General features: G+C 37.7%; 5 protein-coding genes across 7 annotated transcripts in view; 2 read left to right on the top strand and 3 right to left on the bottom strand.

The window, feature by feature from the left end:
* LOC110461441 (1-phosphatidylinositol 4,5-bisphosphate phosphodiesterase beta-4-like) overlaps positions 1 to 6,381 on the bottom strand; it is a 101,507-nt gene extending 95,126 nt beyond the window's left edge. For all 3 annotated transcript variants that reach the window (XM_021514894.1, XM_021514889.1, XM_021514893.1), the window contains exon 1: positions 6,003 to 6,381. The gene's annotated coding sequence lies outside the window, so the exon portion shown is untranslated. The remainder of the gene's footprint in view (positions 1 to 6,002) is intronic.
* Positions 6,382 to 9,805: 3,424 nt separating this feature from the next.
* On the bottom strand, positions 9,806 to 33,470 carry LOC110461476. Its single transcript, XM_021514939.1, has 20 exons — positions 33,303 to 33,470; positions 27,896 to 28,100; positions 27,081 to 27,247; positions 26,618 to 26,915; positions 26,310 to 26,383; positions 25,985 to 26,038; positions 25,707 to 25,821; positions 25,087 to 25,262; positions 24,526 to 24,753; positions 24,089 to 24,297; positions 23,105 to 23,245; positions 22,765 to 22,908; positions 21,235 to 21,460; positions 20,508 to 20,709; positions 20,006 to 20,209; positions 19,777 to 19,823; positions 19,230 to 19,311; positions 16,616 to 16,812; positions 12,645 to 12,861; positions 9,806 to 11,179 (listed from the first exon to the last, which is right to left on the bottom strand). The coding sequence occupies exons 1-20, from the start codon at positions 33,462 to 33,464 to the stop codon at positions 11,040 to 11,042; spliced, it is 3,288 nt and encodes a 1,095-aa protein (XP_021370614.1). The 5' UTR covers positions 33,465 to 33,470; the 3' UTR covers positions 9,806 to 11,039.
* A 196-nt stretch (positions 33,471 to 33,666) lies between these two features.
* On the top strand, positions 33,667 to 48,234 carry LOC110461465 (DNA polymerase alpha subunit B-like). Its single transcript, XM_021514920.1, has 16 exons — positions 33,667 to 33,794; positions 34,831 to 34,964; positions 36,687 to 36,772; positions 36,894 to 37,079; positions 37,507 to 37,694; positions 37,865 to 38,109; positions 39,163 to 39,225; positions 39,417 to 39,462; positions 41,741 to 41,859; positions 42,173 to 42,211; positions 43,402 to 43,475; positions 44,707 to 44,806; positions 46,734 to 46,849; positions 47,186 to 47,375; positions 47,944 to 48,059; positions 48,094 to 48,234. The coding sequence occupies exons 1-16, from the start codon at positions 33,716 to 33,718 to the stop codon at positions 48,176 to 48,178; spliced, it is 1,866 nt and encodes a 621-aa protein (XP_021370595.1). The 5' UTR covers positions 33,667 to 33,715; the 3' UTR covers positions 48,179 to 48,234.
* Positions 48,235 to 55,383: 7,149 nt separating this feature from the next.
* On the top strand, positions 55,384 to 62,360 carry LOC110461436 (kelch-like protein 28). The gene is made up of 3 exons (XM_021514881.1): positions 55,384 to 55,468; positions 57,661 to 58,871; positions 61,229 to 62,360. Exons 2-3 carry the CDS (start codon positions 57,675 to 57,677, stop codon positions 61,973 to 61,975), a joined length of 1,944 nt encoding a protein of 647 aa, XP_021370556.1. The 5' UTR covers positions 55,384 to 55,468; positions 57,661 to 57,674; the 3' UTR covers positions 61,976 to 62,360.
* A 1,733-nt stretch (positions 62,361 to 64,093) lies between these two features.
* Positions 64,094 to 71,226, bottom strand: LOC110461437 (protein YIPF4-like). Its single transcript, XM_021514882.1, has 6 exons — positions 71,051 to 71,226; positions 69,745 to 69,913; positions 69,189 to 69,360; positions 68,395 to 68,472; positions 66,544 to 66,657; positions 64,094 to 65,632 (listed from the first exon to the last, which is right to left on the bottom strand). The coding sequence occupies exons 1-6, from the start codon at positions 71,217 to 71,219 to the stop codon at positions 65,495 to 65,497; spliced, it is 840 nt and encodes a 279-aa protein (XP_021370557.1). The 5' UTR covers positions 71,220 to 71,226; the 3' UTR covers positions 64,094 to 65,494.
* Positions 71,227 to 72,089: the final 863 nt, after the last annotated feature.

The raw sequence follows: 72,089 nt of genomic DNA on the forward strand, positions 1-72,089 counted from the left end.
CAGAGCAAGGTATAAACATTGTATTAGTGAAGATGACCCCCAAATCAGATCCATTTCTTTATTGTTTTGCTACATGTATATTTTTTTGATAAGGAGTTTCCCCGACACTCCTGAAAATTTATTTCAAGATGTCAGAGTTTTGTAGGGCAGTATTAGATTTTGGATTCACTTGAAAATAATTAACAATACATAGTCTGACAAGACCATGCACTGATCTTTCGACCCAGTCTCACCTAAATTGGTTCAGTAGCACTTGGGTTAAGTTCAAAATTTTCAAGATGGCCACCATTGCCACCATCTTGGATTTCAAATCGGCTTGAAAAATAGCAACACTTAGTCAGGATCATGCACCAATCATTTCCACAAAGTCAAGGGGCCAGGTATAAGTAGCAGTTGCAATTGGTAGAGCCTCAGTCTACTGACCTCAATATCATAAGTTTGATTCCTGCGAGCAGCAGGATGTTGCTGTGTCCTTGATCAAGAGAGTATAATATAACTTTGTCTTGGTTGAGTATTATTTTTTTGTGTTGCAGCATTCAATTTGTATGACACTATAAATGAGCTGAACCATAGCTGGCAGAACACCTGTACAATCTCAAGCATACAAACACATCATACACACAGTGGAGTATGACTGGGGTACAAACAGGTTTTCACCTCCACATATATGTAATGGGGTAGGGGGTTCTGTCACGCTCTGGAGGTAGGACCTGTACTGCGATAAAGGGGTTCTGTCACAATCTGAAGGTAGGGCCGGTACTGCGGTAAGGGGGGTCTGTCACGCTCTGGAGCTCGGGCCTGTACAGCGGTAAGGGGGGTCTGTCACGCTCTGGAGCTCGGGCCTGTACAGCGGTAAGGGGGTTCTGACACGCTCTGGAAGTAGGGCCTGTACTGCGATAAGGGGGTTCTGTCACGCTCTGGAAGTAGGGCCTGTACTGCGATAAGGGGGTTCTGTCACAATCTGGAGGTAGGGCCTGTAATGCAATTAGGGGGTTCTGTAACACTCTGGAGGTAGGGCTTGTACTGCGGTAAAGGGGGTCTGTCACAATCTGAAGGTAGGTCCGTTACTGCGGTAAGGGGGTTCTGACACGCTCTGGAAGTAGGGCCTGTCCTGCGGTAAGGGGGTTCTATCACACTCTGGAGGTAGGACCTGTACTGCAATTAGGGGGTTCTGTCACACTCTGGGGGTAGGGCCTTTACTGCGGTAAGGGGCTTCTGTCACGCTCTGGAGCTCGGGCCTGTACAGCGGTAAGGGGGTTCTGTCATATTCTGGAGGTAGGGCCTGTCCTGCGGTAAGGGGGTTCTATCACACTCTGAATGTAGGGCCTGTACTGCGGGAAGGGGGTCCTGTCACGCTCTGGAAGTAGGGCCTGTCCTGCGGTAAGGGGGTTCTATCACACTCTGAATGTAGGGCCTGTACTGCGGGAAGGGGGTCCTGTCACGCTCTGGAAGTAGGGCCTGTACTGCGGCAAGGGGGTTCTGTCACACTCTGGGGGTAGGGCCTTTACTGCGGTAAGGGGGTTCTATCACACTCTGAATGTAGGGCCTGTACTGCGGCAAGGGGGTTCTGTCACAATCTGAAGGCAGGGCCGGTACTGCGGTAAGGGGGTTATGTCACACTCTGAATGTAGGGCCTGTACTGCGATAAGGGGGTTCTGTCACCCTCTGGAGGTAGGGCCTTTACTGAGGTAAGGGGGTTCTGTCGCGCTCTGGAGGTAGGGCCTTTACTGAGGTAAGGGGGTTCTGTCCCGCTCTGAAGGTAGGGCCTGTACTGGGGTAAGGGGGTTCTGTCGCGCTCTGGAGGTAGGGCCTTTACTGCGGTAAGGGGCTTCTGTCACGCTCTGGATGTAGGGCCTGTACTGCGATAAGGGGGTTCTGTCACAATCTGGAGGTAGGGCCTTTACTGAGGTAAGGGGGTTCTGTCGCGCTCTGGAGGTAGGGCCTGTACTGCGGTAAGGGGGTTCTGTCACGCTCTGGAAGTAGGGCCTGTACTGCGGTAAGGGGGTTCTGTCACACTCTGAATGTAGGGCCTGTACTGCGGTAGGGGTACCAAAAGTTTTGTCCTCCACATACTGGAGTTGGGGTTTCTGACACACTCTTAGAGGTAGGGAACATGTCTGGGGTATCTCCAATTATCCAGGTAGGGTTAACGTTGGGGATGGAGAACTGAGGCCTCACATCAAAGAATGGAAGGCTGATCATGACTTAGTCAATGATTTTGGAATACATCTATCTACATGTTTATGCATACCATCATTACAGCCAGTGTTCCAATGTATATTTTCTTTTCAAGTGCCTGAACATGAAGATGATCAATGCATTTTCTCCCAGAATGGACAGGTTTTGGCCTTTCTCCTTTACTTCCTAAAAGCCTTTGTAATGTCCTTTGCCGTCATATTGCCAATAATTGGTATGGATATTAAATACATTAAGCTTCTGATAGGAATTGTCCCTGGTTAATACTTTAGCATGTAAATGCCAGATTGTCACAGGATACTAATATGATGGGCGACCATAAATTTTTCAAAGAAATAATGTACAGTAAAAACCCTGCTAACTTAAACATTCAGGATCCAGATCAATAGTTTCAGGCATATATGGTTGGTCCGAGATTGTCATGTATCAATCTGTTTAAATGTGATGGACAATATTATATATTGAAGCAAATGCATGTCACCAACAGTGTTGAACAACTATGTCAGTAATCAAAAGGAAAGATAAAACAAATACTGTTCAACAATACATGGAGCTATCCCTGTAACTATATGTCTATAAAAGCACAAAACTGTATTCGATACATACTTACTCTTTATTACATTTGATATTTGAAAACTAATAAACTTTGAATCAGCCTTTGTTAATATCTCCCCCCCCCCCCCCCCGAAAGAAAAAGAAAAACATTTACCGTCCCTCATTATATATGTTTCACCATAATTTATGCACAATGTTGATTATTTCTTAAATATACGTTAGACTTCCATCATCGTTACCAAACAATATATTTATTTTCCTTATCATTTATCTTCATACATAGTTGATCACTATAATAGTGTAACAGCTAAAGAAAAAAGGGAAAAAATACAGCCAAGCTAGCTTTTTTAGCAATGCACTAGCTACTACGCTGAGACATACTAGCTATATGTAATTCAGCAACGTTAAGCGGGGTCAGTGCCCGCCAGCCTGTTACATTTGGTGGCAGCGGTGGGATTCTAATGTATCATGAAAGGCCAGTATCCGATGTTAAGGGGAATCAAAGGTGCACTGATACACAAGGACCCACGGGAGGCCAAGTCTCAGGATGAGACATCTTAGACGGAGGAATAGTGTAACAACCAAGGAAGAATACTCCCTTACTGGCAAGCTAGCTTTTCCAGTGATGTGGTATATCCATGGGACTTGCTCACTAGTTCAGTAATGTTGAGCATGGTTAGTGGCTGGATGGGTGCCTGCTCACAAATTACATTTGGTGGCAGCGTAGTGTCGACCCTGTGGTATTATATAAGGCCAGTGCCTCCTGGCTCAAAGGAAAGGTGCATTAATTGGTACACAGAGATCCAGAGGACCCACAGGATTCCCCTGGCAAAGTCTTGGGTCAAGACTTCTCGTAAAGAAGAATAGTGAAAGCAGCCAAGGAATATTAAGGGAATATACTGCCTTACTGGCAAGATAAGTTTTCCAGCAATGTGTAATAACTCTGACACATGCTGATTTGTTCAGAGTGGTCAGTGGCTGGATGCATGGGAACCTGCTTGCATGTTACAATAATTCTTTTCTAACTTAGCTAATGATGATCATGAAGTCGACACACACAAAAAGTTGTTCCATCATGGTATGATTGAAATATCCCTATTTACTGTTTTTCAAATGATGAAATCACAAACAATCTGCATATATATGTTCAGAATTAAATTCATAATCTGTTTGTATAATCAGATTAAGAGTTCAGACAATGTCTAAACCTGTAAATTTAACCCTATGTATACATATTATTGATATTAAAGAATATTTCAATTCCTTTTCAAGTTGGTCTCAATGCAACTACCAAATGTAGCCTGTTTCATTTGCCGATGAATTTGACCAGATTAACATTGCCTGTGCGTATGATTTTGCAAAGGGAGATAACTATTGACATGTTTAAACAAAGATACCATGCACTTGATGAGATTTTACATTTTTATTGAAGCTACACAAGAAATTGTTCAAACAACCAAAAAACGATCAATCAGCAAAATATTATCAGCTCACGGTTGCTAGCGGTAGCTTACAAGCCATGTACTGCCCTAGAAATTCTCCCTCCAGCTACCCATTCTGCCTCTTGTGTCAGTATCAACCCCCGGTACTGTACAAATCGAAAACAATGTAGATCCATGCGGTCCCGTCTTATATGAAATGCCGTCGAACAGCCAACTGCCATATCAAATTATTTCGTCCTTTCAAGCAACGTCTGGTGTCCTGTCTAATTTGACATTCAATTAGTGCAGCTGCACATTTCAGAAGATGTAGAACCTTGAAATGTAGCGGCTCTCCACTTCGAGCTAGTAAAAAGATGGATGCAGTAGACTCGCTGCAGAGCCTGGGCACCCGTGTCTAGACATTATTCTTCCGCGATGATGCGTTAGAAAATTTGATATCTTATGAATCATCAACAAAACTTAAATATGACATTTAGAATATGGTTTTGTGTTTTGTTTCTAAATAATTTGGCTGTAGTAAACTATCAACGTACACCATCATGTTGTATGATGGTCCTTCAATGAAGGACCATACTTTTATTTACATTACGTCAATACGTAGACTTGTACAAGCTCCAGAACCTATAAGGGCAAACTAACAAAACTATCAGAATGAAATTCACAAGTTCCAATTATTGAAAAAAAAGAAGTTGATTGAAATATAAGGTTTGAATCTTGCTTTGGTCGATTTCATGGGGTGATGCATTGAGTTGGTCTTAAAAAAAATTCAACATGAACCGTGTTAATTTGCAGTTCATTAAATTTTTTCAAGACCAACTCAATTCATCACCCAATGAAATCGACCAAAGCAAGATTCTAAATGAAGACAGCAATAGTTTTTTTAAACTTTTCTGATGTAAAAATCCTGTGGTGTCATTTTTTAATGTTAGGTGATTTGATCATGATATTTTAACGCCTAAACATTTAATAACCTATCACGACAGAAAAAGTATCCATAAATACTGTGTTTTAATTTTCAGGTCCTATGATGTACTGTACACCTATCAATTATAATCAGATCTATAACTGTCAACTAGAGTGAAATGAAAGCGTTTTATATTTAATTAAATAACAGCTCATATATAATTTACCAGTAACACCCAGCGTTTCAGTCTGTGACACATTTTACAGTGTACTACAATGTAACAAGTCATTTGTTACTCAATAGATATAAATTTTCCACATTAGCTTTAACATTCCATAGTTTTAGGATCCGACTATATTCATCTCGTGCATGTTAAGATGTAAGTACAGCAATGATGTAATAGTCTATGAAGCCCGGAGAGAACCGAGATAACCGTCATGGTCAGTTCCGGTACGTGTGGACATACCATACATGTGATTGTGGTATGGTTTATAAACACACATGGCCTCAAAATCGGTGGTCCGAGGCATTGTTTGTCAATAAAAACATGTACTGCACGCTCCACTGCCGTCTACCAAACACGGTATGGCCAGCCGATATAACGGTACACTTCCATCGACCAAGTCCAGGTCCGTGGCTACCGGGATTTAGCGCATATATCAATACTACAAATCTATAAAAACAACACAACTCTTTCAATAGGGTTTTGGGATAACCATGAACTGCATGTGTTTGTGTGCACGATTTCCCCCGTCTATCGTTGTAGACCAAGAAAGTGATGTTTTTTCCAGCAACATTCCTCGCCAACCGGCCTTGAAGTGGCCTCGGCCAGGAAGTTTAAATCAGCTGGAGGGATCAGTGATGGAGCAATGAGTGGCTGACACCTCCAAACAAATGCAACTTACCTTCAATAACGAAACATTCAAAATGAAGCTGTATCTATCCTCTTATTTCATCCGAATAGGCATTTCGTGTTCTGCCATTTTCACTCACTATCGTATTATGTTGACATAACCAGCCAATCGAATGGAGCCCAGTGATCATGTGATTGGTGTGGCTCTCGCTCTCCTCAGCAGCGTGAATATTCCCGGGGAATTAGCATGGTAGCCGTAAGGAAAGAGACACTGAAATAACACCTCTTGACTCGCAATAAGAAAATAATGTGACTTGTCTGATCCGATTAATAAATTTCTATTTCCTATGGTCGACATGTATGTGTAACATGGTGTGTATATTTGTACTGAATCTCATAATCAAACTTAGAAAAATGACAAACGATTTTTAATAGCGATTATAGATATATATTATATTCATTGACGATATTAAATTAACAAAAATTGCACAGGGTTTATTATTAGTATAGTACAGAGCTATATAATTATATATGTTTTGGTTTTAATTGCCATAAATATTTGTAATTTGATACGTATTGACTGATATGGCTCAAGTATATATCTGTTTTAATGTATAGGCCGGATATGCATGGACAAAAGTTTTCCAGTGAAATCTTTACAGGGGAGACTCAAATGTGCTTAAAATCAGATAACCTAAACCTAACTAATCAAGATCTTAAGATATATGGTTAAAGAGCTTATAATTAATCTCTGTAAAAATTGCTGCATGATTTTATAAATTAATACAAAAAAAGTTATTTATCATAAAAACATAACTAGAAGTGTCACTAAGATATGAAAATAACTAATGTCTGCTGATAGTACCCACTTGTTAGATCTGTGACCTTGGTACGGATGCTGGTTGTACCCAACTGTTAGATCTGGGACCTTGGTACTGATGCTGGTAGTACCCACCCATTAGATCTGTGACCTTGGTACGGATGCTGGTAGAACCTATTCCCGTTAGATCTGTGACCTTGGTACGGATGCTGGTAGTACCCACCTGTTAGATCTGTGACCTTGGTACGGATGCTGGTAGTACCCACCTGTTAGATCTGTGACCTTGGTACGGATGCTGGTAGTACCCACCTGTTAGATCTGTGACCTTGGTACGGATGCTGGTAGTACCCACCTGTTAGATCTGTGACCTTGGTACGGATGCTGGTAGTACCCACCTGTTAGATCTGTGACCTTGGTACGGATGCTGGTAGTACCCACCTGTTAGATCTGTGACCTTGGTACGGATGCTGGTAGTACCCACCTGTTAGATCTGTGACCTTGGTACGGATGCTGGTAGTACCCACCTGTTAGATCTGTGACCTTGGTACGGATGCTGGTAGTACCCACCTGTTAGATCTGTGACCTTGGTACGGATGCTGGTAGTACCCACCTGTTAGATCTGTGACCTTGGTACGGATGCTGGTAGTACCCACCTGTTAGATCTGTGACCTTGGTACGGATGCTGGTAGTACCCACCTGTTAGATCTGTGACCTTGGTAAGGATGCTGGTAGTACCCACTCGTTAGATCTGTGACCTTGGTACGGATGCTGGTAGTACCCACCTGTAAGGTCTGTGACCTTGGTAGGGATGCTGGTAGTACCCACCCGTTAGATCTGTGACCTTGGTACGGATGCTAGTAGTACCCACTCGTTAGATCTGTGACCTTGGTAAGGATGCTGGTAGTACCCACTCGTTAGATCTGTGACCTTGGTACGGATGCTAGTAGTACCCACCTGTAAGGTCTGTGACCTTGGTAGGGATGCTGGTAGTACCCACCCGTTAAATCTGTGACATTAGTATGGATGCTGTTAGTACCCACCTGTTAGATCTTTGACATTGGTAGGGATGCTGGTAGTACCCACCTGTTAGATCTGTGATCTTGGTAAGGATGCTGGTAGTACCCACCTGTTAGATTTGTGACCTTGGGACGGATGCTGGTAGTACCCACCTGTTAGATCTGGGATCTTGGTAAGGATGCTGGTAGTACCCACCCGCTAGATTTGTGACCTTGGTACGGATGCTGGTAGTACCCACCCGTTAGATCTGTGACCTTGGTACGGATGCTAGTAGTACCCACTCGTTAGATCTGTGACCTTGGTACGGATGCTAGTAGTACCCACTCGTTAGATCTGTGACCTTGGTACGGATGCTGGTAGTACCCACCTGTTAGATCTGTGATCTTGGTAAGGATGCTGGTAGTACCCACCCGTTAGATTTGTGACCTTGGTACGGATGCTGGTAGTACCCACCCGTTAGATCTGTGACATTTGTACGGATGCTGGTAGTACCCACCCGTTAGATCTGTGACATTGGTACGGATGCTGGTAGTACCCACCCGTTAGATCTGTGACATTTGTACGGATGCTGGTAGTACCCACCCGTTAGATCTGTGACATTAGAACGGATGCTGGTAGTACCCACCTGTTAGATCTGTGACATTGGTACGGATGCTGGTAGTACCCACCTGTTAGATCTGTGATATTAGTACGGATGCTGGTAGTGAAATGTCAGCTGCTGCTTTATCTGTATTTTCATCTTCATCTTCACAAATAATGTGTAATTTCAAATATAGGGGAACCATGTATGTTGTAAATAAAAATAACTGTATTTTACATCATACATATTGCTTAAATCATCTAAAAATTGATGTACTGGTAACACTGCATAAAGGAACAATTATGTTACAGTGCTTAAAGGGACATTATCTGTCCTGTAGATGTGTTTCATACTTATTAGTATACTGTATAGGAGCATGAGTGCAACCTTCAAATCAAAAAGCTGGTCAGAAGAAATCTGTCTATTAAATAATACAACCACACAAGTTTTTGATACCATACTTTATCTACAAATTGATTGATTATGCATATACATTTACATATACACCACACGAAGTTTTTGATACCATACTTTATCTACAAATTGATTGATTATGCATATACATTTACATATACATCACACAATCACACATGGGTTAACAAATATCTGCCCTCCTTTGTCACAAAAATAAAAACTCCCTACAGAAAAGTTTAGAGACATTATACTTTGATATATCACAGATATAAAAAACACATCATACATACTTAGTAAATTGTTGATATCATTCTAATTTTGACAATGATCATACATATTGACATACCTTGCTGAAATATTGATAACTACAAAAATCAAATATCAGACACTGATAATCACAAAGTACTAATTTTCACTTGATAATCAAATCACATTTTTGTTCAGATAATTAACCTGGAACATACTGGGAAACAAACATCTGTTTAATTATCAGGCTAAAATATACAAACCTTCGAAACAAAACATCTGTTACCCTGGCCCAAACAAATGTCTGTTACTAGGCCCAAACAAATGTCTGTTACTAGGCCAAAACAAACATCTGTAGCTAGGCCCAAACAAAACATCTGTTACCAGGCCAAAACAAATATCTGTTACCAGGCCAATACAAAACATCTGTTACTAAGGCCCAAAGAAATGTTTGTTACTAGGCCAAAACAAAACACCTGTTATCAGGACCAAACAAAACATCTGTTACCAGGCCCAAACGAAACATCTGTTACCAGGCCCAAACAAAACATCCGTTATCAGGCCCAAACAAAACATCTGTTATCAGGCCCAAACAAAACATCTGTTACCAGGTCCAAATGAAACATCTGTTACCAGGCCCAAACAAACATCTGTTACCATGCCCAAACAAACATCGGTTACTAGGCCCAAACAAATGCCTGTTACTAGGCCCAAGAAAAATATATATTCCTAGGCCAAAACAAATGTCTGTTATTAGGCACAAACGAACATCTGTTTCTAGGCCCAAACAAAACATCTGTTACCAGGCCCAAACAAACATCTTTAATTAGGCCCAAACAAATGCCTGTTACTAGGCCCAAACAAAACATCTGTTACTAGGCCCAAGAAAAATATATATTACTAGGCCAAAACAAATGTCTGTTATTAGGCACAAACAAACATCTGTTACTAGGCCCAAACAAATGTCTGTTACTAGGCCCAAACAAATTTCTGTTATTAGGCCAAAACAAACATCTGTTAATAGGCAGAAACAAAACAACTGTTACCAGGCCCAAACAACATCTGTTACCAGGCTGAACAATCAAACTGATATAAATGCATTCTCATGTAAACACACATTTTGACATGAACCTAAAGAAATAAAGAAAAATCAAGATTAGACTGATGTCTATATTATTTCTTAATCCTGGTACTTATTGCATGATATATCAGTTATTACCTGATCAGAACTGTGTTCTGCATATGCATGCTATTTATGCATGGACCTGGACGGAACCATTATTTGGACACTATAAAAATATTAGGTCTCTGGACAGACCTGTTACCTAGATATAAAAATATTACCAGGACAGGACTGCTATATCTACACAGACCTTTTGCAAGGACGAAACAATTATCCTGACAGAAATTTTACCTGAGCAGATCCATTTTACAGGGCAGATGTTAAATGGACAGAAATGTTACCTTTAAGACCTGTTAATTAGTGTCAGCTACGTACCTGGATGGACACAACTTGACTGATAGTGACTCATGTGTCCTAGCACTGCAGCAAACAGGTTAAACCTATCAAAGCTGTCGACTCCCCTCCCACTACTCTCATCAAAGTCTGTCAACCTGCCCCTTCCAGCACTCATTAACTGTGTGACAGCCTGCTAACTCATCATTAAGAATTCTGACAGACATCAGTTCTATATGAACAAGTGTCATCCAATTAATATTGACTTTCATGTGTCATGGACAGTAAGATTTACATATTGGTGATTGGTTTTACATCACTAAACCATACAATATGGTACAATCTGGTACAATCTATATAATAAATACAAGACCAGATGAAATAGGTCTTGGTCTGTTGAATGTGTAATGTAAGTTGTTAAGTTTTGGCACTATATTGTATGACGTGTAACATACTTGTTACATTGTGACATTGTCCTAGGGAATCTTTACACCATAACTTAATTTATTCAGTCCAATGGTCATTGAGAGGATCAGTACACATACATTACATAAAACTAGAACCAGCATTTGAACTTAAAGAATGCCTCCAAGTCTGGATCATCAACATCCTTCCTGTTCACACCGGCATACACTTTCTTCAGAAGTTCGGTCTTAAACTTGTCTTCTAGAACTTTGACATATCTCTCTAACACACCTAAAAAGAAACAAGAGATGTGTCAGAACATGCTTATAGCATTATCATAAGGTCACACAACTGCATCTGTGTCAGGTCACACAACTACATCTTTGTCAGGTCACACAACTACATCTTTGTCAGGTCATATAACATTATCTGTGTTAGGTCACACAACATTATCTGTGTCAGGTCACACAACATTATCTGTGGCAGGTCACACAACATAATGCGTCAGGTCACACAACACTATGTGTCAGGTCACATAACTACATCTTTGTCAGGTCACACAACATTATGTGTCAGGTCACACAACTACATCTTTGTCAGGTCATACAACATCATCTTTGTCGGGTCATACAACATCATCTTTGTCAGGTCACACAACATTATGTGTCAGGTCACACAACATTATGTGTCAGGTCACACAACATTATGTGTCATGTCACACAACATTATGTGTCAGGTCAAACAACATTATGTGTCAGGTCACACAACTACATCTTTGTCAGGTCATACAACATCATCTTTGTCAGGTCATACAACATCATCTTTGTCAGGTCACACAACATTATGCGTCAGGTCACACAACATTATGTGTCAGGTCATACAACATTATCTGTGTCAGGTCACACAACATTATGTGTCAGGTCATACAACATTATCTTTGTCAGGTCATACAACATCATCTTTGTCAGGTCACACAACATTATGCGTCAGATCACACAACATTATGTGTCAGGTCATACAACATTATCTTTGTCAGGTCATACAACATCATCTTTGTCAGGTCACACAACATTATCTGTCAGGTCATGATCACACAACATTATCTGTGTCAGGTCACACAACATCATCTTTGTCAGGTCATACAACATCATCTTTGTCAGGTCACACAACATTATGTGTCAGGTCACACAACATTATCTGTGTCAGGTCACACAACATTATCATTGTCAGGTCACACAACATTATCTGTGTCAGGTCACACAACAATATCTGTGTCAGGTCATGATCACACAATATTATCTGTGTCAGGTCACACGACATTATCTGTGTCAGGTCACACAACATTATCTGTGTCAGGTCACACAACATTATCTGTGTCAGGTCATGATCACACAACATTATCTGTGTTAGGTCACACAACATTATCTGTGTCAGGTCACACAACATTATCTTTGCCAGGTCACACAACATTATCTTTGTCAGGTCACACAGCATTATCTGTGTCAGGTCATGATCACACAACATTATATGTGTCAGGTCACACAACATTATCTGTGTCAGGTCACACACAACATTATCTGTGTCAGGTCACACAACAATATCTGTGTCAGGTCATGATCACACAACATTATCTGTGTCAGGCCACACAAAATCATCTTTGTCAGGTCACACAACATTATCTGTGTCAGGCCACACAACAATCTCTGCTCATAGGTTTTCTTAGTTAAAAAGAAGTCAACTGTGTCCTTGTCCTTACCTAGTCCCAAAACACGACCGTAGGAGATCATGTAAGTTTGGAGGCGTGGGTCGTCATAACTCTGTGTTTTCATCAGGAGACGTACTAACTCTCCAATAATAAAAGCGTCATCAAATGAGGGCTCCTCCGGCATTGGGAACTTAGAATAGACATCTACAGCTCCAGCTGGGTCTGTCTTCGTCAGCATTTCTGCCAGCTCAATATAGGCATCGTGTACCTAGGACAGTTATTTAATGTAATCTCATGGTAGGATAATAGGTTTAGGACAAAATCTTACATGATCACAATCAAATAAAGTTCACATATCCTGACTATACCGGAAAACTTTTACACAATCAAATATCTGCCCCTCATTGGTAGAATCCATATTCGCCTGGTGTAAATTTCACCCTTCACATGTTATTACTATGAAGGGTAAACTGTACTATTATTCACAATATTCATATTCATGATAAAGTTGATCACATTTCGGAGGGAAAAAGGCGATAATAAAACCGCAGCGAAAAATTTCTGTATATACAGTGTTATCATTTAACCTCACACTCTAAAAAAGCAAAGACTTTCAGTGTACCGTATAACCTGAGATGTTCGTGTGTACTTTCTTTGGTGGTTTGGAGCTTTCAGGTTATTTAGTAGGTACAAACTTTCGTGCAATTAAAAGAATTATCATAGAGGTAAAGTAAATATAACTGGGGTGGAGCGTTAACAGCATGCTAAGAAAACACTGATCTGTTCTCGCGACACCCAGTCTAAGGCCTACCATTTCACTTGATGCGTAACATATTTAATTAGTCAATACTTAATGATATTTATAAAATAGATTGATAACACATGTCCATTGCAGTAAAAACATACCTTGTCTTAAATGAAATGGTCAATTATCAATTGTACAATGTACTACACTTTTGTCGGCACATTTTTAATTGAAGTAAAGTTCATATAATTTTCACATTTTGGTTGTGTATTCCCTTTCCAGTTGTAGAAATATTTGTACCATTTATGTTTGTAGTTCCATATCAAGCACAAAAACAACGAAAGTTTATACACAACAAACATTTCATGTTATACAGTATTTGTTATACCTCTGGTGTCATGTTATACAGTGTTTGTTATACCTCTGGTGTCATGTTATACAGTATTTGTTATACCTCTGGTGTCATGTTATACAGTATTTGTTATACCTCTGGTGTCATGTTATACAGTATTTGTTATACCTCTGGTGTCATGTTATACAGTATTTGTTATACCTCTGGTGTCATGTTATACAGTATTTGTTATACCTCTGGTGTCATGTTATACAGTATTTGTTATACCTCTGGTGTCATGTTATACAGTATTTGTTATACCTCTGGTGTCATGTTATACAGTATTTGTTATACCTCTGGTGTCATGTTATACAGTATTTGTTATACCTCTGGTGTCATGTTATACAGTATTTGTTATACCTCTGGTGTCATGTTATACAGTATTTGTTATACCTCTGGTGTCATGTTATACAGTATTTGTTATACCTCTGGTGTCATGTTATACAGTATTTGTTATACCTCTGGTGTCATGTTATACAGTATTTGTTATACCTCTGGTGTCATGTTATACAGTATTTGTTATACCTCTGGTGTCATGTTATACAGTATTTGTTATACCTCTGGTGTCATGTTATACAGTATTTGTTATACCTCTGGTGTCATGTTATACAGTATTTGTTATACCTCTGGTGTCATGTTATACAGTATTTGTTATACCTCTGGTGTCATGTTATACAGTATTTGTTATACCTCTGGTGTCATGTTATACAGTATTTGTTATACCTCTGGTGTCATGTTATACAGTATTTGTTATACCTCTGGTGTCATGTTATACAGTATTTGTTATACCTCTGGTGTCATGTTATACAGTATTTGTTATACCTCTGGTGTCATGTTATACAGTATTTGTTATACCTCTGGTGTCATGTTATACTTTTTTTCTTATACCTCTGGTGTCATGTTATACAGTATTTGTTATACCTCTGGTGTCATGTTATACAGTATTTGTTATACCTCTGGTGTCATGTAATACAGAATTTGTCATACCTCTGGTGTCATGTTATAAAGTATTTGTTATACCTCTGGTGTCATGTTATAAAGTATTTGTTATGCCTCTGGTGTCATGTTATACAGTATTTGTCCTACCTCTGGTATCATGTTATACAGTATTTGTTATACCTCTTGTGTCATGTTATACAGTATTTGTTATACCACTGGTGTCATGTTATACAGTATTTGTTATTCCTCTGGTGTCATGTAATACAGAATTTGTTATACCTCTGGTGTCATGTTATAAAGTATTTGTTATACCTCTGGTGTCATGTTAAACAGTAATCGCTATACCTCTGGTGTCATGTTATACCTCTGGTGTCATGTTATACAGAATTTGTCATACCTCTGGTGTCATGTTATAAAGTATTTGTTATGCCTCTGGTGTCATGTTATACAGTATTTGTATACCTCTGGTGTCATGTTAAACAGTAATCGCTATACCTCTGGTGTCATGTTATACCTCTGGTGTCATGTTATACAGCCTCTGGTGTCATGTTATACAGCTTTTTTTCTTATACCTCAGGTGTCATGTTATACAGTATTTGTTATACATCTGGTGTCATGTTATACAGTATTTGTTATTCCTCTGGTGTCATGTTATACAGTATTTGTCATCCCGCTGGTGTCATGTTTTACAGTATTTGTTATACCTCTGGTGTCATATTATACATTATTTGTTATACCTCTGGTGTCATGTTATGCAGTATTTGTTATACCTCTGGTGTCATGTTAAACAGTAATCGCTATACCTCTGATGTCATGGTAATGACATCATTGTAGTTTGTCTGGGACTCTTGGATGTTTCCTGCCGCCCGTCATGTTATACAGTATTTGTTATACCTCTGGTGTCATATTATACATTATTTGTTATACCTCTGGTGTCATGTTATGCAGTATTTGTTATACCTCTGGTGTCATGATATACAGTATTTGTTATGCCTCTGGTGTCATGATATACAGTATTTGTTATTCCTTTGGTGTCATGTTATACAGTATTTGTTATACCTCCGGTGTCATGTTATACAGTATTTGTTATCCCTCTGGTGTCATGTTATACAGTATTTGTGATACCTCTGGTGTCATGTTATACAGTATTTATTTGTTATACCTCTGGTGTCATGTTATATACTATTTGTTATACCTCTGGTGTCATGTTAAACAGTAATCGCTATACCTCTGGTGTCATGTTATACCTCTGGTGTCATGTTATACCTCTGGTGTCATGTTATACCTCTGGTGTCATGTTATACCTCTGGTGTCATGTTATACAGCATTTGTTATACCTCTGGTGTCATGTAATACAGAATTTGTCATACCTCTGGTGTCATGTTATACAGCATTTGTTATACCTCTGGTGTCATGTAATACAGAATTTGTTATACCTCTGGTGTCATGTTATAAAGTATTTGTTATACCTCTGGTGTCATGTTAAACAGTAATCGCTATACCTCTGATGTCATGGTAATGACATCATTGTAGTTTGTCTGGGACTCTTGGATGTTTCCTGCCGCCCGTCATGTTATACAGTATTTGTTATACCTCCGGTGTCATGTTATACAGTATTTGTTATCCCTCTGGTGTCATGTTATACAGTATTTGTATACCTCTGGTGTCATGTTAAACAGTAATCGCTATACCTCTGGTGTCATGGTAATGACATCATTGGAGTTTGTCTGGGACTCTTGGATGTTTCCTGCCGCCCGTCATGTTATACAGTATTTGTTATACCTCCGGTGTCATGTTATACAGTATTTGTTATCCCTCTGGTGTCATGTTATACAGTATTTGTTATTCCTCTGGTGTCATGTAATACAGAATTTGTTATACCTCTGGTGTCATGTTATAAAGTATTTGTTATACCTCTGGTGTCATGTTAAACAGTAATCGCTATACCTCTGGTGTCATGGTAATGACATCATTGTAGTTTGTCTGGGACTCTTGGATGTTTCCTGCCGCCCTGAATGCCCTTGCTAAACCCAAGTGGGGGTAATATGATGTCCTGTTGATGGGGGTTCCTTTAGGGGGTGCTGCAGGGGCTGTGGTGTCCGCGGGAGGGGTTGTGGAAGCTGGAGCCTTGGCGGCAGGTACCTCTGTGATAGATATGAGAGTAAAATAACAGTGTTAGAATTTATTGATAAAGCAAGGAAGAAACTGTATACCTTAATAACCCAAAGGTTTATAAACATGGTTGAGGCACAATATACATGTGATGTTTTTCTGATTATTAATTGTTAATTTTGTTTGGGTGAGTATACGTCCTATAACCTATTTGTGCTGTTCTACACTACGGTACCGTATTAGTATATTTTGCATATCTGTGTTTCTCAGTATTTATACTTTGTACATTTTAGTTATACTTTTATTTTCTATTGTGATAAGTAGATTATAATAAATAACTCAAAATTAGTGAAAAAACTTTTTGTATCTGATCTTAATTCCAGGTTAACCCTTTCACCACTGTAGACCATAATGGACTCATCCATATCAATGAGTGGTAGAGTCTACTAAAGTTACACAGGGGTGAAAGGGTTAAGGAGTAAATTTGTGATAATTATGTTGACGGTCTCTGATTGGCTGATGTTGAGCACCTCTACTTACCAGAAGGAATGTTACTTAATTTTATTTGCTGACTCCTTAAAATCTAGATTAAAAACAATCTGATACGATGAAAATTGAGATTTCAAGACATACTGCTAATACCCCTACCAATAAAGACTGTAGGCAATATTGTAATGGCACTTGTCTGTCTGTCCCACTACCATTTCTGCACAATAACTTCAGTTCCATTGAGTTCTAATCAAAATTTATACAGTACTTCCTTACTGAAAGAATTATTTGGGATTGCTTGTAGGACTGAAAGTCAGAGGTCAAGGTCACTGTCACTATAAATAGAATTGCTGATTTCTGCACAATATCTTTACTTCCGATTGGCCAGACATGGCAACTGCTTCCCCAAGGTAGGTGTTTGTTTATGATTGCTTTTCATTTTCAAAAATCAAAGGTCAAGATAACTGCATACTATCAATAGAAAATAAGTTTCTGTGCATTAGGTCAAGTTCCTGTGGCCTGGTCAAACTTCGTACACCTCTTTCTTACAGAAAATGCTTGCTTAGGATTGCTTTCCACATCCAAAGGTCAAGATCACCTGTGCTTTGAGTGAAACATAGTTTCTGCTCAATAACTCCAGTTTCAGTTGGCCTATTACACTCAAAACTTCATCCTTTGCTTCCACAATATAAGTGACAGCTTGGGATTGCTTCTGAGGTTCAAAAGAAAATGTCACTTTTTCTATATATGGAGCATTTCATTCATTCCATTCTACACAAATACTACAGCTTAAAAAATCAAACCATTTCATCTATCACCTTCAACATTGATTGGAGGGATGAGTATTGCTCACCGATACCCGTTTTAAACTTTACCTTCCTTTTTGACGGGTACCTTGGGGTCACAGTGATACCCTGTTTTACCTGACATACCTTCCTTTTTGACTGGTGCCTTGGGGTCACAGTGATACCCTGTTTTACCTGACATACTTTCCTTTTTGATGGGTAGCTTGGGGTCACAGTGATACCCTGTTTTACCTGACATACCTTCCTTTTTGACTGGTACCTTGGGGTCACAGTGATACCCTGTTTTACCTGACATACCTTCCTTTTTGATGGGTGCCTTGGGGTCACAGTGATACCCTGTTTTACCTGACATACTTTCCTTTTTGATGGGTAGCTTGGGGTCACAGTGATACCCTGTTTTACCTGACATACCTTCCTTTTTGACGGGTACCTTGGGGTCACAGTGATACCCTGTTTTACCTGACATACCTTCCTTTTTGACGGGTGCCTTGGGGTCACAGTGATACCCTGTTTTACCTGACATACCTTCCTTTTTGATGGGTACCTTGGGGTCACAGTGATACCCTGTTTTAACTGACATACCTTCCTTTTTGACGGGTGCCTTGGGGTCACAGTGTTACCCTGTTTTAACTGACATACATTCCTTTTTGACGGGTGCCTTGGGGGTCACAGTGACACCCTGTTTTAACTGACATACCTTCCTTTTTTATGGGTACCTTGGGGTCACAGTGATACCCTGTTTTACCTGACATACCTTCCTTTTTGACGGGTGCCTTGGGGTCACAGTGATACCCTGTTTTACCTGACATACCTTCCTTTTTGATGGGTACCTTGGGGTCACAGTGATACCCTGTTTTACCTGACATACCTTCCTTTTTGACGGGTACCTTGGGGTCACAGTGATACCATGTTTTAACTGACATACCTTCCTTTTTGACGGGTGCCTTGGGGTCACAGTGATACCCTGTTTTACCTGACATACCTGCCTTTTTGATGGGCAGCTTGGGGTCAAAGTGATACCCTGTTTTACCTGCCATACCTTCCTTTTTGACGGGTACCTTGGGATCACAGTGTTACCCTGTTTTAACTGACATACATTCCTTTTTGACGGGTGCCTTGGGGGTCACAGTGATACTCTGTTTTAACTGACATACCTTCCTGTTTGACGGGTGCCTTGGGGTCACAGTGGTGAGTCTTTGCTGCTGGTTTTGCAGGAGCAGCTTTACCCACTGGAGCCTGAAATAGAATTCACCAGGCAGGATCCAAAATTATCATCTTTTACTTCAGTCAAAATTTCATACTGTATACTGAAAGAAAGCAGTACATAGACAATGGGAGATTCTGACTAAAAGATGTTTTGTACAAGAGGCCATATTGTGATCTGGGAGCCTCAAAATTCAGCTGCCTGTCACTTTGCAGTGTATACCAACTTATACATTATACTGCAGTGATAATACTTCAATCTATAGTAAACCTGTGCGACACACAATATTTATCTAATTGACAGCTGTCATGAACAGGGAAGGGTCGTAATTACATCAATTTACTCATTGATAGGAACTACCTGTACATACCAGCTAGGTACATTTCAATGATATGGAATATTGCATCAGTTTAATGTTGAATACAAAAGGTGTGTTACACTCCGTAAGTAATTAAGAAGTCTGAATTAGAGGGATAGTGTATCTAGACAGTAATTACCTTGGCAGCCGCAGCACCTCCCCGAGCAGCGCCCCGTGCCGCCACACCTGTGGACAACAAGCATAATTAATAGGAGACAGGTTCACGGGTTAAACTTGTTTCTGTAAATAATACATCACTACTAGTATCTCCAATCACTTTAAATGAACATTGATATATTGTTTATTTAAGATATCTTCTAAGGCTAGGTGTACAGCAACTTTTTCTGTGACCCTGATGAACAAGTTACCTCCCCTGGCTGGGGGAGTGCCCCTGCCTCTAGCAGCAGGTGCCCCCCTTGCGGCCCCTCTGACAGCCGGTGCCCCCCTTGCGGCCCCTCTGACAGCTGGTGCACCCCTCCCTGCAGGTTTGACAGCGGGTCCAGCTTTCTTTGCCTCTTCAGCTTTTTTCTTCTCTTCTTCTGCTTTGATTTTCTGTTGCCACCAATCCTGACCTGGAAAAGTACACCACAGATAGATTGTATGAGAAGTATGGAGATTATCTGTATGACAACTGATTTATCCATTTCAAATGGATAAAATATGTACCAGAGAAAAACAAAAAGATACAAAATTCAACTATCGAAACAATTGTTTTTGGGCTTAATCTGTCACTGTGTCTTATATATATAGTTTGTCTAATGATTTGCTTGTCTGAGGGTTACCTATTACTGTACCTGCTAGTTACCTGTTAGTTTGGTTTGGTGGTTACACATTATTGTACATGTAATTAAAAGCTTGTCTCAGATTTACCTGTTAGTTTGTCTAGAGGGTTGCCAGCCATTGGCTTGCCTTCCAGATCGATAGAAACCTCATATGATGAGATGCTGTGCTGAAGTAGAGTATTTGCTGAGTCCCCAGGTGGTGTGTTCTCATACTGAGCAAATTGGGCGGCGCCCAGGAGGTAGAGGGCGTGGCTACTGCATGGTTGTATCTGTACCAACTGCTGACACGTCTACATACCAAAAACATATCACTTAACATGCTATACAATATAATAATCACACGTCTACAGACCAAAATCATATCACTTAACATGCTATACAATATAATAATCACACGTCTACAGACCAAAATCATATCACTTAACATGCTATACAATATAATAATCACACGTCTACAGACCAAAATCATATCACTTAACATGCTATACAATATAATAATCACACGTCTACAGACCAAAATCATATCACTTAACATGCTATACAATATAATAATCACACGTCTACAGACCAAAATCATATCAATTAACATGCTATACAATATAATAATCACACGTCTACAGACCAAAATCATATCACTTAACATGCTATACAATATAATGATCACTCGTCTACAAACCAAAATCATATCACTTAACATGCTATACAATATAATAATCACACGTCTACAGACCAAAATCATATCACTTAACATCTACAAGGTATACATGCTTTTCTTCATTTACAGTACAATTTGTGGAGATTAAAATACCACTGACCTTCTCTTGTAGTTGTAGAAGCTGTTCATTCATCGGAATTGAGGAACTAAATATGAGGGCAGACAGTCTCATACATCGCTGAGCTATGATCTTCTCCTGACCGCTCTGCTTGCTGGACAGCATGTTCAGTAAATAAGAGTGAGCGTCCAGTAGGACCCACTCCACCTGTTTGAACGTGTCCCCCTTACTCATCTTAGGTAGGATCTGAGACGCCAGTAGTGCTGCTCTGTTCCAACAAAAGTCATGCCCTTTCACCAAACATATTTCTGCAATTGCCATACAGTCAAGCTCTTCAGTCTCATACAGATAATCTCCATAATTCTCACACAAATAATTTATCCGTAGTCGTATAATATCTATACTCCTCATACAAATAGTCTATCTGTAGTTGTCATAAAAAAATCTCCATCATACAGATTATCTCCATACTACTCATACAAATAATTTATCTGAAGTCATCATACAGATTATCTCCATATTACTCATACAAATAATCTAACTGAAGTCATTATACAGTTTTCTCCCACACCTGACAGATTTATCTCCTGTTTTGCCGGTGCTAGATTTATCTGTCTCTGCCCTAGGGTTGAGACGGGGGGATTCCCCTTTTCATAACAATGGCATGACGTCACTTCAACAATACAATGACGTCACGTCAACAATCCATCAACAAATTGCCTGTATGTGTTTTGGGTCCATGTTTACCTTTATTTCACATTAAAATACTGTTAGATATGGGAAAAAAATAATCAATCGTTACTGGTTGTGTAAGATAGAGAAATCTCAACCCTCGGACTAAGATTTTTTGTCCAGAACGAGGCTTGCCGAGTTCTGGACAAAAAATCTTAGTCCGAGGGTTGAGATTTCTCTATCTTACACAACCAGTAGCGATAGATTCTATTCATCTCCATACTACTCATACAAATAATCTAACTGAAGTCATCATACAGATTATCTCCATACTACTCATACAAATAATCTATATGAAGTTGTCATACAGATTATCTCCATACTACTCTTGAAATAATTTATCTGAAGTTGTCTTACAGATTATCTCCATACTACTCAAACAAATAATCTATCTTTAGTTTTCATACAGATTATCTCCATACTACTCATACAAATAATCTAACTGAAGTCATCATACAGATTATCTCCATACTACTCATACAAATAATCTATTTGAAGTCATCATACAGATAATCTCAATAAATTGTCTGTGACCACAGCCGTTCTTATGTATGGAACACATCTCGTGTGTCTATACAGTAAATTGTCTGTAACAGCTGTACTTATGTATGGAACACATCCTGTGTGTCTATACAGTAAATTGTCTGTAACAGCTGTACTTATGTATGGAACACATCTCGTGTGTCTATACAGTAGATTGCCTGTGACCACAGCTGTACTTATGTATGGAAAACATCCTGTGTGTCTATACAGTAAATTGTCTGTGACCACAGCTGTACTTATGTATGGAACACATCCTGTGTGGCTATACAGTAGATTGTCTGTAACAGCTGTACTTACGTATGGAACACATCCTGAGCAGCCATACAGTCCTTGATGTCAGGGTTCATGGTGAGGAGGACCCCGAGACTGATTATACCCCGTAGGAGATGGACATTACTGGACCGCACAATGTTTTCAGCATGGAGGACAGGATTTAATTCCCTATTAACAGTTCAAACACAACATGTAACTTCCATTTGTCATAAACAAGACATTAATAGATTAAAGGCTTTTCTACAATATTTACTTTCTGTGAACATGAGCAAAACTTTTACTTCTGTGTTTGCATCACTCAGTTAGCTGCCATGTTTCAAACATGAACAATCATTTTCAACACACAGCAGAGATGAAACTTTACCATGTTTGCTGTGCAGACAGAGTGTCTTTGGTGTTTTCCTGAAGCAGAGTCTCCATGATCTCCAGTAGATAACCTATGGTCTCCTTGGTCCGAGCTCCTGGACCTCCTGGCTGGAATGCCAGGGCTAATCCCAGGTAAAACCTGATAGAGACAGGATAAGCTATAACAACATTGTATGAAAATAATACTTTGATACATAAATTGAAAGGATGTTGAATACAATAAAACAGTAGCAGGTACTGGGAGTTCCAATTGATGAGGATTACTACATTATTCTTACCTCTCTGATTAGTGGGCAGTACCTGGCCAGCTGGTACTGGGAGTTTTAGCCATGTGATGGTCTCTAGGTCTATGTAGGACAGTCTATATACCTGGCCAGCTGGTACTGGGAGTTCTTACCATGTGATGGTCTCTAGATTTATGTAGGACAGTCCATATACCTGGCCAGCTGGTACTGGGAGTTCTAACCAGGTGATGGTCTCTAGGACTATGCAGGACAGTCTATATACCTGGCCAGCTGGTACTGGGGGTTCTAACCAGGTGATGGTCTCTAGGTCTATGTAGGACAGTCTATATACCTGGCCAGCTGGTACTTGGAGTTCTAACCAGGTGATGGTCTCTAGGTCTATATTGGACAGTCTTTATACCTGGCCAGCTGGTACTGGGAGTTCTAACCATGTGATGGTGTCTAGGTCTATGTAGGACAGTCTATATACCCGGCCAGTTGGTACTGGGAGTTCTAACCATGTGATGGTGTCTAGGTCTATGTAGGACCGTCTATATACCTGGCCAGTTGGTACTGGGAGTTCTAACCATGTGATGGTCTCTAGGTCTATGTAGGACAGTCTATATACCTGGCAAGCTGGTACTGGGAGTTCTAACCATGTGATGGTCTCTAGCTCTATGTAGGACAGTCTATACACCCGGCCAGTTGGTACTGGGAGTTCTAACCATGTGATGGTGTCTAGGTCTATGTCGTTATACCTGGCCAGTTGGTATTGGGAGTTCCAATTTAAGGTGACTTCCAGTCGTTTGATGGCCTCGTCATATTTGCCCTGTATTACAAGCATGCGCCCAACATGGAAGTTGTGCATAGCTTTCGGCTCATCCAGGACCAGGGCATCCATATATTTTAGGAAGGCCTGGCCCAGAGGGGACTCCTCATCCTCAGCCTTCTGGGCGGCAGCACCTTCCTGGTAAATAAAAACAGGTCATCTGAGTCGGGTAACCTATACACCCTTTATAGCCTTCATTGTCTCCAATTTAGTGATCCGACATCATAACATTATTCAGTGGCTACTTATTTGTCAGGAATAAAATCTGTACCCCTGCTGTTTGTCAAAGCATAGATCCAATTGATTTCCCCTTACCCATACATTCATTGCCACTGTAGACACACAGTACTTTTGTCATTAACTCACCTGTTTGGCCTGTTTTGACTTCCAAGCAAACAGACCCATGACATGGTCGGCCTTGGCACTCTGGCCATTCTGATTGAGCTGCTGGTACTCCTCGTCTATAGCCTTCAGCTGTAGGGATAGGGGTGCCGTCTCCGCATCCACACTATGGAGCTTACAAATAGCTGCACACTCTTCTGACTTTGAGCTCTCTTTTGCATCCATGTTCATGGACGGCAGAGAATCAGATTCCTATAGAACAGAAATATAGTCTTGTGTTCTTGCAAGTTCATGATGGCCACGTCATCCAATTCCTATAGAATGCAATCTTTAATTTATGAAAAAAATTGTCTTTAGATTTTTCCTCAAATTTATAGTCTAGTAAATTGTATAAAATGTATACATACTACTTGATATTGTGTCCAATTTACATTATGATTTTCATTTTTTACAATTACAATCATCTTTACCAGTAATAATAGTATCAACAACTGGTACCCAGCCTCTGTTAATAAAATCATGTAAACTACTAAGGTAGCAGGCCATGAAACATAAACGTTATTTAATCTCGGTCATCTCACCAACCTCTTTCTTAAGACCAAACAGATCCTCAGCATAGTACCTCTCCTCCAGGACCATGCCTAGCTGTAAGTGTAGGCTGGAATCCTTGGGTTTGTTCGAGATGGCCACAGCATAACAGTAAGCAGCTCTGAGGAGGCAATCCAGAGGCCCCTCTCCCTCCGGCCACTGTTTAGACTGACCTGTTGGAGGCATACACATGAAATTCAGGATACACATTTCCTCATCCTTGAAACTTTAGAAAATTACACTTTTGTTTTTCATATGACAGTGTTCTAATATTTCAGGAACACATTGGTGAATTCACTAACATAGATTATCACATTCTGCTCAGTAATCTTTTTTCGTAATCAAATATTACATGTTTTTGGAAAAGATTATCACATGTTCCACTGTAATTAACTATGACATGTTCTACTATTATAGTTTATGACATGTTCTTGTAATAGAGTTTAACATGTTCTACCCTACTGGTTTGTGCTTTGTAAGTTTTCATTAATTGGACATCTAATCATTCTACATAAAAGCATGAAAACACAAACAATTCCTCACACTATACAACTTTGGATATTTGTTAATGGTATGAAAATAATATTGTTGATTATATTAAAACAAAAATCACAAACCTGGTTTGGGCAGAATTTTAAAATAGGTCTTAATTTCATCCTTTGCTTTTCCTACTAATTTATCAACATTGCTCTCTCCGAAAATCTGCTGCAAATTCTTCTCCCATCCTCTCACCTTCAAGTTAGACAAAACAGAAACAAGAGGATAATGAATATAAGATTATAAACAAAATGATAATTACATCAAGTTAGAGATGTTTCAAAGATGTTAGCAAAACTAAAATGAAAAATAAGTCAGTTTGCACATCCCATAGAAGTGTAACTTTAGTAATACCTACCTTGACAGTGTGCTTCAGTGTAGCTGAAGAATCCTTAAATTTGTCTTTCACATCCTAAAAAGAACAGAAATTAAATAAAACAACATGGAATTAAGAGTAGCTTTTTGCATTTTGTTAATCAAATCAATGTCTTTAGAATGTATATATATGTTTGCCTTGACTTGTATTCTTTATCCTCTTGTTTCTGTTTTATCTATCTAACAGGCACCCACCCTGTTCCCAGGACATTTGCCAAAGTGGGGAGGGGGCTTATTTGCAAGTGGGGGCTTATTTGTGGTAAAATACGGTATGTATGATATTATACTATTGTATATATGTGTGTTACCTCAACTTTAGGTGTCACATTGCACTTTTCAATATTTGCAGCTAATTCTCCAAACTTGACAGCATCTGAGGAACCTAAAACAAACAGAGGAAACTGATTTGGACGTCGTTCTTTAGGCTTACTTTAACACAAAAAAAGAACACTGCTTGGACAATAGTAAATGATATTTCATGGATATTTATCTTAAAGTATGCCGGTGGTTGTTGCATAAACATTGTATTTTTTTATGAATTACAAAAAAATACAGCCATTAATTTCATTACATTATAAAGTAATGTGACTTGAGCTTGCAGTATGTTGTGATTTACCTCCATACGTCAGCGGGATGCTTGCTTGAGCCGCAGCCATTTGTTTCTCCATGGCAATGTCTACTATCCGCCACTCGCCCATCAAAGGTACGCCACTGATAGGATCCACCTTGGCCGTGCGAGTCATGGCGTCAATGTTTGGGGCCGAGTAGGTGTGTTTGGGCTCACTGCCCCGGATAGAGATGGGCCGGTAGAGAGGAGACAGTGATATGGGACATTCATACTTCTGGGCCAGGTCAGGGTCTGTAAACTTGGCATATCTAGGCATAGGTTTTCTCAGTACGTCAACACTGTAGGTCTTTGTTGGAAGAGGACACATTGAAACATTAATTCAAACATCAATACTGTAGGTCTGATGATGGAAAAATTATTTAACCACAACAGTTTTATGAAAAAGGAAAACAGATATTTTGATTTAAACAATTACTTTCTACTTTGAAGTAAATAATAACTGCTTTATTACCTGTTTGTTTGAGCCATCAGCAGATGTGACCTCTATCTGGATATTGGTTTCTCCCACATTCAGGGGACTGGCTGTCCCTGGCTTCTCCCCACATACCAGAACAACATTTTTTGGATCTGGAGCAACTGGTTTAGCAGTTACACTGGCCACATTGCATGGTAGAATACCTGTTGAATAGATTGTCACAAAATAACATAACATAACAAGTTCGTGGTAGAATGCCTAAAGAATAAATCACCCATAAATAGCATTACAATGGCAACATAATATTACCAAAACAAATATTTATGTTACAATGATTGCCAAACAAGTTCTTAATATTTAATAATGACTTATATTAATCAATCTTGTTGGCCCAGATGGTAGCATGCAGGGGGTCTTAATGTGGGAGGAAACCAGAGTACCTGGAGAAAACCTATGCAGTCACTCCGGTCAGGCTGGTGACCCCTTACCTTTTCACGTCTGTTTGGGGAATTGAACCCTGGCCTTCTTGGTGGAAGGCGAGTGCACTATCCACTGAGCCACCTGACCACCAGTCTTATTATAGAAAAGAATGCCTTATCATATAAGGGCATTGTAAAAGATACCACACAAGTCACATATCATGGTAGATTGCCAACTGTGGACTGTAAAATTTTACTCCTACTGATCCAATCTATGACAGGGTCAACAGAAATTTGCTGATCCAATCCACAACAGTGTCAACAGAAATTTACTGATCCAATCCACACCAAGTCAATAGAAATCTACTGATCCAAATTATGTTTAGAGTCAACAGAAAATCTTACGGGCCTCCGAAACTATGTGTAACTTACATGAATAAACAGTGACTGCAGAATCAAACTCAGGCATGAGACCACCCTGAGAGAATTTGAGGTCACTGAGTACTGCATCTTTGGCAGAGAGTCGTTTGACATGGAGTAAATAGTTTTTGACCGTGCCGTCTTCTGATGTGACTTCTATCTTGATGTCAGTTACAACTCCCTCTGGTAGTCCGACCTCCTTTTCTCCACCACTTCCCTACAAAGTAAGGTAAACATCTTAACATTTCAACATAAGAGTCCAATCTCCTTCTAGAGCTCTTCAATTTCACTACAAAGTAAGTTAAACTTCTAAACAAGTGTAACAGAAAAGGAATTCTGGCCCCACTTGCACGAAACTTCTTAATTCTTAGTTCTCAATTCTCAATTCTCAGACTAAGTACGTGCTTAGCTTAGAAGTTCTCAAAATTGGCTTTCTCAAACGCGTTCTCAAATATTTGAGAACGTTCTCAACTAAGAATATCTCGTGAACTAAGCGGCCTCGCAGGGAACTCTTTCGCGGAAGAAGGAAATTTTGTTACAAAACTACGGGGAAACTGGTGTGATGATTTACCTAATTGAAGGTGAGTGTTTTTAAATACATGTGTAAAATCGACAATAAACAGCAGGTGTTTTAACTTCTCAGCGGTTGTCGTCAGTTGAAAGTCGTAAAGAGGCTTTCAACGAAAAAGAGGGGGTGAGTGCATGCAATTAGACGTAACACGACAAGACATTATTAGTGGAAGAAGAGATGAATTGTTTATAAAAACTGCGGTGTCGATCATCAGAAATTGGATCATGGAGAATAGCAGTGAATTTGGCATCAAATCTCCGGTGTGCTTTCCGATCACAGAGGTTCGTTACAAATGTCTTAAATACACATATGATATACTGATATGGGTCACAGTTTATGTGTGCTGTGACCCACTCAGTATAGCATATATGTAACGAACCCCTGTGTTCCGATTGTGTCCCTTGGCACATGTGTAATATTACGGACGACGGATTAGCCAGTGTCATTTTGCGAATACCCTAGTTCTTTTTACCGTGTCTGATATCGCCGATTTATTGTCACAAGAACAAAATAACACGATGATGGGACTTTTGTTTTCTTTCATCTTAGAGTTTGTCAGAAATATTTATAGGTACTACAATATAACTAAAGTTAAAAACCGAATGTTCCGTAATCCGCATGCTAAAATAGTTGGCCACCTGGACGAAACTTTATAAGCCCAACACATGGAGAATGGTTTTCTTTCTATTTGCATTTTGACTAGTGTTGAAAAAATCTAGACCACACTCTAAAGATTATGAAGGTTTGACACATTGTATGTCCCAGAGATTGTAACAGAACTATGTTGCAGTGAATTTGTTTATTTTTGAGTTAATACACAACAGAGTTTCTGTTAGTTTATAAAAAGATTAAAAGTGACATGTTTTATGTTAGCGGAACAACTTTAAATGTGCTAGGGATGTTAAATAAAGACATTGACATTAATGTTGAAACTAGTGACTACAAGCATTTTAATTATGTTGAAGATTATATGTCGGTAAATATTTATCTGTGCCATCTAATTTGATCAATTTTAGTGTATACAATGATTAGCTCTAGTTTCCAACAATAAATTAATTAACTAAATATGATCTGGTGATTATGATTAAATCCAAAATAAACTTCCTATGTTGCAGTTGATTTTTTTTAAAGACCAATCAGACAATGATGAAATTACATATTTTGAAATTTTATATATGATACATCATACACTGTTGCAGGACAATTATTACCACTGCTACCATTTCTAGCAAATTCCATACAAAGTTTCAAAGTGAACATGGATATTTGAATTGGCCTCAATAAAACTCCAAGGGAGTTTGGAAAGTAAAATCTTAAAAGTTGTTTGAAAATGATATCCATGCCCTTTACATGCTCAAGTAAGAGATATAGTTGTCCTATTATATTTATTCTAACCTGAGTGGACCCAGAGATTCAATCAAAATGAACTGTTACATGTTGTGGTTTTGTGCTGTGACAAAGCTGAAAGGTACATATAACCAAGTTTGTCTTTTTGACTAAGGATTGACATTTACAAAATGATGTTGGGGTGTGACCAACATTTACAGATATACAAGTAAAATGATGAAAGGATATGAAATATAAGTCAGTAGTAAAGTTAGATTTACCACCAAAAGAGGAATAGGTAAAACTGCTATCATATAATAAGAATTTTCACTACCAGTAAATTTGACATTATTCAATATTTACCCTTTTTTCAAAGTACTTTGTCACATCCCCAGGCCATAATACATGCTATATTGTCTCTATTTCTGTGTTACACAGCTCACAGTAAGGGCTATGTACTATATATGCCTACTTTAATCAAATATGCATTACCTGATAGTTGTCAAAATGTGCTCTGTACTAATGCCACTGTAATTTGGTAATCTTTGTTTCCAAATTTCATCATCAAATTGAAATATATCATCCCATTTCTTTACCTGTTGAAATAGTGTCATATTTACAAAATAAGCTATAATTTTTTTGTATCCCTGTTTTATTTTTCAAAAACTTTTCTATATTTATTGGTATAAATGGATAGCTTACCTCTACATTTGACATATCTTGTTGTACAATATACATGTACTCTCTAATGCAGTAATTAGACCCTGGTACATGTATCATAAAACAAGTTTGTATTAATATGATAAATCTGTTTGAACTCTTGAAATGTGTAAATTGCATTGGTACTTCTGTCTCTGATTAGATTCTTAATTACCATTATTCCTAAATTGTACCATTCTCTGTAAAATATACTTATATTTCCTGTTGTAATCTTATTGTTGTACCAGAGGGGCATATTTTTCCTTAATTTTTCTCCTTAATTTTTCTCCTTGCCCTAAATACATCAATCCAGAAGAGTTTTATACATTAATTTTTCGTTCTTAAGATTTATGAGTATGGCTCAGATGTGATTTGACAAATTGATGTTAACCACCTTAAGTTGTTTCTCAAAATAACCCTGTTCCCAGATCTTTATACAGGTTCAGTTAAATTCATGTACAGAGGGGCACCTGCTAAATGCATGTACAAAACAGACCCTTTTATGTACAGAGGGGCACCTGTAAAATACATGTACAGTATGGCACATGTATAGTGGGACACCTGTTATTATATCACTAAAAATACTAATTTCAAAATGTGTAGCAATGTGGTCACCAATTTCATTAGTGTCTAATTGTAATTAAATATGACAAATTTATCCATTTCTATATCACATACAGATGGACCATTATAGTAACTTTAACTTTTCCTATTTAATTTTTTTTCCAGGTATGTGACCTGCAGGAACCTTCAGCATCCTCTGCTACAGCTTGTAACTGAACACATGTATCAGTGGATAGTGTTGTACATACACTGCCGGTCAGTGAGTGGAAGGTTATAAGACTGTCTCATTTTGGAAGTTTACAAGAATAGATACTTTTGTTAATGTTAATAAAAAAAATCTGAATACATATGTCTAACTGAAAATTTTGTTTGTGTCATTTTTATAAACTAAAATTAAAATTTGATATCACTAATCTCTTTGATAAGGATCCCTGAACATGCATGTACCACCAACAAGGAGGAATATCTGAATAAATTTGACTTAACAAGAAAATAATAAAGACAAAATTATAGGGCTCTTAGTTAGTTTATCTCTAAAATTTAAACAGCACCCACAAATATATTGAATGTGAAAACATGACTATTTAATTACACTTAACACCCAACCCCAAAAGAAATAATTATTTTAAAATGTAAATATTTAGATAGTGAAAATTATCAAATTATTCTTTTATTAAATAATCAGATATTTGTTTTAGCTTTAAAATAGTAGGTAGCAATTGTCAAAGTTAAAAACACCTTGTTAGATTATTTTTTCAACAGTAGACTTTTAATTTGCCCAAGGGCATTATAGCAGACTTTTAATTTGCATTATAGCAACAGTTTCTCTCATAAAATTAGATATATCATGTTCTATGTAAAGTCTTGTGTAACTGAGATTTAATTAAATTTGTGCTCTACATTGAAAAATTCAGTGACTTTGTATTAATAAAAAAATAAATATGAATATCATGAAATAGAGACCTACAATCTACATTGTCTATTGATAATTATGTATCATGTTTTGGGAATATCTCGGATTGTGGTATTACAATTGACCAAAGCAGACTGGATTTAAAATACTGCTTGCGAATGATGGTGAGCAGGCGGACACATTGAGTCCCATACAGTATTTAGTACTACGAAAAGAGGTCGCCGATAGGGGGCCCTGACAGTCGTCTACGTTATGAAAGTTTGTGGTGACGGAACTGCGAGTGCATAGAATTTATAACACGTTATTTAGAAAGTGTTTGTCCTGTTGCAAATATTTAAAGTTGGCGGTAACAGCACACATCGACATTCGATGTGGAGTTGGAATGCCGAGCTCAGTAGCGACCGGAGTGTGTCTCGAATGCATGACGTGTGGCGAAAACCTTCGTCTTATCGCACACAGCACAACTGTCAGATGTGAAAACAGAAAGAACCTGCCTCTGTATGTCTTTGAGTGGTCCACATGCATCATTGATTAGGCCTACCATGAAAGTATGTTAAAGATACCCGCTTTGCTTCTGAATAAAATTCACTCGACTTGACACAGTTCTCTTAAGCGTGCGATGAAGTGCTCGATTTATGGCCGCCATATTTAAGAATGAGACTTAAGCATGCTAAGGACCGTTCTCAAATATTGGCCCATTCTTAGCTTAAAATCTAAGAATTGAGAATTAAGAATTTTGTAGATAGTCAAAAGTTGAGCATATGCTTAAAGTTTAGCATATACTCAGAGTTAAGCATTGAGAACGGAGTTAATAAGTTTCGTGCAAGCGGGGCCAGGTCGTTTAGGTACCCGGTCGTTTCGGTACTTCTGAAAGTCGTTTCGGTACTTCTGAAAATTGTTTCGGTACTTATGAAAAACACACTTGGTACCAAGTTATAGTCAACGTCACCATTATTTCAATAATTTCTAAGTATAGCGGGACATATATATAACATGTATATATATATTTAGCTGCTCAGTTAAAAAAGCAAATGTTAAAAAAATAACCATCGCGTATGTTGCGGGATCACGTTTGAAGTACGAAAACAATGATTGACTGATCTGCGTGATTGTTTAAACAACTACGAAAGCAACCGTTAAATAAACAACCAACAATAAATAACAAATGATAAAGGAAGTATCGAAACAATAATCAAAATTGTTGAAGTACCGAAACAACTTAAATACAAGTACCGAAACATCTTCTTTTTGAAGTACCGAAACTACCGGGTACCGAAACGACTGTACCCAACAGAAAAGAGATAGTGTGCTTCCACTGGTGATCGAACCTAGAAACAAAATAGTACCGATATAGAATATGATGCACCGGTGTCACTTGTTAACGGATCGATCCGTATTTTCTCAACGTTGCTAGCAACGGTCACATTGTAGTCTGTTGTGTCCTTGTTAAACGCCGGAGTCAATTTTCCAGGTTTGACAGCCAACTTTTCTAGATTGCAGTCGTCCATCTTGAAACTTAGGAAGCTTCAGTGCGGACCTTTAAATAAGCATAATTCTTTCAAGAAAATTACTTAAAAAATACCTTTGTTCGAAAAAATAATGTAAACATAATTGGCATTTTGTTGGATCTAAAAATCAATATAATGCTGCATATTTATGATTTATAACAATCGAAGCTACTAACCGGATGTGTACAAAATATTACGCGGGAAAGAACAAATTTTGACAAGGCGGGAGGTTTTCTAAAGAGTGGGAAGAAATGGCATCAGATGAAGACTTGAAGGACGAATTTTCAATTTTTGGTGTAGATCTTGAAAATGAAGATGTTATAGATAAATGTAAGCGATAAATTGTTGATATGACCGAGACGAATATGCTCTATTTTAGTTGGTGTCAAATACGATTTGTTTACTGTAGTAGCATTGTTAGGATACCAACGTTTTGTCCTGTCAACTAGTTCCGTACAATATATACAGTTATATGCTGTACAAACTTTCGACAACTCAAACGTGTTATTGAATATTCTCGACTGCGACATGAAATAACGTCACTCTATACAAACCGAATAACGTATAGCACAATTACGGGACCGATCGCTTACAGCTGAAGACTAAAGTCTGGTTAGCTTTACTGTATGGCGACCTGTTATCGTGAAAACTATTGTGTATTGTGTCGACTTCCCAAAATTGTGCATCATTACTAGTGTAAAAGATGTGGATTAATAAGGTTGCCTTACAAGCGTCAGTTGTATGGAATTTCCCTTTAGCTCAGCTGTAGAGCATCAGGCTTGAGAGGCAAGGGTCGTGGGTTCGAGCCCCAGCGACGGCACTATCTTTATCACTATTCCTTGACCTATTACAAAATGGTGCCGTTGACCCTTCCCGTTCAAGGTAGGCGAACCCTTGGCGGGGAGTCAAAGAACCAGGGTTGGTGTTTGAAAAAAGGGGGAAATAGGGTAAAAGATGTGGATTAGTAAGGTTGCCTTACAAGCGTCAGCTGTAGGGAATTTTCCATTAGCTCAGCGGTAGAGCATCAGGCTTGAGAGCCAAGGGTTGCGGGTTCGAGCCCCAGCGACGGCACTATCTTTATCACTTTTCCTCGACCTATTACACTAGTATGGGGGGGGGGTGTACATAACATAAACTGTACTGAACTGACTGTTCAGTTGAATCAGTTCATGTGTTGATCGATAAAATATATGTTGACCATATTCAATAAATATTTTGCAGGAGTTCGGGTTCATCAGAAAGCAGAATATATCATTACTATATCATAATTAATATCTCTCTTTAAATTACCATGAATCTCTGCCAGTTCTTCTTTTATTGTTTACCGAGTATTTATATTTTATTTTATTTTATTTATTTTTCTCAGTAAAAGAGTTGTGTGTCCTGTACCGACTCGATGCATCACAAATCAGCACAGAATGGATTGCTTTCTACAACACAAAGAAGTCCAAAGGAAACCTCGCTCTCAGCTGTGAGGTTTTGGATCAATTTGACAGAGAGGTGTGTTGTAAGATGATGGTAGAATCGATCTATTGAAAAACTTTGTGGTTAGTAAATACTTATAATGAACACTTAAGAAGGATATTTTATGATTCATGTATTTTGAAGTGTAAAATTTTCATTTTAGAGTACTTGCCTACAGACTTAAATATTTTGTCTTTTTTTACCATTATAAATTCAAACAACCTCAGTCCATGCGAAATACAAATATTCTTGCTGGACATTCGGTCTGGTAACTATCCCAAGCTTACCGGACCAGAACAAATTTTACCTGACATTTCGATCAGGTTAACTTGATAACACTTACTAGTCTGAAGGAAAATAAAAATAAAGTGACAAAAATTGTTTGATGTGTACAATAATTAAATGAAAATCATAACTGGATTTGGTTTTGGCTGTGGTTTGCCAGGTTTTGCCCCAGTCCTGTAACAAAGCATTATTCTTCACTCCATCACTGTCATTACAGATTACCACAGCGCTTGATTGCACTGAATATTACAGAGGCATAATTTAAAACGCTTAAGTGACATGACTCAAGACAACTCTAAGGTAGAAGACGTATGCCGAACATTTGGTCTGGATTTGCAATTGTGATTGCTGATCATAAACTGGCAGTAATTTTTACCGCACATTTCTGTCGGACTGGCATATTTCGCATGGACACCTTACCCCACCCCCCAAAAAGGAAGGATGCAATCAATAGGATTCCATATCAATATTAATATACACAGGTGAAACAAGGCATCAATATAACCAAATCACATCACCACATCACCAACAATAAAAGTACTGGAGACAACAAGAATGTTTTTACTTATCCACTGTCTGGGCTTCAGCCTAGAGGCTGAACATACATATGATCAGGATATTGAATTAAGGCTTTTGCCTGCGTTCAGTATTATTATGTTATAATTATAACTCCTAATCAATATTAATATACACAGGTGCAACGAAGCATTAGGATATGGCAATATATTGAAGAACAGTTTATCACAATGAAACACTGTACTTGTGAGTAGCAATACAATACACAATCCTATGGTAATGCCACAGAAGATTAACATACCGTCATTGAGTACTATGTGTGGGGCGTTTTGTTATATTTTTACATTTCTGTATATATCAAATCCAAGTTCAAAAGAAAATGTTCCATCTTCAATAAATATGTAATAATAATAATATACAGCATTTGTGATATAGCGTCCTATCTAGCTTACATAAACCACTCTAAAGCGCTTTACAGTACATAGATATACATTTTTTACAATCAATACAATTAGCTTATACATTAATCAATACAATTTTTGAGGAATTTGCAGGAGCTGCCTTATCAGGCGCTAACTACTATGCCACCTGGCTAATATCTCCCTATGTGTATCCCTGCGTGTTTGCTGGAGATGAATTGTGTTCTGTTTGTAGAGGGACCTTGCTTCTAACAGTATCATTTAAAGTGACACCTCACTTGAATGCAACAGCACAGATACCACACAACATCCACCCCAGACCATGTTGTATGTGTGGGCAGGAGAAAAACACTTTCTCTGAATACTCCATGCGTACGACGACATTGTGGAAGTCCGGAGTGTTAACCACTCGACCAATCCACCCATATAGAAACACTTACAGGGATACTTGGGTTATTTTCATGAAGACCTGTCAGATATGAATTGATTTTATGTAAGGTTTTGGATAGCAAGTAATGTATTTTATTCACATTCACAGAGACTTAACAAGAAGACGCCACGCACACCACAAGTCAAGAAAAAATCTGGTCCAACTGTGTATGATGTCAATACTGTTCAGAATGGGTATCCTTTATTTCTGTAGAATTGAAAGAGAAAATGAACAAGTTGAATGCACTGAATTGATTGAAATTTGTGTTAATTTTCTTTTTTAAATAAGAACAGATGTATCCTTAATGTTACCTAGTATTGACGAGAATGAGGCTGTTGAACTTTACAATGCCTACTCTGGAAATTCCACACCATCGAACACAAAGAAGGTGGCTGTCTCACAAAAGCGCCAGTTGACTCCTGATAACCCACCAGTGAAACGATTCACTAACAGTGTCCGTAGTCCCATGGTCCCCTTCTCCCCAGCCAGCTTCTCTCCAGGGTAACAAGCATTTAATAATCTGTTTGCATAGGATAATTCAATAAGTTTAATTATACTGTAATAATGAAATTTAAATAATCAAGGTTTTTTTTTATTATTATTAAATTCCTTGTTTCGTCCATGCTTTTAGTTCATTTTAGTAGTTTGAACATTCTCATGGCCAAGAAACTAAGACTTACCTTTCATTTTAAATTATCTTGAATTCTACATTTTCGGTATAGAGCAAATAATTAAAACAATGCACAGATACATCTTTCTGCCAATTATACTGGCTTATCAGGTATTTGATACTTTCAAATTAGTTGTAAATGTCTAAGATTTGTACTAAATAAATGATTGTTTATATTACATAATAAGAAAAACTTCTTTTAAAACCTTGGTTTCATACAATATTTAACTGAGTTCTGCTGCCTTGTTGATTTTTTAGGATAACTCCCTCAAAGAAGTTTAGCTCAAGGTCGAATGCAGGAGAAAACGTTGCAGCACTTGGGGTGAATGACAACACTGACTGGAAAGGTCAAGGCCACAATGTACACATAGCCTATTACGATTCCAGAAATGCTATGGAACCACACTTCAAGTACATGTTTCAAAAGTTGACAGAAAAGGCAAATGGTACGTACTCTAGTAATTCTAAGTGTTTGTTGTTATATAAAATATAGAAGTATGTATTCTTCAATCCTGATTTAATGAAAATCCACATTTGTTACCAGTACACCATGTACCCATTACTCAGTAAATGTGTTTGTTACTAGTTAATATGTAGCTTTAACTAACTTTTCCAGTCCTGAATGACATGATTGAGGACCTAGCGGAACAGCTCCAAGACCACCATAAGATAGAGGATCTGTCCCACGTAGCTCTGCCGATCCAGGAGCCTGTCACCGTGGTGGGGCGTGTTGGCTGTGATAGTATAGGCAAGCTGAATGCCAAGTCTGTGATACTGGAGGGCTCCCTGGAGACATCTGCTGGTCGATGTATCCCTGTTGATCTGACAGAGCTCCAGGAATTCTCACTTTTCCCAGGACAGGTATGTAACAACTGATGACCAAATTGGTTGTAGAGTGTGCATAGAGTTGGAGGTCCTGGTTGGAATTTCTTTCTAGCAATGACATTTGTCTGCTCCTGTTGCATTAAAAACCATTAAAATAGCCTAGTAATAGTATTAAATACATGAAATAGCCTAGTAATAGTATTAAATACATAAAATAGCCTAGTAATAGTATTAAATACATAAAATAACTTTGCTGGCTTTTTAGTGATTTCTTAATGAAGGTAAAACAAAACAACAAAAATGAAAAATTGTACTCTCAAATTTAAAACCAAGATCAAGAAAAAGAGTGTTAGCAGACAGAAAAACTACCTGTGTGTTGCTGTTTTAATTTTGGGTTATAAACCCCATTCTGTATTTTCCTAAAATCGGGAATGACAGATACTTACTGTAGCAGTCCCTATCTGTAGATCAAAGACTTGTGTAAGTTGCATCTTCAAAATAATATGCTATAATAATCGAATTAACTGGCGTCCTTGTGTTCAGGGGTTGATTGTATTAGGGGCATCATCAACTTTTTGTGTGTAATATAATTACAGACAGATTTAAATCATTTCATCATGTCTTCTGGTACAAGTTGTAAAAAAACCCACTGATAGTTGTAGATCAATGCTAAAGCTTAACTGTGCGTCTGTTTTACCGGCACCAACATCAAATGTACTGTTGTAAAACTAACACTGGATAGTGAGAAACCGAAATTTGGTATAGTGACAAATTGTAAAGTTACTAAACACTTCTTTGTGATAATTTTGTCAGTTGTGCCATTTTGCTTTTGATTATTTGATATATATCAATTCATAGGTGTACTAAGATATATGCTCTTAAAACTACTTTTAAGTTCCCCTGGCCCAGTCAATGGAGCAAGCATATAGTCTGTATTTCACCAGCATGAGAAGGTTTCAAACATTTCATATCTTCAGGTGTAGTTCAGTGGACTTTTGCACTCAATTTTATTGGAGCAAACAGCATTCCTCTTGGAAACAGTGAAGTATTTATTTATAATATAACTAACTTGTATACTGTCATTTTCAGATCGTTGCAATGGATGGAATCAACAATACTGGACAAAAGTTTGTTGCAAAGAAGTTACACAAGGTAATTTATTTTATGTTTCATTTTCGTTCTTTTTCCAATAACAGTACAGGATTGTTTTCAGTTTTCTATTTCCAAACATTAAATATATTTCTATAGAAATGGTTTTGAGGTATAAACTGCACTAAAGGACAAGTATTTAGATTTTAAGATATAGTATATGATTTTATGAAACATTTCTGATTGATTTGTAGGGTGTCGGCCTTCCTCTGCCAGATGTAACTGTAAAGTCAGAAACAGGTAAAATACAAGTCTATACTAGTTGTGTTTTATATTCAGGGTATGTGTGAAGTATAAAGCTGGTAGATACATTTGTTGATATCAGCTCTGCTGTTTGTACATGTGAAGTGTAAAGCTGGTAACAAAGATTGTCTGAACATGACGATAGGATACTGTGGTCACGATACAGATAATAACAGTAGATGCAAAGCAAAAAGATTTGTTGCAAAATTGTTAAAGGCAATATTACAACTGGAAATGGACTTGGTCCAAAATGGGCATAGGTTTCATACAGTTTATGTCTTTGGATGTGCATGCTGAGCTGGAGCGGTCACTCGCCACTCCCAAAAAATATTGTATGTGTATCGGTACCTCCCAAAAAATATTGTTTATCATACCCTGTTCAAAATATCGTGATATGTCGTTGCACAATATATCATTGCAGGCCTAATATTAGCTGTACATCAATTATAGTCATTAAAGTCTTATTACAGATCCTACCAATTTACTTCAGGGAATGAGAATCAGTTTTTAGCTCACCTGGCCCGAAGGGCCAAGTGAGCTTATGGCATGGTGCGGCGTCCGGCGTCCGTCCAGCGTCAACTTTTCACTTTAAACAACTTCTTCTCAGTAACCAAAAGGTCTAGTGTGATGATATTTGGCCAGAAGCATGCTTGGATGAAGGGCTACCAAGTTTGTTCAAATAAATGACCTTCATCAATTTTCAAGGTCACAGGGGTCAAATATGTTAAAATCTTTTAAACAACTTCTTCTGAATAACCGAGAGGCCTAGGGTGATGATATTTTGCCAGTAACATGCTGGGATGAAGGGCTACCAAGTTTGTTCAAATAAATGACCTTGACTTATATCCAAGGTCACAGGGGTCAAATATGTTAAAAACATTTAAATAACTTCTTCTGAAAAACTAAGAGGCCTAGGGTGATAATATTTGACCAGTATAATGCTGGGATGAAGGACTGCCAGGTTTTATCAAATAAATGACATCGACTTATATTCAAGGTCACAGGGGTCAAATATGTTAAACAATTTCTTCTGAATAACCGAGAGGCCTAGGGTGATGATATTTGGGCAGTAATATGCTGGGATGAAGGGCTACCAAGATTGTTCAAATAAATGACCTTGACTTATATTCTAGGTCACAGAGGGCAAATTGTTTTAAACATTTAAACAACTTCTTCTGAATAACCAAGAGGCCTAGGATAATGCCAGTAACATGCTGAGATGAAGGACTACCACGTTCAAATGAATGACCTTGACATATATATTTGAAGGGCACAGGGTTCAAATATGTTTAAAACCATTGAATGACTTCTTCTTAATAAGCAAAAGGCCAAGGGTGATGATATTTGGCCATTAACATGCTGGGATGAAGGACTACCAAGTGAATGACCTTCGCCCATATTCAAGGTCACAGTGGTCAATATATGTTTAAATCTTAAAATGATTTGTTCTGTATAACCAAAAGGTCCAGGGTAATGATATTTTTCCAGAAGCATGCTGGGTTGGAAGACTATAAACTCTGTTCAACCTAATATTGTAATATCCTTGTTCGACATTCAAGGTCACAGGTGTCATATGTTTAAATCTTTCAATAGATTCTTAATGAATGAAACACTGATATTTTGCCTGTATCTGTATTTTAGTCCACTTTTAAGATTACAAGTGTGAGATTAATACCAGGTGAGCGATGCAGGCCCATTGGGCCTCTTGTTTACAATATTTTCAAGGAGTTTTGTGTCATTACAGTGTAGTCTAGTTATACATATAAAAAAAAAAGTACTAAACTGAGAAAAAATGAAATTGACTATTAAGGGTCAAGGCCTGAGGACAAAACACGTAAAATTCCAACTTTAAAAATTATTCACAATTTTATTTTATTCTCTAATTTTGAGGAATATGTATGATCAAGCTTCATTTATTCAGCCACCACTATCCAACTATCCACCCACATTTAGTGGTGTCACCAATATGGTTGTCCAACTATCCAGCATCATTAGTCGTGTCACCACTAATATGGTTGTCCAACTATCCAGCCTCATTAGTCGTGTCACCACTAATATGGTTGTCCAACTATCCAGCCTCATTAGTCGTGTCACCAGACTCGCCACTTATCTAGTTGTCCCACTATTTAGCCAGCATTTCCATACAAGAAAATTCTTGGAATGAAGGTGTCTGGACTAAAAAATTGTATGCCTGAACATTTGTTTATGGTTCTTTATTATATAAGCAAGGAATGGAGCTATGTTTTATAAATACATTACCGCATGTTATTTTCAGGAAAGCTGAGTGTAATGGTGGCCACAGGACCGTTTACAACCTCTGATAATTTGGCATATGAACCTCTGACAGACCTCTGTAAATACATCAGCCGTGACTCCCCAGATGTCTGTATACTGGTGAGGCCTACTGCCAAAACAAGCAGCTTTGCTCTAGCTAATAAACTTCATTGTTTTGAAGCATTTCATTATTAACACAATAAATATTCAGAAGAAAAATATTTATAGCTCTGTGGAAATGGATTTGTCTATATATACATGAAAGGATTGGATATCAATGACAGCTTATTCTTACATGTGTTGTGTTTGTTTTACTGGGAGAGAAGGGGACAGGGCCTTTAAAAAGCTCAAATGATTTCTGCTGCATATGTAACTTCATCTTGTTAGAGATTTGGTTCCTACCTTAACTAATTTATTTGTATTTCTTTTGTAGCTGGGTCCATTTGTTGATGTAAAAAACGATCAGATAGAGGTAAGTTATAATAAATTGGTTCTGAAAAAGATATGTTGGGTTGAATTGGTTTAGTTGGCTCCGTTAATTAATAGCCAGGAATTAATGGATCCTTCGTTTTATCAGTATATATGTCTTCTAGTGGAGATTGTTTATTGATGAATTATACTCGTAGGGTAATTATGTGTCCCAGAAAAAAGGTGGCATCATTTCACTATTTAAGCGTTATGATTATTATGGCCTACCCCAAATAAAGTTTGGGTTTCGGGGGGAGGGGGGGATTTTACTAGAATCTGTATCTGTCTTCAGACACAGGTTTCTTGGATTACATCTCCTTAATAATTTCATAGTCATTGCCACCTTATCAGTATTTAGATATAAGGTTATGTTTAAGTAAATGCAATTTATATTTATTTCATCACTTTTATGTGTATTATGTCCCTTTAAATGTCTTAATTACTTCTCTTAAATTACTGAATAGATTGGATTGAAACTTTGTACACATTATACAATCAGTAAGTAACTTTGTTGATACCAGAGGTAATGTTCAGTTTATTTTCGTTTACAGAGTTGTTGCCCTTTATGAGCATTGCAGTTTTGTTCCGACATCTAGTCCCTAAATATTTTTTCATGCAGCATCTTTTAAACCTGGTAGGATTATTAATCTGTGCTTTGATCTTGTGAAAATTTAAGGTGTTAATTATGTAGATGTGTTATATGTCTATCAAGGATAAAGTTTCCTAGAATTATTTAGAAGAACTAACATACATTCATATATTGATTAGCAGGTGCTATTGAGGTAGAGTTTTCGTTTGCAGTTGTATTATTTCTGGAACAAAGACATCATTTAATGTTCATGAGAATCGTTTAACTTGAAGATACACCTGTTCTAATTATACCACACAAAGAAAACATGTGCTGCCATTTAGATAATACAGCTTGTCGGGATGGGATTAGGAAGTAGATCAGAATGTGATGAGATTGTTTCGTAACAACTGTAAATATTTATGGATTTTTCTCCTACTTAATGGTAAAACTTGGACTGAATTTCAAGATCTGCAGATTTGGTACTTATTTAATTAGGATGCAGGCATTTCCTTAATTCTGATTGGTTAATGCTTTTCAGATGTTAATACATGTATGAGTATATCACATTATTAATTCCATGAATTTGTTTGTGAATAAGTGCCAGTTTCTGATTTTACTTTCAGAAAGGAAATTGCACAACCTCATTTGATGACCTTTTCTGGACACAAATGAAAAGCCTCAGTGACATTGCAGACAAGTGAGTTTTATCTTTTTCATTTCAAATCAACTTTACTGTAATAATTAAATGTACAGTAGGATTAGGCACATGTGTTGCAAATTAAAGCTTGTTCCTGTGAGCATATTTTATGTCGGAATGAAATGACTTTGGGTGCTATGGGTCATTTTTGGCCTCATAAGAAGTTTTAAAAAATCAGCTTGAATTGATTTACCTCGTTCTTTTACATCATATTGGTTAATTAGGGCTATCTTTCCTGGTGCAAATTTTTTTCATTTCGCATACGTATATGCCCGCCCATAGCAACAAAATTGTGTTGCTATGCAGAAAAGCCAAAATATGGTGTTTATGGACAGTTAGCATGCAGAAATAAAAACCTTCGGTTGTGACAACTGAAAGTTCCTTTTTACGAATAAACACTGGTATGACAATGTTTAAGATGCCAAATATTTATTTGTTGGTGCATGCGGAGACTTTCAAAAATTGAATTGTTGAGTTAATTTGTTTCATAGTGACCAAATGCAATTTTCAATGTTACCAGCGCACAATAGACGATATACACGATACCTCTCTTTGTTATGCCAAATTCTTCATTTTTCCTAGATTACAAATATAACAACTAATTCTAAAGCGCTGATGAGGTGGGAAATTACCCTTAATGTAGAGTAAAATAGTTTGTATAACAGTATGACTATAAATGTTTGTATAACAGTATGACTATATACATGTTTGTATTACAGTATGACTATATAAATGTTTGTATTACAGTATGGCTATAAATGTTTGTATTACAGTATGACTATATACATGTTTGTATAACAGTATGACTATATACATGTTTGTATTACAGTATGACTATATAAATGTTTGTATAACAGTATGACTATAAATGTTTGTATAACAGTATGACTATATAAATGTTTGTATTACAGTATGACTATAAATGTTTTTATTACAGTATGACTATATACATGTTTGTATTACAGTATGGCTATATAAATGTTTGTATAACAGTATGACTATAAATGTTTGTATTACAGTATGACTATAAATTTTTGTATTACAGTATGACTATATAAATGTTGGTATTACAGTATGACTAAATTTTTGTATTACAGTATGACTAAATTTTTGTATTACAGTATGACTATACATTTTTGTATTACAGTATGACTTTATAAATGTTTGTATTACAGTATGACTATATAGATGTTTGTATTACAGTATGACAATATAAATGTTTGTATTACAGTAAGGGCTGTAAGTTTATAGTGGTGCCTTCCTACAGAGATGTCCACCACGACTATGTGTATCCCCAGCCTCCATTTGATCCAAAGAACTTTAAGCAAACAGTAAGTCAACATGTATTTCAGCATTTGTCTTGTTCACTATTTGGACCATATTTTTATCAAAGGGTGAATAATAGCAATGTCTAGGTTTGTTTGAAGATTAAGTACAGTACTGATGCTGACTTAAATTTAGGAACAAGCATTCCAATTCATTCATTCAAACATATTCAATTGATCAATATCAATTAAAAGGATTAGGCTTAATTTCTCACAACTTACTTGGCCCTCAACTGTATTCCATTAATCAATATTAATTACAAAACTAGAACTGTAAGCCAATTCTAACTAATTCCACCCACTCCTATTTAAACCAGAACTGTAGGCTAAAGGCTAACTATAGCAAAGCATTGCAAAGTAATACATAGTCTTCCACCAGTAATTATTTCTTTATTTACTGAGCTGTACACTTATTTAAGTATATATGTCACTGACATACTTCCTGTACTCCCTCCCTATGCCAAAACATACTTGTGTACCAAATCTTGTTAGCCCAGATGAACCAGTTTTGCTGAAATCATCCTAGTAGTTAAGGAAGAGTTGCCAGGACAAAGATTTTTAACGAAGGGCCATAACTCCTTAAAAAAGGTTGAAATGAAACAATATTACCCTGATGCACAACATCAGGGGGTAATTACCATATATATATATATGTAAACTTTCATTGAAATCGGCCCAGTAGTTTATGAGGCAGACAAAGTTTTTTCACAACCAAGGGTCGGAATGAAAAAATGATACCTAGATGCACAACATCAGTTCGTAGTTTATATCATATTTGAAAATTTTCATTGAAATTTGCCCCTTAGTTTTGGGGTACATGTACTGCATGCGCGGACAATTATTTTTTGAAGAAAGGGACATAACTTTGTAAAATAAAAAGGGGGGGGGGGGGGGGTAGAATGAAAAAATAATACCTGGATGCACAACTTCGGGTGGTATCCCTACTGCAGTACTTCGGACCAATATCTTTTTTCTCTCAGTACTTTTATTTTGGAGCACTTTAAGCCTCTCAGCCTGCCTCCTTTCTTTAGTCTTGGCACATCTGTCTACCCACAAAATCACCAGCTTCTTTACATTTACCACAGTACAGATGTTGGTCTTTGTGATGTCACTACTATGTCTAAAAGTCAGCTGTGCATGAAAGCCCTTTGCCTTCATGCCTTACCATTTTGAAGATGCCAGTTAGCCTGCATGTCACCTTGTTTACTGGGTCATGATCTTAAAGACTGATGCAAGTCAGCCACGGCTTGCCTTTTACCTCTTCCCTTGACATTTCCTTCCTTCTCCAGGGTGTTGGCCAGTTCTGTCAGCACATAATCATGCTTTGATGTGTCGTAAGTACTATCAAGTCAGCAAATGATCTTTGCTCATTGCTTTGCACACAAAAGTACATGATAGGTCTTGAAACCATCTCATCTGATTTTACTGCCGTGATGAACCGAGCCATACTGTAGACATGTACACTGATATTTATTTCCTTTTCCTTAACTCTTGTCATTCCTAACCTCGATGTACAATTGGAGTGGCAACATCAATAGCGAAATCAGTCATAACTAGCCACATCATGTATTTCCATGATAGCCTAGTCATAATATTGCATCTTGCTGTCTCACTCTAGCTGTTCTTGTATCTTTGAAATTGCAGAGTGTCGTAACAAGGCACCTATACTTCTGTGGTTTGAACTTTTCATGTTGACATTAATCAATGTTTTTTGTACTACTGCAGGTACTAGGAAGTTTGGCCACTTGATGGACTACCCTAAGATTTTATAAATAGATGTGCAAGTTTAAGTGATATTTTGGTAGTTCATGCTGCACTGATGGGTCCTCTGATTCTGTTATAATTAGTTAATTTTGATTATCAACAGGTGCTTTCCTTACCCTTCAACCAATTTCAAGACCATAATTTGTTTGTGTTATGTTGTTCATTGCAGTTGTCAAAGAACCTACACTTCATGCCAGATCCATGTACAGTGTGTGTCAACAACGTTGTGTTTGGTGTCACCTCCACAGACGTCCTCATGCAGCTCGGAGCTGAGGAAATCTCATGGTAGGTCATCTGGAGATCATACAGGTCATCTGGAGATCATGCATGTCTTAGTTATTTGATGATTTTAACATTTATAGAAATTTAACATTCCCAATTAAAGTTGGAACAGGAAAATAATAATACATGACTGTAAATTATTTGCTTAAACAAGTTTAGTCCGAGAAAGATATTTAAAGCAATGCTTGAGGAGTTTGAAATTGATAACTTAGAAATCATTGTGATTTTTTCAGTTGTAGATTTGGATTGATTTTAAAATCCATAATTCTTAAATATTTGTGAAGTACATGTATGCGTAAGATGACCGACTATTCCATATGTTTATATCTGGTATTGCAGCAACATCCCTGGGTCTACTGATCGTCTAGGGCGACTAACACAGCACCTTCTTACCCAGAGAAACTATTACCCCCTGTTTCCTCCTGCAGACGAAGTCAACATTGACTACAAATACTTTGAGGACAAAGGAAGGATCCCAGTTACTCCCCATGTACTCATTGTACCATCTGATCTTAAACAATTTGTCAAGGTGACTTCACTTTCTTCTTTGTTGTTTGACCTGAAAATATATATCTAAACGACTCGATGTCTCTAATTGTGATATTCGTTATTAGTTAATCTTTAACAGTTTGTCAAGGTAATTTTCAACTTATACATAGTACCTTCTTAATGTAAAGGCGACACCCCTCTTTATCATCGAAAGAATTTTTCCTGTGGCCATGTTGGGGCCAAAATTATTTCCCAAAGCTTTTAAAATTTCCAAATCTCAATTTTCTTAGGGGGAATTCTCAGCCTATATTTAGACAACAATTTTACATTAACATCTACAATGAATTAATCGTATACAAATAAGTATGTTTAAGTCTTTAAGCTGATGCTTTTGAAAAACAAAATCAGTATTTGGTAGGATTCTGAAAATTTCCTATTTGGTAAGTGACTGCTCTATTGGCCTATGTATACAAATAAAAACACTATATCTGAAATACAAGCTGATTTTAGTGAGTTTGAGAAACTGAGGAACTAAGGTGTACATTGTCCAAGCGGGTTCTCCCATCAGTGACATGACAGTATATTATAAAACTCCTTTTTTTTTTCAGGACATTCAAGGATGTTGTTGTATAAACCCAGGACGACTCGCCAAGGGACAGTGTGGGGGGACATACTGCCGGCTCGTGATACACACAGACCAGCTATCACAGAGTACCAACTCCTCCTCAGTCATACCTCATCTCTCAGTCCAAGTCCTCCGAGTCTGATACACACACAGACCAGCTATCACAGAGTACCAGCTCCTCCTCAGTCATACCAATCTCTCAGTACAAGCGAGTCTGATACACACACAGACCAGCTATCACAGAGTACCAACTCCGAGTCTGATACACTCACAGACCAGCTGTCACAGAGTACCAACTCCTCCTCAGTCATATCTCATCTCTCAATACTAGTCCTTTGAGTCTGATACATACACAGACCAGCTATCACAGAGTACCAGCTCCTCCTAGTCTGATACACTCACAATCCAGCTATCACAGAGTACCAGCTCCTCCTAGTCTGATACACTCACAATCCAGCTATCACAGAGTACCATCTCCTCCTAGTCTGATACACTCACAGACCAGCTATCACAGAGTACCCACTCCTCCTCAGTCAGATACACTCACAGACCAGCTATCACAGAGGACCAACTCCTCCTCAGTCAGATACACTCACAGACCCGCTATCACAGAGTACCAACTCCTCCTCAGTCAGATACCCTCACAGACCAGCTGTCACAGAGTACCAACTCCTCCTCAGTCATATCTCATCTCTCAATACTAGTCCTTTGAGTCCGATACATACACAGACCAGCTATCACAGAGTACCAGCTCCTCCGAGTCTGTTACACACACAGACCAGCTATCACAGAGTACCAACTCCTCCTCAGTCATATCTCATCTCCCAGTACAAGTCCTCTGAGTCTGATACACACATAGACCAGCTATCACAGAGTACCAGCTCCTCCGAGTCTGTTACACACACAGACCAGCTATCACAGAGTACCAACTCCTACTCATTCATACCAATCTCTCAGTACAAGTCCTTCGAGACTGATACATACAAAGACCAGCTATCACAGAGTACCAACTCCTCCTCAGTCATATCTTATCTCCCAGTACAAGTCCTCTGAGTCTGATACACACACAGACCAGCTATCACAGAGTACCAGCTACTCCTAGTCTGATACACTCACAATCCAGCTATCACAGAGTACCATCTCCTCCTAGTCTGATACACTCACAGACCAGCTATCACAGAGTACCATCTCCTCCTCATTCATACCAATCTCTCAGTACAAGCCCTTCGAGTCTGATACATACAAAGACCAGCTATAACAGAGTACCAACTCCTCCTCAGTCATATCTCATCTCCCAGTACAAGTCCTCTGAGTCTGATACACACATAGACCAGCTATCACAGAGTACCAGCTCCTCCGAGTCTGTTACACACACAGACCAGCTATCACAGAGTACCAACTCCTCCGCAGTCATAACTCATCTCCCAGTACAAGTCCTCTGAGCCTGATACACACACAGACCAGCTATCACAGAGTACCAGCTCCGCCGAGTCTGTTACACACACAGACCAGCTATCACAGAGTACCAACTCCTCCTCACCTCCTCAGTCATATCTCATCTCTCAATACTAGTCCTTTGAGTCTGATACATACACAGACCAGCTATCACAGAGTACCAGCTCCTCCTAGTCAGATACACTCACAGACCAGCTATCCCAGAGTACCAACTCCTCCTCAGTCAGATACACTCACAGACCAGATATCACAGAGTACCAGCTCCTCCTCAGTCAGATACACTCACAGACCAGCTATCACAGGGTACCAACTCCTCCTCAGTCAGATACACTCACAGACCCGCTATCACAGAGTACCAACTCCTCCTCAGTCAGATACACTCACAGACCATCTATCACAGAGTACCAACCCCTCCTCAGTCAGATACACTCACAGACCAGCTATCACAGAGTACCATCTCCTCCTCATTCATACCAATCTCTCAGTACAAGTCCTTCGAGTCTGATACATACAAAGACCAGCTATCACAGAGTACCAACTCCTCCTCAGTCATATCTCATCTCCCAGTACAAGTCCTCTGAGTCTGATACACACACAGACCAGCTATCACAGAGTACCAGCTCCTCCGAGTCTGTTACACACACAGACCAGCTATCACAGAGTACCAACTCCTCCGAGTCGGTTGCACACACAGACCAGCTATCACAGAGTACCAACTCCTCCGAGTCTGTTACACTCACAGACCAGCTATCACAGAGTACCAACTCAGAAGAAAACTTCAGTCTTGTGTGTTTTCTTTTGTGTGCATCTTTGAAATGCATATTAAAAGACCTTGGTGAAACTTTATTTTATGAAGATTTTTCTGATACAGAACGTGCAATTCTGACTTTTTTTTCCTGACAATTTTGAAATTTGAGGTTGTAATAATGTCACTGTATATTATGTATATTTTACACCAATGGATGTGTATGAAATTGGGAAAAAAAATAAAGAATATGTATCAAATTCTATATTCTTTGTAGATTTGTAAAACATCATTATTAGTAATAGTTAGTTCACCTGGCCCTAATGACTACTGGTAAGGTGAGCTTATACCATGGCATTCCTTGTTCATTTGTCGACAGTCTCTTTAAAATAATTTCTGAATCACTGAACAGAACCTCACCAAATTAAACTGGAATTATACTAAAGTGGATGAATTAAAAACTACAGTTTTTATTGGGCCAGGAAGGGGTAATTTTGCCTTATTGCTTTTACTGATTTTAAACATATACATCTGTATCTTTAAGAAAGATGTCGCTCTAGAATACATGTATAACATTGTTTTGAACTTGGTCATAGTGTAAAAAGTTCAGAAACATAGAAAATATAAAGTAATGCAAGGGAAGGGGTACCAGAATTTCCAAATTATTTCACTTTTCATCTAAGACCAGTTTGACTACTAAAGCCATTTTGAGTTTGTTACAGAAATCCTCGACAGATACATGTAGGTTTCCTTAGTCCTTAGTTGTGTATCTGTAATTTTGAGACTAATCAAAAGAAAAACATGTTTTATTTTTGACAGTTAAGTTTTGTTATTAATTCTGAAAACATGCTGGAGTGGGGTTTTTAAGCCATATCTAGGCGACTCTTGACTTGGTTCTTAGTTATGCATGTTTCATTTTCAGCTTGATTAGAAGATGGCAGACAGCTTAGCTTTGATTGCTGAAGTTTGTAAGAACTTTTTCCCAAACTGTAAATTAGATATCATTCTCAAATGTCATAAATAGGCTCTAACTTCTCCCTAGTCGTGCATATACATTTGTATTTCATTTTGAGGTTTTGAACTGCTTGATCCAAAGAAAAATATATTGGTGTGTCCTCATGTAAAATGAATGATGTACAGGAAATAATCAAAGTCTTTACAGAATTATACCACATTAACATTGGTGTACAGCTCTTGCTAAATACTGATTCATTACTTTATAAAACTGAGGAAAACAATGTTAGAAAAGATAAAGTTCTACAGCTGAAACCATCGCAAGTTAACTGGATTGAAGTAATTAACCTTGACCTTTGACTAAATAATATGATGAAACAGAAACCAGACAAGGAAGTAATTTTTAATTTTCTGGATGTTCAGTGGGATGGCCAGAATGAGTTGGTTTACACCTCAAACTCTTACTAAGTTGATAAGATAAGTTATGGAGTGGAAAGCATCTGTGAATCGGATTTAACCTTTTATAATGGTTTGAAAAAATACAGGTGCCTATAGTTCTACAACTGATAGTATTGGTAAAGATGATGAGATATGGGACATGCCTGCAGAACTACATTTCATGGCTGTTTCTGACTTTAAATTCCTACATTAAAACTAGTGCTTTTGATTGAAAAACTATAAGTTTTGTTCAATTATTACACATTTGTTCACCTGTGGTAAATTATACTTCATTGATATTCTATATGGTATATATCCTGATCCAATAAAACAAGATGGATGCCATGATTATTGGAGACCTTTGACCTGAGCTGGGTTAGAAATTCTGTTCTGATGGTCTGATTTTGTCCATGCTTGGTTAAGTTAGGTTAAATTTTGTTTAACGTCCTATTAACAGCTAAGGTCATTTAAGGACGTGCCTCCATGTGTGTAGTGTATGTGTGCTTGCGTTTGTATGCAGAAGACTGGGTATGTTGCTGTGCTTGCCTCCTTGTTATAGTGCGGATCTGATGCCGACTTTATAGTGCCATCTCACTGAAATGCCATGCCAAAGGCACCCAGCACAGCATTCCGCCTGGTCACATTATACTGACCACGAGTGAACCAGTTGTTGTCAATCCCCGAATTGCTGAACGTTTAGCAGGAAAAAACAACTACCATTTTTAAGGACTTTGGTATGTCCCGGCCTGGGGACAACCCATTGCCTTTCTCATCTGGGCGAACGCTCAACATTCAAGCCAAAGGTGAGGTGTTGCCAAGCAATGCGCTAGGAAATAAAAGGTTGAAAGAAAGATCCCAAATATTGCAATTGGCGCTGCAGATTTATTTTAGTCGCTTTTGTAGAGAAATAGAGAACACCAAAGCAAATCCCCAATTCTGTAGGGGATTCCCAAATTAGATGCCTCATACGCTACAAGCAGGTGTATTCTTTTCCAGACCCCCACCTGCAGGGGTGTCCATACTTGGTTGTAACTGGTACTTGTCGGATTAAATATGTATGTAATGCTTTATTACCAATACATGCATTGCATGGTGATTATGTGTTTGTGTACAGAAAAGATTTTAAAAAACAATTAGAAACATGTTCAAGCTAAAAAGCATAAGCCCTTTCATTTTCATCTTTAGATGCTTTACAAATAATTACAATGGTGACTTTTAAATGTGTATAAAGTTGGACTGTTTTGCTTCGGTTTCAATGATTTTATGAAAATGTACATGAATGTGTTTGTTGTTTTTTCCCCTATAATATCAGATATCTATTTCTATGGACACTGAAAATTCTACACAATTTTAGTGCAATTATAGATATATTAGGCACACAATTAGATTCACCACTAGAAATTACCTGTCAGAAAACAATCAAAACTACTGGTTTTTAGCCATTTTTTCCATAGTGTGCCGTCCATCGTCCCGTCCGTCTGGCGTCAACATTTTACTTTAAGGATGTACACCTCTGAGAAGTCAAAAACTTCCTGTATTAAACTTTTTAAAAAATTCCTGTATTAAACTTTTTTTCTTATATTGATTTTTGGAAAAAGGAGATAATAGAAAATGCAAAAAAAAATACATGCCCGTGTATTCTTTTTCGTGCTATGATTGGTCAAAGATACCAATTTAATACAATATGTGATTTTAGGTGAATTTTCAGGTTTTGACCATTTGCAGAACAAATTCATACAATTTCTTCCAAGTGTGTTATCAGATATGTATGAATGTTTGTAGAATTGATAAAAATATTATTTTCTTTTAAATTATGGAAGTAAAATTTCTTAATCTTATTCATTTTTCTCAGAAATGTGATTTTAGTTACCCCTACCTCTTTTATTTTAATGAAAAAATACATTTTCTCACCAATTTTTGCAGATTAAACGCTTGATATAAAAACTTCCTGTATTAAACTTTTTTTAGTATTCAATGAATCAAAAGGAAATGTGTTTCTCTTTCTAAAACAGCCACAAAAATGGGGGGGTCAAGTGCTTCTTTTTTTGTCCCATATTTATTTGTGTTATTTTTCACCTTTTTCGGAGTCAAAAATCAAAAGTGCTTCAGTTATCCTAATATGTAAAAAAAAATCCAATATATAACTTTCCACTTTTTTGCATATTATTTTAATCATATTGAACATTATAAAGTTGTACAGCAAAATTGAACCTGCTACAATTAAAAATTGTGACACAATGACAATTTAAGCGATCAATCTTGTGTCAAAAAAGGTGATATTTTGGCCCTTTGCGAAGCGCAAGAAATTCACATAATACACTTTTCAAAATGGCCACCAAATTGGTCATTTTTTTCAAATTCTTGTAAAAAATGTTCTACACACAACAGACATCTAGTTTTTTGACATGTTTTTCAGATGTGTGTTTGCTATTAAACCTATCATAATTTGTTAAATATTACAAAAACCCTTTACACCAGATCAAAACGAGACTTGAACGTGACTGAAACCTCAGAAGAGTACATCCTTAATCAACTTCAGAATAACCAAGATTCCTAAGGTGATGGTATTTTGGCCAGTAGCATGTTGGAATGAATTACCTTAGCCCCTTTTCAAGGTTATAGGGGTTACATATGTTAAAATCTTTGAACAAGTAATTTTGATTCAAAGGCCTAGCATAATGATATTTCGCCCATAACATGCTTAAATGAAGTGCTACCTAGTTTTTTCAAATGGATGACTTTATCAAAAAGCTGGATCAGCTTACGTCGACGTCGACACTACGTGACCTTGACTTATAATCACATTGGGTCAAATATTTAAAAACTTCTTCTGAATAACCAAAAGGCCCTGGTGAGGATATTTGGCCAGTAACATGTAGGGATGAAGGGCTATCAAATTTGTTCAAATGAATGACCTTGACTTATATTATATTCAAGGTCACAGGGGTCAATTATATTAAAACAACTTATGAAATTTTGGCAGTGACATGCTGACATAACGGGCTACAAAGTTTGTTAAAATCAATGACCTTGACTTATATCAAGGTCACAGGGGTCAGAAATGTTTTAATTTAAACAACATCTGAATGACAATAATGCCCAGAATGTCGGTATTTGGCCAGTAGACTGCTTTGATGAAAGGTAATAAAGTTATCAAAATGAATTACCTTGACCTATTCCGTCTTTGCGTATTGCAGAGTTATCTTCTCTTGGGGGCAGGGATTGATTGTTAAGTCATTGGTTTGTGTGAGAAAGTTACGTCGTTTTCTCAACAATTGATGACGTTACTCTCACAAAAAAGTGTCGTAACAATCAATACCTGCTCCCAAGAGAAGATAACTCTGCAATACGCAAAGACGGAATATCCATTGGCACATGGGTCAAATATATTTTAAACCTTTAAATATCTTCTTCTGAATAACCAAATGCCAAAAATGTTGATATTTGACCAGTTAAAACATGTTTTGATGAAGGGCTAGCAACTTTTGTCAAATGTGTATATACATACAACTTTAAATGACCTTAATATCAATATACAAAAGGTCTAAGTCCTACTTATGGTGGTTATATTTGGCAAGTAGCATGCTGAGAATTAAAGGGCTATAAAGTTTTTTCGCTGTAATGACCTTGTTTGACTTTCGGAGTCACGGAGTTAAAATGTGTTAGTCATAAATACTGATATTTTGCACGTAGCTTAATTTTTGTCCATTTTAAATGCGATGCAGGCCCGTTGGGCGTCTTGCTATATATTAATATATAATTTCGGGGTTAAGGGATAACGGGGTGGAACGCCTTAAAATATATTAACATCCGGTCGACGTGAGAGTTATCGTCCTTGCATATGTTGACATTTGCATGTACCGTGAACTGTAAAACATGAAAAAGTGAGCTAAATATCTGTTTTCTGTCTGATGATGTAAGTAATGAGCACCGAATTTAATGGATATAATGTTATATATTTCTTCTTAGTGCTCGTGTTTGGGTTTTATAAACTAGCAGGCTAAGTGTAGCACTACTGTAGCATTCTTGGCGACACCAAAAACTTGATAAACAATAGACGGCAGACATTAGACACCAGTGCGTATATGATGTATATAGTGTATTCTGTACTGTAGGTAATGTACACATAATATGAGATTTTGTGTGTCCTGAAATTATGGATATATCGGCAGTATTTGATTATTATAAAGATTGCTTAAATATTGTTTGATGTATAGATAACATTCCGTTTCTAGGCTGCCTAAGTACATGTGCATCTGAACATTAAGAATTAATTGAAAACAAAATTCAGACCATTACTTCAAATAGGTTTGAGAAGGGTGTTTTTTTAACTCAAATACAAAGGACAGCAGTACTAGTGCTATTAACACTTTGACACTCTGAATGAGAGACCTATGTTTAGTGCTCTTTTGTAAGATAGTTTATGGTCTTTAGTATCAACATTAACAACAGGAGAGGAAAGACATGGCCAGACCAGGATTCAAACCTTCAATCTCCAAACTCTATATTGGTACTTTAACAAATTAAATTACCAGGTAACCAGAGATTGACCTAGTTCCTATTAACTCCATTGACAACCATGTAGACTGAGGAAATGTAATGATCCAAATTCCCCCAAAAAATCCTTTAAAACAGAAAGTTTGAACAGTAATTCTTCTCAAAACCTTAAAAGAATAGATTTCCCTGACAATCTTTGTTAACTTAAGACCAAAGACATTTAGACATGCATCAATCTAAAATGAAGTGGTACTCAAATTATGTTTTCCAGCATGCATACAGTCATACAGAAAGATCATCGCATATAATATGCCTAGATTCATCCCCAATATCCAGGGGTTATGCTCACTTTCGCTCTCTGTACCCCTGTAATATGTCATAGTAAAATTAAGGCTCATTGTACGCCACCCTGTGGATGAAACGAGAAGACTAGTTTGATCCTTTGATGTACATCAAAAGAATCTCGCGGTGGTATAACTGTAAAAGTGACTTGCTTCGAAGTCTGGTGTCGCTCCTCTGTAATATTCAAAGGACAGGTATCAGCCTAGTGATTGGTCAGGTTTTTTTACCTGACACCAATCAAATAGCTAGCAGTGTGCCTTCAATTTTCCCATGACATATTCCAGGGGTGTAGAGAGCGAAAGTGAGCATATAACCCCTGGATATGGAGGATGGCCCAGATTATGCCAAAGATCAAAATTGAGCTTACTAGGTAGTTTAAATATGAATCCTCAACCAGTTTCATAATTGATATTTCACCTGGAAACCTTCATCTCTAGGTGATGACAACGTCGGTGTATGAACTACCTACATGCCTTTTTTAAATTGACCCACAAAAACTTAAGTGTCCTCCTTGATTCCATATATTTATATTCTTACAGGGCCACTGTATCATCATAAACGGTATGGGAAATGATGCAGGTCTGTCTCTGTTCCAACTTCCTAACCTCAATAACTCAAGTTCCTGTTGCCACTCAAACTTTATACACGGCATGCTTCCTTACAAAGTGCTTGTTAGGGATTGCTTGTTAGGTGTCACGGTTACTGTTACCATAGTTATAATATTGGTTTCTGCAAAACAAAGCTCAAGTGGGATAATGTTTAACACTTACTTATTGACTGGAAGTGTTTCATAAAGATTCATATGTCTGTAATTTAAAGGTCTATAGGTCGCTGTTACAATGAATAGAGATTATTTTCTGCACAAAATAGAAAATTAGTTTCCACACAGTAATTCTAGTGAGCAGATAGTACTGAAACATAACTGTTTACATATAGATAAGGCTTGCTTGGGATTGAAGTCAGATGACTGTCAATTAGGATAAATAGAAAATCTTCATCAGTAATATAGTTAATTTCAATATTGTAATCCATCACAACAATCAATGGGGCATTGCTATTGTGCAGCCATACTTGATCATAAAGTGTGTTATACTGTGAGTGAGGACATCAATTCTTATGCTGCACCTTAACTAGCATAAATGTGAGGTATTAATATTGTGTCTGTCATGGTGTGCTATATCTCTATACATAATATAAGATATGACTGTCGTCTGTAGATTGTTTGTATATTTTGTTTTTTTCCCTATTTTTCCTTTTCCTGTGTTGTAGGTAAGACATGCCTGATGTCTCTGAGTGAGAACTTTGCACCAGGCAGTCCAGACTCCTGGCTGTCCGAGCATGAGAGTGTAGACTACAATGTCTTCTACGGTAACATGAACTCCGTGATGTTCCATAATGATGTGCATAGTTGTCAGTTCCTCAAGGAGATGAAGGTGCTGTATGATGATGGCCAGTTGACGGATGTGACCTTAAGTGTGGATGGCCATAAACTGCCCGCCCACCGTGTGGTGCTGGCAGCCGCTAGTCCATACTTCAAAGCTATGTTCACACTGGACCTGAACGAGAGCAGACAAGATGTGGTGGAACTGTTCGAGGTCGACTTTGAATCAGTAAGCCAGGTTGTGTCCTATGCTTACACAGGAACCCTGGAAATTTGTCAGCAAAATGTTCAAAACCTGCTGACGGCAGCTTCATTGTTTCAGGTAATACCTGTCCAAAAGGCATGTGCGAGGTTCCTAGAGACACAGTTAGACAACAGTAACTGTGTCGGCATTTACTGCTTCGCCCAGGCTCATAGCTGCCTCTCTCTCCAAGTCAAAGCTCGAGAGCATATCGAAAAGAACTTCATGGATGTTTTTCAGTACGAGGAATTTTTACGGCTTCCCAAGGATAAAATTATGGAAATTGTTGCCAGTGATGAACTTAATGTTGACAAAGAAGATATTGTCTTTGAAGCTATATTAGCATGGGTTGAAGCTAAGGAGGAGGAACGAACAGTGTTAATGGGACAGTTAATGCCACATGTTCGATTTGGTCTCATTTCTTTACGTTTTATGCAAGAAAGAGTGTTGAAAAGCAATTTAATTCTGAAAGACCAGAGTTGTGTTTCTCTACTACAAGACCTGAAGGAGTTTGAAAGCAGTCCTCATTCTTACCAGGGGGAGAACACATTCAGCTTGTCGTTACGTTCTGGTATGATCAAACCAGAGCACTGCATGTTACTGCTGGGAGGAACAGAGAACCGCCGACCTTACATCAACTGTTACAACCCCCTGACAAGGGAGTCTTTTTTCATGGATGACTTCCCTGTGTCTAGGAGATATGGAGATTTTGATGTGGAGAGTCTTGCTGGTGTTGTTACCGACAAAAACCTCCTGTTTGCTGGGGGTGGGAACTATATTTACCACTCTGACAGCTGTGAGCACTTTGACTCGGATGATTCTTTAGATGAATTTGAGGAAAGGGTTGTGAGTAAGGATTTTTNGGTATAACTGTAAAAGTGACTTGCTTCGAAGTCTGGTGTCGCTCCTCTGTAATATTCAAAAGACAGGTATCAGCCTAGTGATTGGTCAGGTTTTTTTACCTGACACCAATCAAATAGCTAGCAGTGTGCCTTCAATTTTCCCATGACATATTCCAGGGGTGTAGAGAGCGAAAGTGAGCATATAACCCCTGGATATGGAGGATGGCCCAGATTATGCCAAAGATCAAAATTGAGCTTACTAGGTAGTTTAAATATGAATCCTCAACCAGTTTCATAATTGATATTTCACCTGGAAACCTTCATCTCTAGGTGATGACAACGTCGGTGTATGAACTACCTACATGCCTTTTTTAAATTGACCCACAAAAACTTAAGTGTCCTCCTTGATTCCATATATTTATATTCTTACAGGGCCACTGTATCATCATAAACGGTATGGGAAATGATGCAGGTCTGTCTCTGTTCCAACTTCCTAACCTCAATAACTCAAGTTCCTGTTGCCACTCAAACTTTATACACGGCATGCTTCCTTACAAAGTGCTTGTTAGGGATTGCTTGTTAGGTGTCACGGTTACTGTTACCATAGTTATAATATTGGTTTCTGCAAAACAAAGCTCAAGTGGGATAATGTTTAACACTTACTTATTGACTGGAAGTGTTTCATAAAGATTCATATGTCTGTAATTTAAAGGTCTATAGGTCGCTGTTACAATGAATAGGGATTATTTTCTGCACAAAATAGAAAATTAGTTTCCACACAGTAATTCTAGTGAGCAGATAGTACTGAAACATAACTGTTTACATATAGATAAGGCTTGCTTGGGATTGAAGTCAGATGACTGTCAATTAGGATAAATAGAAAATCTTCATCAGTAATATAGTTAATTTCAATATTGTAATCCATCACAACAATCAATGGGGCATTGCTATTGTGCAGCCATACTTGATCATAAAGTGTGTTATACTGTGAGTGAGGACATCAATTCTTATGCTGCACCTTAACTAGCATAAATGTGAGGTATTAATATTGTGTCTGTCATGGTGTGCTATATCTCTATACATAATATAAGATATGACTGTCGTCTGTAGATTGTTTGTATATTTTGTTTTTTTCCCTATTTTTCCTTTTCCTGTGTTGTAGGTAAGACATGCCTGATGTCTCTGAGTGAGAACTTTGCACCAGGCAGTCCAGACTCCTGGCTGTCCGAGCATGAGAGTGTAGACTACAATGTCTTCTACGGTAACATGAACTCCGTGATGTTCCATAATGATGTGCATAGTTGTCAGTTCCTCAAGGAGATGAAGGTGCTGTATGATGATGGCCAGTTGACGGATGTGACCTTAAGTGTGGATGGCCATAAACTGCCCGCCCACCGTGTGGTGCTGGCAGCCGCTAGTCCATACTTCAAAGCTATGTTCACACTGGACCTGAACGAGAGCAGACAAGATGTGGTGGAACTGTTCGAGGTCGACTTTGAATCAGTAAGCCAGGTTGTGTCCTATGCTTACACAGGAACCCTGGAAATTTGTCAGCAAAATGTTCAAAACCTGCTGACGGCAGCTTCATTGTTTCAGGTAATACCTGTCCAAAAGGCATGTGCGAGGTTCCTAGAGACACAGTTAGACAACAGTAACTGTGTCGGCATTTACTGCTTCGCCCAGGCTCATAGCTGCCTCTCTCTCCAAGTCAAAGCTCGAGAGCATATCGAAAAGAACTTCATGGATGTTTTTCAGTACGAGGAATTTTTACGGCTTCCCAAGGATAAAATTATGGAAATTGTTGCCAGTGATGAACTTAATGTTGACAAAGAAGATATTGTCTTTGAAGCTATATTAGCATGGGTTGAAGCTAAGGAGGAGGAACGAACAGTGTTAATGGGACAGTTAATGCCACATGTTCGATTTGGTCTCATTTCTTTACGTTTTATGCAAGAAAGAGTGTTGAAAAGCAATTTAATTCTGAAAGACCAGAGTTGTGTTTCTCTACTACAAGACCTGAAGGAGTTTGAAAGCAGTCCTCATTCTTACCAGGGGGAGAACACATTCAGCTTGTCGTTACGTTCTGGTATGATCAAACCAGAGCACTGCATGTTACTGCTGGGAGGAACAGAGAACCGCCGACCTTACATCAACTGTTACAACCCCCTGACAAGGGAGTCTTTTTTCATGGATGACTTCCCTGTGTCTAGGAGATATGGAGATTTTGATGTGGAGAGTCTTGCTGGTGTTGTTACCGACAAAAACCTCCTGTTTGCTGGGGGTGGGAACTATATTTACCACTCTGACAGCTGTGAGCACTTTGACTCGGATGATTCTTTAGATGAATTTGAGGAAAGGGTTGTGAGTAAGGATTTTTATCGCTATGACAATGATCACAACAAGTGGGTTGCCTTGGCACCCATGTTATTCCCAAAATCAAACTTTTCTCTGGCTTCTTTGGGTGGAAAGGTATACTGTTTTGGGGGTTTGACAGAGAATCAACATCCCACTGAAATCATTGAAGTGTATGACATTGACAAGAATCGATGGAGTTACCAGGGCATGCTTCCAACGTCACTGGTGGATCTGTCCTGTGTTGTCCATGATGAGCACATCTTTCTTCTGGGAGGACGTACAGGTGTTGGTGCCCATAACCTCGTTGTCATGTATCACCCTGTCAAAGGCCAGTGGATCTCCAGACCGGGAATGCTTACTCCCAGGTTCAATTTTGGTGCATGTGTGGTTGATGAAGAAATCTACATAGCTGGTGGTCAGATCTATTCCCAAAGTTCTCACACTATCAACAGGCAAGCTCTCAAGTCTGTCGAAATATTCAGTATGACAAACAACCAGTGGCGTCCAGGCCCTGAACTGCCAGAGGCAATATACAATGTGGGACTTGTTGTTGTAAACATGGCATTGTATGCGTGTGGCACTACAGAGAGTTCACGGCTAACGCAACCAACATATCGCAACATCGTGTGTCGACTCGACTTCAGTCGGGGACAGTGGGACATTATAGAGCAGACTCTTTGTGACAGCAGGAACTACAGCTGTATTGCTGCTAAGCTCCATACCAGGAAGCTTTCACAGGTGTTCCGTCCCGACGTAGACACATAGCCTTGAGATTAATCCTCAGTCACATTACCATGGTAACATACCTGATGTTACAAAGCCTCAACCATGATCACCAGTCACATTATCAGGCCTACACTTGCTGTATATAACCTCCTGCATCATTCAAGACTCATTATGAGAGGTGTCATTCATGACTTTAAACTGAAAAAAATACCTGATACAAATAGCTTCCGTTTCCCTTTGTTATTGTTTGTGTAAGTTATATAACCATGTACATTACTTGTTTTTCCATTCATCACAAGGGGGAACACTGCATCACTATATATTTCAGAGATGCCATAGCAATACCCCCAGGTTACCCTTAACTACAGTACGTTTCCTGGGCAGATTGGTCTGTGGTTAGATAAAGTTTTCCCCACAAAGATGACAAACAAACTCAGCATGGATGTAATGTATGGTTATAAAAGTGAAATAGATTTCGTCTTGTACCTGTAGCAGATTTGTTTTAAATTTTAAGTACAATTTGGTAAAGTATATGTATATGACATGAATACATACTGAGGTATTCTACTTTTTTGGCTCCTATGACAAGCTAGACTCCACATATTCAGGTGCGTAGCTGCCTATACCCTGGTACGCAGGTGCATCCACCAATTTTTTAAACAGAAACACAAAACAAAGTCAGTGTTAATTTGTTGTAACCCACTTGTCGCCATACCAAAGACATGCCCTTGACCGCTCCTAAATGAATCCAGTCCAAATAGGGGCTAGCTACACTCCTGTTATTACAGGAAAGGTCTGAAGCTAATGGCATAACCTTAGTAAGGGGAAGGAACTCTTGAATTCTTTGTAGTGTTTTGCTAAAAGTTTTATTTAATCAATCCACTATTAACTCATGGGTGCTCATCACTGCTGTGAATAAAAAATTATAGTGCTAGTTTGATACCATATTTGATATACTTTATATATACTGGTGATACTAATGTTTATATTTAAAGAGGTTGGAACAGCTAAACTACACGAGAATAGTGTATATTTTTATGAATTCATAAAGTATTTTTGTTATGATACATACAAGGAATGTGAACACTTTTTTAACTTGCAGGGTAAAATTGAAGGTTTTCAAAACATTCCTTTATTCACAGCATATTAATCTCATGAATTTGTTGTGATTGATCTGGCGGTAACACTCTTACAGGACTTGTTACAATGTTTGTTGTATGTACAAAGTCTTATCCCCCCCCCCCATTATATTACAATTTCAACTATTGTAAAGATTGATCTGAAAGGTTGCAGATGTGGCTTCTACTTCAATTTGATACCTTCATCTTTAGTATAGTCGTTATGCTTCATCTATATACAATATTAGACGAGGCTGGATTACTACGAGGCTAGCAGATTGGCGAAGGCCGAATTATAGAGGCTAGCAGTTTAGAGGAGGCCGCTTACGACAAGGCTAGAATGACATACATAATGTATATATGCTTGTCTAGTTCAAAATGATTTTTTTTATAAATGTAATTGAAATATGTTGAATGTCGATGTAAATTGCATGGTCTGTTGTTAATTTGTAGTTCAATATATAAATCAAGGTATATATTTTATATCTGCTGACAAACGATTGATATTGTTTCCAAGTGACCTGGTAATCCTCCACTTTTGTATATTGTATGCAATCATTTTGTATAAAAAATCAATGGAATTTACATCCAAGCACACTAAACTTCATTGTGGTCAGGATTTTCCATCTCACTAAAGGAAATTGATGCATTTTTATTTCAGATTTTCTTCTAACATGTATTTTATATTTGTGACCAGATTTTCTTTTTAAAAAATGAAACATTTTGAATGCAATACATTCTCTTGTATCTTTATGCCCTTTGCCCCAAATATTTTTATACTTATATGTAATACACATTCCACGATAATGTCTCATTTGTGATAAAATAAAACAATTTTATTAAAGCTCTTTGTTTTCTCACTTGTGATAAAGACAAAAGGTATTAATTATCTTGTTGACACCAAAGTATGGACAACAGATAGTAAGACACCCGGACACTTGCCATACTATAATATCTGGGTAGATCGAAAGTAAACAAGGTTTGGTATAAGTTCCAAATTTAACATATTGGCAGCAAATAAAGAGCATAATACAACAAACAGTGTTGAATGTACATTTAATTTCATGATGGTACAGTTGACAAGAAATGTTATAGTGAAAATTTTTAAGACCAGATAAATTCTATGCAATTTTAATACATACATTTACACTTCCAACGCATGTTTGTTCACCACTAACATGATGCAAGTTATATATATTATGTAGATCCCATTGTAAAAGTAAATTCCCATAAAATTATTAACGGTATATAACACTATAAACATTTTTACAATGGAAAATCATTACCTATATACATTGTACATGTAACAAGTGACACTCCAAATCTATGTACACAAGACATTGTACCAGCAACATCAGCCCAAAACACGACGTATATCAATATCAATGTCCCCCTAGCACACCAAAGCGCTCTCCTAATTACATTAAAAGTTCTCAAACATCTATATGTATCTATACATACTGCATGTTTTAAGTTTATGTGCATTAGGTTTCTCTCAAAGTTTTAAATTTCAATAAAATCTCCAAATACACATTTGTATGCCTGATTCAGTGGTAATACCTGACGGAATATCATCTGTTAGTATCTTACCTAGAATAAAGTGCTCATACCTAGCTATTGAATTTATTAAATTCTTTAATATTTTTTTATGTAATTTAATAAAAATTACAGGATTTTATTTTATTAAACCTTTATTTCCCCTGGACTCTAAACCCAGGTACAGGAAGCATTCAAATTTGTTAGTTCATACATATTAATATCAAAACTAAATACATCTGACAATTATGTTACTGTCCCTGCAATACCTCTAGCATTTGAGATAAGGAAGTGTTCCTTCTCTTCTGTTTGGTAATGCAAGTCCATCCATTACTGTTACCTGGAATTGTTGCGATTGGGATGTGATGTGACAATCTATGGCCGAGCTAGACACACAGATTAAGGTACTGGTGAGAAGCTATGGTAGCACCTTGATATCACAGATATGGTTAAAACTCGCTTGTTCTCATACATTCTGTTGACATTGTGGCCTTGAAATGAGAATATATATATGGTCTGATCATCCTTTCATGATATTTGTTTTCTAGACCCAAGATAGATTTTCTGTAGTAACACTTGTAGAACATGTTTAACCCAAATAGGTTTTGTTTACAGATGGTTCCACCTGAGTTATCAAAATCATCCAAACATTCTTTCAAATACAACATGTCTGTATAACATCAACATATTATAGCCAGGTCAATATGAAATAATTCTCTCGTGAGATGTAGATATGTATCACTTGTTTTGCCAGTGATCTGGCAGTGAACTCCATCTTACGCCTGGAATCATGTCCATGTGTAATCCTTAGACGTCTGAACCCAGGTACATGCAGGAGTAAGTGACCATATCATTCTAAACTCACTAAGAAGGCTTTAGACAGCAATGTTGATGAGGAGGAGGATCAGGCCCCGGTGTATAGGGACAGGAAGTAGATATAGAGGAGGAACACTGGGTACAGAAGGAGAGGCCGCTTGTGTTGGAGTTCTTGTACACAAAGCAACGTCCCAGCACTATACGCCGCCCACACTACTCCACACAGCTGTAAAAACAAACAGATGCATTATACAGTAACATGTAGGCAAAAACACCAATCACATCACACAGCAACATGCCAGCACTATAGCCCCCCTACACACACCACACACACATTACTCCACACCCTCCTCCACACAGCCGTAAAAACAAAAATATGTATTGCATTTACACACCACACAGCAACATTCCAGCACTATACCCCCCCTACACACACCACACACACACTACTCCACACACTCCTCCACACAGCCGTAAAAACAAAAATATGTATTGGATATACACACCACACAGCAACATTCCAGCACTATACCCCCCGTACACACACCACACACACATTACCCCCCACACTACTCCACACAGCTGTAAAAACAAACAGATGCATTATCCAGTACCATGTAGGCAAAAACACCAATCACATCACACAGCAACATGCCAGCACTATAGCCCCCCTACACACACCACACACACATTACTCCACACCCTCCTCCACACAGCCGTAAAAACAAAAATATGTATTGGATATACACACCACACAGCACCATGCCAGCACTATACCACCCCTACACACACAACACACACATTACTCCACACATCTGTAAAAACAAACAGATGCATTATACAGTAACATGTAGGCAAAAACACCAATCACATCACACAGCAACATGCCAGCACTATACCCCCCCTACACACACCACACACACATTACTCCACACACTACTCCACACAGCCGTAAAAACAAATTGATGTAATGTCATACAGTAACATGTTGTTTGTAAAAATGAAATGACAATGTTGTACAATCTAAAGATAATTATCAAACTTCAAACAGAGAAACATGCAAGGTAAAGGTGCTTCATGATATTGTAAAACTGAAGATCCAGATGGAGGCCGTCCAATTCTCTCTCTGATACATACCTTTATTAATAGGCCAAGATAGTGGAGAGATCTAAATAGAGGAAGGATGGATGCTGTGATGACCAGTGGTAGTACGGAGTAGCCAATCACGCCCAGACACTGCGAGTAGCTCACCTGTTATATACAATAGGGCTACAGGTATAAAGGGTACTAGCATGATGTCAAACCAATAAATACACACAATATGATTACAGGCAACAACTTTCCAGTGTTCATTCATGCCTACTTGAAGTGATCGATGGCAAAAACTCTTAAATGTTCAAACATATCCACTTCCAAATTTTTCATATCTTTGATTATAAAATTGTTGATACATGTTGATTTTAAAATTGTTCATAGGTAGCAGTCTACAGTAGAAATGGCCCGACTCTGAAAAACAAGGCACATGTCGAGGAAATGTAAACTTAGCGGATTTACCCTACACAACACATATATACATGTATATATATTTGTAGACTGCATTACATTTACAATACATATAAAGAACTGAGAAATGTATAAACCTCTTATTTCTATGTATGTCACTTGTGTGTAAACCATGGTTACCACATCAAAAATTACCAAAAAATGCCAAAAATTGCTATTTTTGACCCAAAATTTGACCTCCGCAACTAGTAATTTTTTTCCTAAGTTCTATATGAAATTAAAGATTACCAACTTGGTTGCAGAATAATCTGGGTCCCAGTAAAGTTGTAAAACTTGATTTTTTGCAATTTTGCGTCGTGTGCTGTTGTCAAAATTTTACCTCCTGTAAAGCTAGCTTTTCATGTGTAGGCACCCTTTCGGAATATGGCCAACATTTTGATCTCGAACCAAAAACTTTTTTTTTTTACAAATGTGAAGCTCACATAGCCCACTTCATCATGCTTATATCAATTTTAGTACATTTTTTTTTTTTTTTTTACATATCATTCTACAGGGGTTAGCCATTTAACAAAAATATCACCCATGGCCACAACCCTCTACTGTAGACTGCTACCATACACATTAACATGAATAAGTACAAAATAATTTACTGTGATATTAAAAACAATACTTCATTCATTATTTGTCTAAGGACAACCACAATTGCTTTTGTTGAAATGGTATCACTAGGGATCATATACACTTACATCACTCCCAGGTATTTTAGCTAATAAAAATATGATGAGGAAACAAAATATCCTTATGCACTCACTTCACCCCCAAGTATCCTGGCTAATGAAAATATGATGAGGGGACCAAATATCCTTATACACTTACTCCCCCTCAAAGTATCCTGGCTAATAAAAATATGATGAGGAAACCAAATATCCTTATACACTAACTTCACCCCTAAGTATCCTGGGTAATAATATTATGATGAGGGAACCAAATATCCTTATACACTTATAATTACCTCACCCCCAAGCATCCTGGCTAATAAAAATATGATGAGGGAACCAAATATCCTTATACGCTTATTTATTTCACTGCCAATCATCCTGGCTAATGAAAATATGATGAGGGGACCAAATATCCTTATACACTTACTTCACCTCAAAGTATCCTGGCTAATAAAAATATGATGAGGAAACCAAATATCCTTATACACTGACTTCACCCCTAAGTATCCTGGGTAATAATATTATGATGAGGGAACTAAATATCCTTATACACTTATAATTACCTCACCCCCAAGCATCCTGGCTAATAAAAATATGATGAGGGAACCAAATATCCTTATACACTTATTTATTTCACTGCCAAGCATCCTGGCTAATCAAAATATGATGAGGGAACCAAATATCCTTATACATTTATTTATTTCACTGCCAAGCATCCTGGCTAATAAAAATATGATGAGGGAACCAAATATCCTTATACACTTACTTCACCTCCAAGCATCCTGGCTAATAAAAATATGATGAGGGAACCAAATATCCAAATGGTGATGATCCATGATACCACCTGTAAAACAAAAAATATACTTATAATTAAACTAGTCAAATGGTGGAGTGTTTATGTATGTGGTTGAACAAGTCAAATGGTGGAGTGTTCATGTATGTAGTTGAACAAGTCAAATGGTGGAGTGTTAATGTATGTGGTTGAACAAGTCAAATAGTGGAGTGTTCATGTATGTGGTTGATCAAGTCAAATGGTGGAGTGTTCATGTATTGGTTGAACAAGTCAAATGGGGGAGTGTTCATGTATGTGGTTGAACAAGTCAAATAGTGGAGTTCATGCATGTGGTTGAACAAGTCAAATGGTGGAGCGGTCATGTAATGGTTGAACAAGTCAAATGGGGGAGTGTTCATGTATGTGGTTGAACAAGTCAAATGGTGGAGTGTTCATGTAATGGTTGAACAAGTCAAATAGTTGAGTTCATGCATGTGGTTGAACAAGTCAAATGGTGGAGTGTTCATGTATGTGGTTGAACAAGTCAAATGATGGAGTGTTCATGTTAGAAACAAGAATATGCAGCAATGGAAGCTATGACTCTGGTCACTTTGTCAAGCTAGTCATTGCTCAACAAAGGAATTGGTCAATATTGAAACGTAGCGACACGTTTTAATTAAACTTTAATACATACAAAATTACATTGTGTGAAAGTAACACCTTGATTGTACTGAAATAAACATTTATAAATCAGATGATCAACTCAACAAAAAGTGCGAAGACCTCACCCTGAATTGTCCATACAGTGATACCAGTGAGTACAGGAGAATGACAACCAGTGGTCCCCAGAAGTCGGGGCTTTCTCTCACTATGTGTCGGTTAAACCCAAGCTGAGGCAGAGGAAACAGCACACACCGCAGTTTATAATATATGTCTTTCAGATCAATGTCAAGAGCCTCTCTATCAAAAAAAATATTAATTTTATTTACATATGATATATACATCCTCTATAGAACACGACTGTAGTTGATATCTGTCACATATAACAGCTTTAATTTCTTGTCTTGTTACCCAGAATGTTATTATGTAGGCCAGCATTACATACTACTGTACAAGTTGATACAATGTGCATATGGTTTTCTGGTTTTACATTCTAAACGCATTGATAAACAATGAAAAAACATGCATCAACATTTATTGGTGACATTTTGATACAAGTTGATATATATTTTTATCATGACAGTGTTAGGTTTCTAAATCAAGACATGAATATCTGCATCTAAGACCTAAGTTATGAGCTATACATGTTCACAGCTTCATGGCAGAGGCAGTCCCATGACTTACAACAATGGCTGTTTATCCTCTTCATCAAGATCCTCCTCTTCAAGTAGCCAGGAAAATCCTTTTTTGTCCAAAAACTGTGATGCAACTCCTCGAGGCCGCACTCCATAGGCAGAATCTGATGGTGTTAACTCTGCAGCAACATCCATAGTACCCTCAACTCTGTTAGCCCCTAAAGTGAGTAACACATATTTCATTAGCATTTAAAATAAAGTAAACAAAAATGTGTCAGGAATATCTATTCTGACACAACTATGCAAGGATCATTTAGCTGTAGATGTTCCTATAGTATTGACCTATTCTCTCAAATAAATCACAGGAAGAGCAAACTTTAGCATCGTTTTTTGCTGTAAATAATCTTCACAGTGTGCTATTTTCGGAATACAGACGTTTTGGTACTTTATCATTTTGGTAACAAGATGTTTCATTACTTATAAATAGAAGACGTGTTGGTACTTCTCAAAGTTCGTTTCCATATATTAAACTTTATTTTCATTACATATATTAAACATTATTTTCAGTACTTAAACTAATGATTCAACTTTGTACTTTGTTTGCTTTTTGTGTCCTGTGTGTTGCTGATTTTATTTTTCAAAATTCTTTAATATTTTCCATCTTTACAAAAATAACCTAAACATCCTTTTCTAAGACTTAGTTACAATGTACCTAAACGTCTAGGATTCTTATATTTTTCATGTTTGACATGAAAGTCCCATCATGCAGTTATTAACATTAATGTAGAGTTTATGTCAGTTTGCATACACTTGTATGTCACATGATGCTCATTGATGGCAACATTAAGCTTTTCTCAGTTTTTCTTTAACACAATAACAGTAATGGTAGAATCTGTTCATGGAAATCTGGATCTTGTCTCAGGTGCTGGATACACAAATGCAGATATATAACAACATCAATGTCATCATGTATGGTCTGAGGCCAAAACAATTACCTGTGTTTCCAATATCATCATCAGAAAAAATAGGGTTGGTAATTTAACAGGAAAGAGTGTGCTTCCACAAGGGATCGGACCTGTTTTAAGAGTATTTTATTTAACAATCCAACATACAAACAATTCAAGAAAACGGGAAAACCAGGTGTTGGTTACTGATCGGGCTAACGGATATCCGTGCTAGTTACCAGGGCCCACTTGTATAAAACATCTCAACTCTTGAAATTTCCTCAAGTCTAAGATTTCCGATAGACAATACATTGATGGAGATTTTCCTTAACTTTGAGATGTTTTATACCCATGGTACAGTAGTGCAAAATTTGAACAAATCTCAAAACTATTAGTTATGTCATGGTTTACCAAGATGTGGCGATTGTTGTACAAATTGAAACTCGTCACTTGAAGGAGTGTACACAGCAGGTTCATTTGACTTATAATCACTTGATTCAAGTGGCTGCGACTTGAAGTCACCCATCGTTAAAGAATAATCATTTGATGATGTGGATCTCGATGTGTCCATGGACGCCATTTTGGCTAAAACTAAATTTAGAGCGATACTTTCGTACAAAAATGTGACACTTTACCCCGAAAGTTATTTTAAAAGAATGTATAGAGTGTATTATTCTTAAAATTAACTATTACATTAAATTAATCAGAAAACCTTAATTTATACCGTATATGTATGAAGTATTGCTCCACAAAATATATTCGGAACCGACACGAAGACAAGTTAACGTTACTGTACTGTAGAGAGATACATGTAACTTAGACCAGTATACTGGCAGTAGGTTACGGAAGAGAACGTTTTTTTGTTTCAATAAAAAATTAAATAGACAATAAAATGTAATTCTATGAAAAGCACCAACAAAACCCCAACAAATCTTGATTACAAAATGGTACAAAAGTGGACGCTAAATCAGACAGCTGGCAACAATTTAAGTCCGATGCCCAGCCGAAACCCCTTAGGCTAAGCCTATAGTCCGGTATTTTTGTTTAGTAAGTCACTTAGATACCAACACTAGTCCAGTCTGTCTCACTGTCAGTACGTCACTTAGTCCAGTCGGTCTGTCAGTCAAGTCACTTAGACACAAACACTAGTCTAGTATGCATATGTCTGTCAGTAAGTTACAGATACAAACACTAGTCCAGTTAGTCTGTCAGTAAGTCACTTAGGTAAAAACACTAGTCTAGTCTGTCAGTCAGCAAGTCACACATATAGGTACAAACACTAGTCCAGTCGGTCTGTCAGTAAGTCATTTAGGTACAAACACTAGTCTAGTCTGTCTGTCAGTAAGACACTTAGGTACAAACACTAGTCCAGGCGGTCTGTCAGTAAGTCACTTAGGTACAAGCACTAGTCTAGTCTGTCTGTCAGTAAGTCTCTTAGGTACAAACACTA

The sequence above is a fragment of the Mizuhopecten yessoensis genome, unplaced genomic scaffold, assembly GCF_002113885.1.
Source record: "Mizuhopecten yessoensis strain PY_sf001 unplaced genomic scaffold, ASM211388v2 scaffold10621, whole genome shotgun sequence".
NCBI classification, from domain to species: domain Eukaryota; kingdom Metazoa; phylum Mollusca; class Bivalvia; order Pectinida; family Pectinidae; genus Mizuhopecten; species Mizuhopecten yessoensis.

Bases quoted from the DNA above. Each gene is read 5' to 3' on its own strand.
- LOC110461465 (XM_021514920.1), top strand. From the start codon at position 33,716: ATGGCATCAGATGAAGACTTGAAGGACGAATTTTCAATTTTTGGTGTA. The intron at 36,773-36,893 runs GTATCCTTTATT...AATGTTACCTAG, and splicing joins GTCAATACTGTTCAGAATGG to TATTGACGAGAATGAGGCTG. The intron at 46,850-47,185 runs GTAGGTCATCTG...CTGGTATTGCAG, and splicing joins GGAGCTGAGGAAATCTCATG to CAACATCCCTGGGTCTACTG.
- LOC110461436 (XM_021514881.1), top strand. From the start codon at position 57,675: ATGTCTCTGAGTGAGAACTTTGCACCAGGCAGTCCAGACTCCTGGCTG.
- LOC110461476 (XM_021514939.1), bottom strand. From the start codon at position 33,464: ATGGACGACTGCAATCTAGAAAAGTTGGCTGTCAAACCTGGAAAATTG. The intron at 27,248-27,895 runs GTAAGTTACACA...TCTATTCAACAG, and splicing joins TGCAGTCACTGTTTATTCAT to GTATTCTACCATGCAATGTG. The intron at 20,210-20,507 runs GTAAATCTGAGA...GTACTTTTCCAG, and splicing joins CCCTCTAGACAAACTAACAG to GTCAGGATTGGTGGCAACAG.
- LOC110461437 (XM_021514882.1), bottom strand. From the start codon at position 71,219: ATGGCGTCCATGGACACATCGAGATCCACATCATCAAATGATTATTCT. The intron at 69,914-71,050 runs GTAAACCATGAC...TACTCACTTTAG, and splicing joins ACAACAATCGCCACATCTTG to GGGCTAACAGAGTTGAGGGT. The intron at 66,658-68,394 runs GTAAGTGTATAA...TGTATATAACAG, and splicing joins CCAGGATGCTTGGAGGTGAA to GTGAGCTACTCGCAGTGTCT.